The following is a 63,241-nucleotide window of genomic DNA, read 5'->3' as shown; positions in this document are numbered from 1 at the left end:
GGAGAGTTACCAGGTTACTTTGTCACACTCCCTCGTTTAAGGTAATTTATTTTACTTGGGTGCAATCCCTTTAATAATAACCTATATACACTAAATATCAGGGAGCGGATCAGCAGAGCACACGTGCCTCCTTTCTTCCATCATGCAGGATGAATTGGAGAGAAAAAATAATTTACTGATTACCTTCTATTAAAGGGGTTGTCCATCTTTAGGGACTTTTTTTTTACCATGAATGCATGTATTTGGGGCTAAAAATAATGTTTGTAATTTGGTTTCATTATAAACTTTGCACCTATAGCCACTGTTTCCCTGCACTGTTTTCTTCTGTGGCCACAAATGAACTGAAAGGAGCCAGAAAAAGGTGAGTAACAAGCTCCCTATCAGATTAGCACACAGACAGATTCTCAGTTAAATCCCTCTGCATCCAGCAGTATAGCGGCTATAGAATGTCAACAGTTTAAAAGTGATTTTTAGCCCCAAATACACTGCTCAAAAAATAAAGGTAAAGAACAACACAAGGTAACTCCAAGTCAATCACACATCTGTGAAATCAACCTGTCCAGTTATGAAGCAACACTGATTGTGAATCAATTTCTCCTGCTGTTCTGCAAATGGAACAGACAACAGATAGAAATGATAGGCAATTCGCAAGACAAGCCCTATAAAGGAGTGTTTCTGAAGGGGGTGACCACAGACCATTTCTCTGTGCTCATCCTTTTTGGCTATTGTTTTGGTCACTTTTGGATTTTGTCATTGCTCCCACTCCTATAGGTACAGTAGAATAAGGCGGTGTGTACAACCCACAGAGGTTGCTCAGGTAGTACAGCTCATCCAGGATGGCTCATCAATGTGAGCTGTGTAAGAAGGCTAGCTCTGTCTGTCAAGCGTAGTGTTCAGAGCATGGAGCAGATATCAGGAGACAGGTCAGTACACCAGGAGACTGGGAGGGGGAAGTAGGAGGGCAACAACCCAGAGGCAGGATCACTACATCCTCCTTGGTGCAAGGAGGAACAGGAGGAGCACTGCAAAATGACCTCCAGATGGCCACTAACATCAGTGTGTCTGCTTAAACTATCAGAAACAGACTCCATGAGGGTCCAATATCCAAAAGTGAGTGTAGTGCTCACAGCCCAACACCATGCAGGGCAATTGGCATTTGGCCAGAGAACACCAAGATTGGCAGTGTTGCCACTCGCACCCTGTGCTCTTCACAGATGAGAGCAGGTTCACACTGAGCACATGTGATAGACGTGAGAGAGTCTGGAGACGCCGTGAAGAGCGATCTGCTGCCTGCAACATCCTTCAGCATGACCGGTTTGGCAGTGGGTCAGTAATGGTGTGGGGTGGAATTTTTTTGGAGGGCCGCACAGCCCTCCATGTGCTCGCCAGAGGTAGCCTGACTGCCATTAGGTACCGAGATGAGATCCTCAGACGCCTTGTGAGACCATATGCTGGTGCGGTTGGCCCTGGGTTCCTCCTAATGCAGGACAATGCCATACCTCATGTGGCTGGAGTGTGTCAGCAGTTCCTGCAAGATGAAGGCATTGAAGCTATGGACTGGCCCGCCCGTTCCCCAGACCTGAATCCGATTGAACCAACGTCACGTTGCACCACAGAGTGTCCAGGAGTGGGTAGATGCTTTAGTCCAGGTCTGGGAGGAGATCCCTCAGGAGACCATCCGCCACCTCATCAGGAGCATGTCCAGGCGTTGTAGGGAGGTCATACAGGCACGTGGAGGCCACACACACTACTGAGCATCATTTCCTTGTCTTGAGGCATTTCCACTGAAGTTGGATCAGCCTGTAACTTCATTTTCCACTTAGATTTTGAGCATCATTCCAACTCCAGACCTCTGTGGGATATTAGTCGTGATTTACATTGATCATTTTTAGGTTTTATTGTTCTCAACACATTCTATGAAATGAATAAAGATCTGCAGCCGGAATATTTGGCCACATGTAAACATTCCCTTTAATTGTGTTTTTTATGCCATTAGTGGACTCACAGCTGCAGGTGATTGGCCGCAGGTAGGGCCGTTATTGCACTGGTAGTGTAGAGAGCCGCGGACAGCACAGCAGCCCGTCACCCACGACCTCCGCGACAACTGCACCTGCCCAGTGCTCACTACAAACCCTGTAATACTATTATACCAAGCCCCAGCATCACTGTGCAGGCCGAACTCTGATTGGCTCTTTAAGACGTCAATCATAATCTCTGGAACCAATTCAGTGAATAAAACCCATGCAATCCCCGCCCTCCTATTTTAAACTCATTGTGACTGGTTGGTTCTCCTGTCCATTACTAAGCGTGTTCCTCACTCATTTGTCGAGCCGCCCTGCAATCATGTTAGCCCCTCCTATTTGTCTTTGTCCCTTTGCTCTCTCACCATTGGTTAGAGAACTTTGCTAATCACAAACTCCGTGTCCTACCCCTTATTGTTATTGGCCGGACGGAACGCCAATCTGAAAGGTGATTGGTTGGCTGAGATGTCCGTCAACGAGCTACTTGTCTCCCCGTTTCCCAGTTTACCCTGCGCGTTGCGGCCTTGTTCGCGCCTTCAGCCCGCGGAGGAGCCGCTGCTGCCGCCATGTCCGACTATCCCGGAGCCCAGACCGGGAACCGCAAGGACGCGTTTGCTGATGCTGTGCAGAGGGCTAGGCAGGTGAGTAGACCGGGAGCAGTGGGCCGGGGCTGTGAAGACCCCTGAGGGGCGGAGGAGGGGACACAGGCCGGCAGTGTATTGTGCATCCGGCCGGCGCTGGCGGTGAGCGGGGCGCCTGTGCGGGTGTGCGGTGTATTCCCGCTGCGGGGCGGACGTATCATCGGTGGGACCTGGGCAGCTGCACGGGGGCCCAGATGTAAAGGCGCCACTACCGGCTCCAGAACAGGAAGAGTACGGTGAGCTGCGGGGGCCCATGCTGCTCCTGTACAGGGGCCTTGTCTATCTGTCTTCCTCTGGTTCTATCTACAGGGTGTGTGCCTGGATGGAGGGGCACCAAGCGTGCGTGTGTCCCCCAGTGTGCCTGGATGGAGGGGCACCAAGCGTGCGTGTGTCCCCCAGTGTGCCTGGATGGAGGGGCACCAAGCGTGCGTGTGTCCCCCAGTGTGCCTGGATGGAGGGGCACCAAGCGTGCGTGTGTCCCCCAGTGTGTGTGGATGGAGGGGCACCAAGCGTGCCTGTGTCCCCCAGTGTGTGTGGATGGAGGGGCACCAAGCGTGCCTGTGTCCCCCAGTGTGCCTGGATGGAGGGGCACCAAGCGTGCGTGTGTCCCCCAGTGTGCCTGGATGGAGGGGCACCAAGCGTGCGTGTGTCCCCCAGTGTGCCTGGATGGAGGGGCACCAAGCGTGCGTGTGTCCCCCAGTGTGTGTGGATGGAGGGGCACCAAGCGTGCGTGTGTCCCCCAGTGTGCCTGGATGGAGGGGCACCAAGCGTGCCTGTGTCCCCCAGTGTGCGTGGATGGAGGGGCACCAAGCGTGCGTGTGTCCCCCAGTGTGTGTGGATGGAGGGGCACCAAGCGTGCGTGTGTCCCCCAGTGTGTGTGGATGGAGGGGCACCAAGCGTGCCTGTGTCCCCCAGTGTGTGTGGATGGAGGGGCACCAAGCGTGCCTGTGTCCCCCAGTGTGTGTGGATGGAGGGGCACCAAGCGTGCCTGTGTCCCCCAGTGTGTGTGGATGGAGGGGCACCAAGCGTGCCTGTGTCCCCCAGTGTGTGTGGATGGAGGGGCACCAAGCGTGCCTGTGTCCCCCAGTGTGTGTGGATGGAGGGGCACCAAGCGTGCCTGTGTCCCCCAGTGTGTGTGGATGGAGGGGCACCAAGCGTGCCTGTGTCCCCCAGTGTGTGTGGATGGAGGGGCACCAAGCGTGCCTGTGTCCCCCAGTGTGTGTGGATGGAGGGGCACCAAGCGTGCCTGTGTCCCCCAGTGTGTGTGGATGGAGGGGCACCAAGCGTGCCTGTGTCCCCCAGTGTGTGTGGATGGAGGGGCACCAAGCGTGCCTGTGTCCCCCAGTGTGTGTGGATGGAGGGGCACCAAGCGTGCCTGTGTCCCCCAGTGTGTGTGGATGGAGGGGCACCAAGCGTGCCTGTGTCCCCCAGTGTGTGTGGATGGAGGGGCACCAAGCGTGCCTGTGCCCCCCAGTGTGTGTGGATGGAGGGGCACCAAGCGTGCCTGTGCCCCCCAGTGTGTGTGGATGGAGGGGCACCGACCCCCCCAGTGTGTGTGGATGGAGGGGCACCGACCCCCCCAGCGTGCCTGTGTCCCCCAGTGTGTGTGGATGGAGGGGCACCGACCCCCCAGCGTGCCTGTGTCCCCCAGTGTGTGTGGATGGAGGGGCACCGACCCCCCAGCGTGCGTGTCCCCCAGTGTGTGTGGATGGAGGGGCACCGACCCCCCAGCGTGCGTGTCCCCCAGTGTGTGGATGGAGGGGCACCGACCCCCCAGCGTGCGTGTGTCCCCCAGTGTGTGGATGGAGGGGCACCGACATCCCCCCCCCCCCCCAGCGTGCCTGTGTCCCCCCAGTGTGTTCCTGGATGGAGGGGCACCAACCCCCCAGCGTGCCTGGGCCCCCCCCCCCCCAGTGTATGTGGATGGAGGGGCACCAACCCCCCAGCGTGCCTGCGTCCCCCAGTGTATGTGGATGGAGGGGCACCAAACCGCCCCCCCCCAGCGTGCCTGTGTCCCCCCCAGTGTATGTGTGGATGGAGGGGCACCAACCAGAACCTTCCCCCCCCCCAGTGTGCCTGTGTTGCCCCAGTGTGTGTGGATGGAGGGGCACCAGCCCCCCAGTGTGCCTGTCGTCCCCCTTCCCCCCCCCCCCCCCCCCCAGTGTATGTGGATGGAGGGGCACCAACCCCCCAGTGTGCCTGGATGGAGGGACACCAACCCCCCAGCGTGCCTGTGTCCCCCCCCCCCCCCCCCCCCCAGTGTATGTGGATGGAGGGGCACCAACCCCCCAGCGTGCCTGTGTCCCCCAGTGTATGTGGATGGAGGGGCACCAACCCCCCCAGCGTGCCTGTGTCCCCCCAGTGTATGTGTGGATGAAGGGGCACCAACCCCCCAGCGTGCGTGTGTCCCCCAGTGTGTGGATGGAGGGGCACCGACCCCCCCCCCCCCCCCCCCCCCGCGTGCGTGTGTCCCCCAGTGTGTGGATGGAGGGGCACCGACCCCCCCAGCGTGCCTGTGTCCCCCCAGTGTGTTCCTGGATGGAGGGGCACCAACCCCCCAGCGTGCCTGTGTCCCCCCAGTGTGTTCCTGGATGGAGGGGCACCAACCCCCCAGCGTGCCTGCGTCCCCCAGTGTATGTGGATGGAGGGGCACCAACACCCCCCCCAGCGTGCCTGTGTCCCCCCCAGTGTATGTGTGGATGGAGGGGCACCAACCAGAACCCCCCCCCCCCCCCCAGTGTGCCTGTGTTGCCCCAGTGTGTGTGTGTGTGTGGATGGAGGGGCACCAACCCCCCACAGCGTGCCTGTGTTGCCCCAGTGTATGTGTGGATAGAGGTGCACCACCCCCCAGTGTGCCTGTGTACCCCCAGTGTATGTGTGGATGGACGTGCACCAACCCCCCAGTGTGCCTGTGTCCCCCCAGTGTATGTGGATGGAGGTGCACCAACCCCCCAGTGTGCCTGTGTCCCCCCAGTGTATGTGGATGGAGGTGCACCAACCCCCCAGCGTGCCTGTGTCCCCCCAGTGTATGTGTGGATGGAGCTGCACCAACCCCCCAGCGTGCCTGTGTTGCCCCAGTGTATGTGTGGATGGAGGGGCACCAACCCCCCAGTGTGCCTGTGTCGTGTCCCCCCCAGTGTATGTGGATGGAGGGGCACCAACCCCCCAGTGTGCCTGTGTCGCCCCAGTGTGTGCCTGGATGGAGGGGCACAAACCTCCCAGCGTGCCTGTGTCCCCCCAGTGTATGTGGATGGAGGGGCACCAACCCCCCAGCATGCCTGTGTCCCCCCCAGTGTATGTGTGGATGGAGGGGCACCAACCCCCCAGCGTGCCTGTGTCCCCCAGTGTATGTGGATGGAGGGGCACCAACCCCCCCAGCGTGCCTGTGTCCCCCCAGTGGATGGAGGGGCACCAACCCCGCCAGCGTGCTTGTGTCCCCCCAGTGTATGTGTGGATGGAGGGGCACCCCCCGCGTGCCTGTGCCCCCCAGTGTGTGTGGATGGAGGGGCACCGACCCCCCCAGCGTGCCTGTGCCCCCCAGTGTGTGTGGATGGAGGGGCACCAAGCGTGCCTGTGTCCCCCAGTGTGTGTGGATGGAGGGGCACCAAGCGTGCCTGTGTCCCCCAGTGTGTGTGGATGGAGGGGCACCGACCCCCCCCAGCGTGCCTGTGTCCCCCAGTGTGTGTGGATGGAGGGGCACCGACCCCCCAGCGTGCGTGTGTCCCCCAGTGTGTGGATGGAGGGGCACCGACCCCCCAGCGTGCGTGTGTCCCCCAGTGTGTGGATGGAGGGGCACCGACATCCCCCCCCCCCCCCCCAGCGTGCCTGTGTCCCCCCAGTGTGTTCCTGGATGGAGGGGCACCAACCCCCCAGCGTGCCTGGGCCCCCCCCAGTGTATGTGGATGGAGGGGCACCAACCCCCCAGCGTGCCTGCGTCCCCCAGTGTATGTGGATGGAGGGGCACCAACCCCCCCCCCCCCCAGCGGGCCTGTGTCCCCCCCAGTGTATGTGTGGACGGAGGGGCACCAACCAGAACCTTCCCCCCCCCCCCCCCCCCAGTGTGCCTGTGTTGCCCCAGTGTGTGGATGGAGGGGCACCAACCCCCCAGTGTGCCTGGATGGAGGGACACCAACCCCCCAGCGTGCCTGTGTCGCCCCAGTGTGTGCCTGGATGGAGGGGCACAAACCTCCCAGCGTGCCTGTGTCCCCCAGTGTATGTGGATGGAGGGGCACCAACCCCCCAGCGTGCCTGTGTCCCCCAGTGTATGTGGATGGAGGGGCACCAACCCCCCCAGCGTGCCTGTGTCCCCCCAGTGTATGTGTGGATGAAGGGGCACCCCCCCCCCGCGTGCGTGTGTCCCCCCAGTGTGTTCCTGGATGGAGGGGCACCAACCCCCCAGCGTGCCTGTGTCCCCCAGTGTATGTGGATGGAGGGGCACCAACCCCCCCAGCGTGCCTGTGTCCCCCCAGTGGATGGAGGGGCACCAACCCCGCCAGCGTGCTTGTGTCCCCCCAGTGTGTGTGGATGGAGGGGCACCGACCCCCCCAGCGTGCCTGTGTCCCCCAGTGTGTGTTGATGGAGGGGCACCGACCCCCCAGCGTGCCTGTGTCCCCCCAGTGTGTGTGGATGGAGGGGCACCGACCCCCCCAGCGTGCCTGTGTCCCCCAGTGTATGTGGATGGAGGGGCACCAACCCCCCCAGCGTGCCTGTGTCCCCCCAGTGTATGTGGATGGAGGGGCACCAACCCCCCCAGCGTGCCTGTGTCCCCCCAGTGTATGTGTGGATGAAGGGGCACCCCCCCCCCGCGTGCCTGTGTCCCCCCAGTGTGTTCCTGGATGGAGGGGCACCAACCCCCCAGCGTGCCTGCGTCCCCCAGTGTATGTGGATGGAGGGGCACCAACACCCCCCCCCCCCCCCCCAGCGTGCCTGTGTCCCCCCCAGTGTATGTGTGGTTGGAGGGGCACCAACCAGAACCCCTCCCCCCCCCCCCAGTGTGCCTGTGTTGCCCCAGTGTGTGTGTGTATGGAGGGGCACCAACCCCCCACAGCGTGCCTGTGTTGCCCCAGTGTATGTGTGGATGGAGGGGCACCAACCCCCCAGCGTGCCTGTGTCCCCCCAGTGTATGTGGATGGAGGTGCACCAACCCCCCAGTGTGCCTGTGTCCCCCCAGTGTATGTGTGGATGGAGGTGCACCAACCCCCCAGTGTGCCTGTGTCCCCCCAGTGTATGTGGATGGAGGTGCACCAACCCCCCAGTGTGCCTGTGTCCCCCCAGTGTATGTGGATGGAGGTGCACCAACCCCCCAGCGTGCCTGTGTCCCCCCAGTGTATGTGTGGATGGAGGGGCACCAACCCCCCAGTGTGCCTGTGTCGTGTCCCCCCCAGTGTATGTGGATGGAGGGGCACCAACCCCCCAGTGTGCCTGTGTCGCCCCAGTGTGTGCCTGGATGGAGGGGCACAAACCTCCCAGCGTGCCTGTGTCCCCCCCCAGTGTATGTGGATGGAGGGGCACCAACCCCCCAGCGTGCCTGTGTCCCCCAGTGTATGTGGATGGAGGGGCACCAACCCCCCCAGCGTGCCTGTGTCCCCCCAGTGGATGGAGGGGCACCAACCCCGCCAGCGTGCTTGTGTCCCCCCAGTGTATGTGTGGATGGAGGGGCACCCCCCCCCCCCCCCCCCCAGCGTGCCTGTGTCCCCCAGTGTATGTGGATGGAGGGGCACCAACCCCCCCAGCGTGCCTGTGTCCCCCCAGTGTATGTGTGGATGAAGGGGCACCAACCCCCCAGCGTGCGTGTGTCCCCCAGTGTGTGGATGGAGGTGCACCAACCCCCCAGTGTGCCTGTGTCCCCCCAGTGTATGTGGATGGAGGTGCACCAACCCCCCAGCGTGCCTGTGTCCCCCCAGTGTATGTGTGGATGGAGGTGCACCAACCCCCCAGTGTGCCTGTGTTGCCCCAGTGTATGTGTGGATGGAGGGGCACCAACCCCCCAGTGTGCCTGTGTCGTGTCCCCCCCAGTGTATGTGGATGGAGGGGCACCAACCCCCCAGTGTGCCTGTCGCCCCAGTGTGTGCCTGGATGGAGGGGCACAAACCTCCCAGCGTGCCTGTGTCCCCCCCAGTGTATGTGGATGGAGGGGCACCAACCCCCCAGCGTGCCTGTGTCCCCCAGTGTATGTGGATGGAGGGGCACCAACCCCCCCAGCGTGCCTGTGTCCCCCCAGTGGATGGAGGGGCACCAACCCCGCCAGCGTGCTTGTGTCCCCCCAGTGTATGTGTGGATGGAGGGGCACCCCCCCCCCCCCCCCCAGCGTGCCTGTGTCCCCCAGTGTATGTGGATGGAGGGGCACCAACCCCCCCAGCGTGCCTGTGTCCCCCCAGTGTATGTGTGGATGAAGGGGCACCAACCCCCCAGCGTGCGTGTGTCCCCCAGTGTGTGGATGGAGGGGCACCGACCCCCCCCCCCCCCCCCGCGTGCGTGTGTCCCCCAGTGTGTGGATGGAGGGGCACCGACCCCCCAGTGTGCCTGTGTCCCCCCAGTGTGTTCCTGGATGGAGGGGCACCCACCCCCCAGCGTGCCTGTGTCCCCCCAGTGTGTTCCTGGATGGAGGGGCACCAACCCCCCAGCGTGCCTGCGTCCCCCAGTGTATGTGGATGGAGGGGCACCAACACCCCCCCCAGCGTGCCTGTGTCCCCCCAGTGGATGGAGGGGCACCAACCCCGCCAGCGTGCTTGTGTCCCCCCAGTGTATGTGTGGATGGAGGGGCACCCCCCCCCCCCCAGCGTGCCTGTGTCCCCCCCAGTGTATGTGTGGATGGAGGGGCACCAACCAGACCCCCCCCAGCGTGCCTGTGTCCCCCCAGTGTATGTGGATGGAGGGGCACCAACCCCCCAGCGTGCCTGTGTCCCCCCAGTGTGTGTGGATGGAGAGGCACCAACCCACCAGCGTGCCTGTGTCCCCCCAGTGTGTGTGGATGGAGGGGCACCAACCCACCAGCGTGCCTGTGTCCCCCCAGTGTGTGTGGATGGAGGGGCACCAACCCCCCAGCGTGCCTGTGTCCCCCCAGTGTGTGTGGATGGAGGGGCACCAGCGTGCCTGTGTCCCCCCAGTGTGTGTGGATGGAGGGGCACCAACCCCCCAGCGTGCCTGTGTCCCCCCAGTGTATGTGGATGGAGGGGCACCAACCCCCCAGCGTGCCTGTGTCCCCCCAGTGTGTGTGGATGGAGAGGCACCAACCCACCAGCGTGCCTGTGTCCCCCCAGTGTGTGTGGATGGAGGGGCACCAACCCCCCAGCGTGCCTGTGTCCTCCCAGTGTGTGTGGATGGAGAGGCACCAACCCACCAGCGTGCCTGTGTCCCCCCAGTGTGTGTGGATGGAGAGGCACCAACCCACCAGCGTGCCTGTGTCCCCCCAGTGTGTGTGGATGGAGGGGCACCAACCCCCCAGCGTGCCTGTGTCACCCCAGTGTGTGTGGATTGAGGGGCACCGACCCACAGCGTGCCTGTCACCCAAGTGTGTGTGGATTGAGGGGCACTGACCCCCCCGGCGTACCTGTCACCCCAGTGTGTGTGGATTGAGGGGCACCGACCCACAGCGTGCCTGTCACCCCAGTGTATGTGTGGATGGAGTGGCACTGCCCCCGCCCCCCCAGCGTGCCTGTGTCTTTCCAGTGTATGTGTAGATGGAGAGGCACCAACCCTCCAGCGTGCCTGTCGCCCCAGTGTGTGCCTGGATGGAGGGGCCCCAACCCCCCAGCGTGCCTGTGTCCCCCCAGTGTATGTGGATGGAGGGGCACCAACCCCCCAGCGTGCCTGTGTCCCCCCAGTGTGTGTGGATGGAGAGGCACCAACCCACCAGCGTGCCTGTGTCCCCCCAGTGTGTGTGGATGGAGGGGCACCAACCCCCCAGCGTGCCTGTGTCCTCCCAGTGTGTGTGGATGGAGAGGCACCAACCCACCAGCGTGCCTGTGTCCCCCCAGTGTGTGTGGATGGAGAGGCACCAACCCACCAGCGTGCCTGTGTCCCCCCAGTGTGTGTGGATGGAGGGGCACCAACCCCCCAGCGTGCCTGTGTCACCCCAGTGTGTGTGGATTGAGGGGCACCGACCCACAGCGTGCCTGTCACCCAAGTGTGTGTGGATTGAGGGGCACTGACCCCCCCGGCGTACCTGTCACCCCAGTGTGTGTGGATTGAGGGGCACCGACCCACAGCGTGCCTGTCACCCCAGTGTATGTGTGGATGGAGTGGCACTGCCCCCGCCCCCCCAGCGTGCCTGTGTCTTTCCAGTGTATGTGTAGATGGAGAGGCACCAACCCTCCAGCGTGCCTGTCGCCCCAGTGTGTGCCTGGATGGAGGGGCCCCAACCCCCCAGCGTGCCTGTGTCCCCCAGTGTAGATGGAGAGGCACCAACCCTCCAGCGTGCCTGTGTCGCCCCAGTGTGTGCCTGGATGGAGGGGCACCGACAATCCCCTCCAGTGTGCCTGTGTCACCCCAGTGTATGGAGGGGCACCGATAACCAGTGTGCCTGTGTCACCCCAGTGTGCGCGTGTATGGAGGGGCACCAACCCCCCAGTGTGCCTGTCTCACCCTGTGTGTGTGGATGGAGGGGCAAACCCCCCCCCCCCCCCCCCCCCCAGTGTGCCTGTGTCACCCCAGTGTATGTGTGGATGGAGGGACATCCTCTTGCGTGCGTTGGTGTATCGCATGCCTGCACCCCCCATTGTCTGTGCCTGGGTAGAGGGGTAACCCATCTGTTGCTGGAGCTTTTGCCTGAACCCCGTGCTTGTTGCTGCGGAGTATGCCCGGATAGAGGGGCACCCATGCCCCCCACACGTTGGCGCTGCTTATGCATAGATGGAGGGGCACCTCCCCCCCTGTGTCGGTGCAGCGTATTCCTGGAAAGGGGGTCACCTGCCTCCTGTGTTGGCTTCACTTATGCATGGAGAGGGGCACCCCCGATGACGGTGATGGATAGTGGGGCGCCTCCCCCTGTGTCGGTGAAGCGTATGCCTGGATAGAGGAGCATCCCCCTCTCCCCGCAGCGTATGCCTGGACTGAGAGCCCCCCTGCACATCAGAGCATCTTATGCCTGGTTAGAGGGGCATCCCCCCCCCCCTGCACATCAGTGCAGCGTATGCATGGATAGAGGGGCACACACCCCTCTGCGTGCATCGGCGTCACTTATGCATGGAGAGAGGGGCACCCCCGCTGATGACCATGGATAGAGGGGCACCTCCCCTTGTCGGCGCAGCATATGCCTGGATAGTGGGGCACACCCCCCTCGCTCGGCGTATGTATAGAGGGGCACCCCTGTGCGTCGGCGCAGCTTATTCCTGGATAGAGGGCCCCCCCGCACGTCGGCACTGCGTGTGCCTGGATACAGGGGCACCTCCCCCCTGTATCGTTGCAGCGTATGCATGGGTAGCGGGGAGCACACCCCTCGCTCTGCGTATGCATAGATAGAGAGGCACACCTGTGTGTTGGTACATCATATGCATGGCTAGAGGGGCACACACCCCTCTGCGCGCATCCGCACCACTTATGCATGGATACAGGGGCACCCCCAGTGATGACCATGGTTAGTGGGGCACCTCCCCCCTGTGTGGGTGTTTCGTATGCCTGGGTAGAGGGGCACCTCCCCTATGCGTCAGCGCCGCGTATGCTTGGCTAGCGGGACACACACACACACACACACACACACACACACACACACACACACACACACACACACACACACACACACACCTGCACGCGTTAGCGCTGCATATGCATGCATAGAGTTGTACCCGCCGTGCACAGGCATTACATTTGTATGGGTAGAGGATCAGACCTCTCAGCGATGGATAGAGGGGCACACCCCTTGCATGCGTTTGCTTGGTTAGTGGGTCACACTCTCACCCCCCGCTCACCGGAGCTGCGCATGCCTGGATAGAGGGGCACCCCACAACACGTTGGTGCTGAGTATGGAGGCACCTCTCGGTGTGCCGCTTACTGGCGGATTCCGGCTCAACCCTCTGGTTGCATACACACCTCAGCCCTAGTCAGTGGTCTTGTGATTCAGTGCTGACATGGTGCAGGATCAGGGTGGTTGCTGTCGGGGGTGCTCCTGACCTTTGTAGACCCTTCCTATTATTACTACGCTATTTTGTTGTTACCCCTGAGCTCTCTCTGTCCGAATCCATCCCAATCTTCGTATGTTGAGCTCTTTCCTGCAGGTCACCCACAATCTGTGGCTCAATCCCCCACTGTCTTGACCTTCCCTGGCGCTCCCGTGATAACACTTCTCTGGTCCCCCAACAGATGTCTCTAAGGCTACGTTCACACTAGCGTTGTGCGCCGCTGCGTCGGCGACGCACAACGCACCGAAAAACGCGTGCAAACGCACGCAAAAACGCTGCGTTTTTCGACGCGTGCGTCGTTTTTTGACAAAAATCGGACGCAAGAAAAATGCAACTTGTTGCGTTTTCTTGGTCCGACGCTAGCGTCAAAAAAGACGCACGTGTCGGAAAACGCAACAAGCAAGAACGCATGCGTCCCCCATGTTAAACATAAAGGCGCATGACGCGTGCGTCGCCGCTGCGTCGCCCGACGCTAGCGCGACGCACACTAGCCGAACGCTAGTGTGAACGTAGCCTAAACCCGATCCACAGTGGTGATGTGATTGGCTGCAGTGGCCATTTATGACGATGGGCTGCATGTATAGGGACCAGAGAATCACTGGGGTATTGGGGGGAGGGGGCAGCTGTGCCAGTTATTACCTAGCAGGGTCTACCTTGCTGCAGTCTTGTGATCTGTCGTGTGGCAGGTCCTATTGCTCATCTTGTACAGGCAGCGCCCGGGATGGTAAAGGCTTCTTGCCTCTACTTCTCCCTATGGGAAGTGAGAGCTTTAAAGGGAACCTGTCATCCCCAAAATCGAAGGTGAGCTAAGCCCACCAGCATCAGGGGCTTATCTACAGCATTCTGGATGTAACCTGAAAGATGAGAAAGAGGTTAGCTTATCCATAAGGAGAAACGATACCCCTTACACCAGTCCAGAGCCTCTCACCTAGCCAAATTAGTTCTCATGCTTCGCACTGACGAGGGCCAACAGCCCGAAACACCGTGTCTGCGAATTGAGATACTGATTTGGCTTTTATCCTAAGTCATATTGCACAACTTGTTTAAAGGGTTGATTGTGACTTGTAGGATCGCTACTTCCAACAGGTGGCGCTATAGAGTTTAAGTCCTCTTTTTCTCAGAAGAGGCAATTTGCAGGTTAGATTATACTCACCCAGGGGCAGTCCCGCTGCGGTCCGGTCCGATGGGCGTCGCGGTCCGGGGCCTCCTATCTTCATTCCATGACGTCCTCTTCTCATCTTCACGCTGCAGTTCCGGCACACGCGTACTTTCTGTCCTGTTGAGGGCAGAGCAAAGTACTGCAGTGCGCAGGATCTGGGCCTCTCTGACCTTTTCCGGCGCCAGCGCACTGCAGTACTTCGCTCTGCCCTCAACAGGACAAAGTACGCCGGAGCTGCAGCGTGAAGACTAGAAAAGGACTTCATCTGATGAAAATAGGAGGCGCAGGACCGCCCCTGGGTGAGTATAATCTAACCTCTTTTTCTCATCTTTCAGGATACATCGGGGAGGGGGCGGGCTTATCTACAGCATTACAGAATGCTGCAGATAAGCCCCTGATGCCGGTGGGCTTAGCTAATCTTCGATTTTGGCGGTGACAGGTTCCCTTTAACGTCGGTCAGGTACACTATCTGCGTGCTGCACTAGGCTGCTGCTTCCATGTGCATGGCCACGCCCCTGTGCACCGCCTGCCTGACTGGCATATGCCTTCTACTCTAGATTCCTCATAACTGGCACATCGGATATCAGTTTTATTGGGGAACTTGCTCCTATGCAGCCGTATACCACCAATAGTCCATATATAAATACATGCAGGTTTCCTTTCATGTGATATAGCACCGCATATACCAGGACCACCGTAACTAGGGGCGCTGTACACAGTTAGTATCCAGCGGTGTTCTGAGTGGTTAGGGGGCGCCTGTTTCCAGCAGAGACCTGCTTGTGCAGTCATGGCCCCCAGGAGCCCTTGCGAGCATACGCTGCTCTTGGCCTTGTACACCATTGCGCCAGGCCGACTAATCCATAGAGGAGCCAGGGATGTCGTCAGGGCTTGGTATTCGGCGGCTCCGCTCTTCTTACACACTTTGGCACTTTGCAATGTATAGAATAAAATCCGCCACTAAATAAGCATTTTACACTTTGCAGAACAATCTGCGACACCAAATATCGTCCGGCTCCATGTCTGCACATCGGTTCAGTCCGTTTTTGTATGTGAAGCCTAAAGCTGATCACAATCATCCACAATGATGGACGTTATTAGTAACAATCGGCAAATGTACGTCGCTATCACCAGAGGGTCCGGTGCCCCCCAGCTTACATCTCGCGCTCCTAAAAGGGTTTTCAAAGCCCCTAAAAAAGACTTCTAAGCCGCTGAAGAGGTTAAAGCTGGTTTTACACTTGCTGTGTTTTTTTGGCCCGTTTTTGCAGCCCCAATGCATTTCTATGGGGCCGCAAAAATTCTTAGGAGCGCCGTACGCCAGTGAGGGCCGTATTTACGGCCATGAAAAATATCAAGCTTGCTCGATATATTTCACGGCTTATGGACACGGCCCCATCGAAAATCATTGGGGCAGCAAAAACAACGGAAGGTTGTTTTGCGGTGCACCATAACTTCCAGGTTTTGCTGACCACCGTTTTTTTCTCGATACTTTTGCCATAGTATTGGGAACCCGAGAAACGGCGATCTGCAAGTATTTTTATGGCCTGTTATTGCGGCAAACCGTGAAAATTGGCAATATGGCCCGCAATAACGGGCCGCAAAAATCCTGGTATGTGTAAAAGAACCCTAAAAATGTGTCATCGTCCCACCAGATCCTGCTGTCGTCATAACCCGATGACATGGCAGGAAATCATTGGCAGCAGTGGCGGTAATGGACGTGCCTTGTGATGCCCACGTGCTGCAGATTTCCCTGCTTGGACCCATTAGCCATCATGGCTGTTGGTCACATACGCGTTCTGTCCGGGAGCTTGACCCATTGTAGCCTGGTAGGAAACACGTGCAGATGTTACCCTCCGACTCTGCACAGCAACAGTGCCGACCACTGAGCCAGCGCACTGACAATAATCTGGACTATTGATGGACGTGGCATCCGAGTGTCTCCATCTCTGCCCGTATACACACAGCGCCTGGTGGCCGCCGTCCATGATTATTAGTCCTCCATTCACGAGGTTGGCTTCATGTTCCTTTTACCATCTGTCACTGTGTCTCTTCATGGCTGCTGGTGGTTTTGTAGATTATTTTAAAGATTTTTCTATGTAGGATTTGATGTAACGAACATGTTGTGTGGTCCAGCCCTTGTGATGGGTGCGGGGTCCGTCTCCTGCTCAGCTCTATTCACACTTGGCTTGTTCCTCTGTTCTGTTGGTATAAAATGTAGTTTTATAAATGCCCCTTGTCCACTCACCGGCAGTGAAATGTGTGGGCTGATTTACAGTGCCGGGGGCATTTTTAGGACTGCGGTCTGTCAGTGTAGTGTGGGCAGCACACAGATCCCCGCCGGCTGCATTTAGATGTATGAGACAGACCGGACATTTCCGCAGCACACGAGCGTCCCCTATATGTCTGTGTTCGCCTGCAGGTGTCCGCTTCACATTTTGGCAGCGAGGTTCCCTTGGTCACTTTCATTACTACCTCAGTCCTGCCTGTACAAACATAGGGAGCACGTATAGTGTGTGTGTATGTATATATACAATATATATAATTAGTGTGTATGTATGTATATGTTCTCTATCCCACTATAACCTGGAGAAAGGCTAAAGACCCCCGTACACATAAGACTCCTCAGTATCAGCGGACAGTCTGATTTGTATGGCGGTCTTACTGCAGATTGTCGGGAGAGAAGGATCCAATTTCCAAAGGCTGATCCTTTTGTTCTCTGGCATATAAACGGATGCCATGAGACAGGTGGACATTGTTGAAGGGGGGGGGGGGCGCCTGGCTGTCACTGAGTAAGGGGGGAAGGGGCAACTAGCTGTCAGTAAGCAAGGCTGGGGACAACTGGCGGTCACTGAGGAAGAAAGGGGGGGGCAGAGGTCACTGAGGAAGAAAGGGGGAGCAGAGGTCACTGAGGAAGGAAGGGGGGGGAGGTCGTTAAGGAAGGGGGGGAGCCCGGAGGTCATTGAGGAAGGAAGGGGGGGAGCCCGGAGGTCATTGAGGAAGGAAGGGGGGGAGCCCGGAGGTCATTGAGGAAGGAAGGGGGGGGAGCCCGGAGGTCATTGAGGAAGGAAGGGGGGGAGCCCGGAGGTCATTGAGGAAGGAAGGGGGGGAGCCCGGAGGTCATTGAGGAAGGAAGGGGGGGAGCCCGGAGGTCATTGAGGAAGGAAGGGGGGGAGCCCGGAGGTCATTGAGGAAGGAAGGGGGGGAGCCCGGAGGTCATTGAGGAAGGAAGGGGGGGGAGCCCGGAGGTCATTGAGGAAGGAAGGGGGGGAGCCCGGAGGTCATTGAGGAAGGAAGGGGGGGAGCCCGGAGGTCATTGAGGAAGGAAGGGGGGGAGCCCGGAGGTCATTGAGGAAGGAAGGGGGGGTGAGCCCGGAGGTCATTGAGGAAGGAAGGGGGGGAGCCCGGAGGTCATTGAGGAAGGAAGGGGGGGGGAGCCAAGGAGGTCATTGAGGAAGGAAGGGGGGGGGGGGAGCCTGGAGGTCATTGAGGAAGGAAGGGGGGGGGGGAGCCCGGAGGTCACTCTGGAGGGGAGTGGGGCATGAGAGCACAGGGTGAGGAGTCTGGTGGGCACTGGATGGTGGAAGCCTGGGGGGGGAGGCGGGGGGATCCTGGCAGCAGCTCTCATACCAATTGCAGGAGCTTATGGCTGACCCCTGTGCTCCTGTGTATGGGGCAGTCAGTGGGTATCGCTGTTAGTTGAGTGATTGTGCGCCCTACACTTACCTTGTGTTTGGTGGCCTCTATGGTGGCAGTCTGGTAATAATCACTACGGGTATAACTCTGGTACTGGATTCCTCTGAGGTTCCTGTGACTTGATGTTACCCGGCCTCGTGCAGACTTCTTGTGCTCGGGGCGGCTGTTTCTACAAGGTGTCATTACAGGTTTATGGCTCCTGATGAGTGGCGGCGCTCATTACAGGAGCCCGGCGGCGGCTCGTCTGATCTCAGCATTCACTAGAGGATCAGTGTCATTTATTTATGAGCGGCTGCACGACTCCTCGCTGTGTAGATCACCGCCTATTAGCGATTACCTGATATGGTGGCGTACACGGGTGAGGGTGAGTGCTGGACATTTCTTACATCCGCCCTATATCAGCCGTCATCTGCTCTGGAAGCCTTCATGATTGAGGAAAACCCCTCGTGATCCATAGCGGCCGATTCCGGAGTCTCACTAGGGCTCTGTTCACATGTGTCCTGTGCTCCGCTGAGCACCTGTATCAGGGTGACAGCATTGTAGGAGGTTTCTGCCATGTGTCCGTAGTGACGTCTTTTCTCTCTCGTCTTCTACAGATTGCAGCGAAGATCGGTGGTGAAGCTACCGGAGGAGTTAACAACACCCAAGAATTTAATTTTGGTAGTCAGAAAAGACAATTAGAAGACGGAGGTGAGCCGCTATTTGGTAAGACCTGTGATACGACCCGGTAGGTGACCTGGGGGGAGTAGTGCGCCTGGGATCATCTCTCGTTTAACTCTTGCCTTTCTTTTTACCCAGACCAACCAGAGTGCAAAAAATTGGCAACACAAAGCGAACGTAAGTAATCTTCATTATCGATGGCGAGTTTTGGATATAGGGTCTTTGGGTGTTTCTTTAATGTTCCTTTAGGGTATGTGCACACGTCAGGATTTCTTGCAGAAATTTTCCTGACAAAAACAGGACATTTCTGCCATAAATCCGCATGTGTTTTTTTTCGCGTTTTTTGATGCGTTTTTGGTGCGTTTTTTTCCCAAATGGATAGAATAGCCGGAAAAACACACAATCCGCAAAATTAATGAACATGCTGCTTTTTTTTTTTTTACCGCGATGCGTTTTTCCCCGGAATAAAACGCATCATGTGCACAAAACATGCAGAATGCATTCTAAATGATAGGATGCATAATGTATGAGTTTTTATAGCGTTTTTACCGTGAAAAAAAACGCAAAAAAAACCTGAACGTGTGCATATAGCTTTAACGATTAGCCAAAAAAAAGACGGTTCAAGGAACACTGCTGTCATGTTTTATGGAGTAGTACATGATTAATTGCATGGCCACTACCCAGGTCTTGTGAATCGATTTGCACCATCTCTGTTGATGATTGTCTTGTGTGGGGGATATGGGACCCCCAGCGATTGTCAGAACATAGGCCTTTTGTTCCCTGTTCTCACCTGGCCATAAGACGGCAGCCATTAGGAGTGAATTTGGTGGCATTGTGGCCCTGTCTCTCCTTTTTCATCACCGACACTGATGAAGAAAACCAAGTTATCTTCTTTGTTAAAGATAAGAATGGCCGTGGCCAGAGGAGAAGTCACTCTGGCGATCAGTGGGGGTCTCAGTGTTGAGACCCAAACCAATCTAATAGTTCTCGCTAGTGTACCCCTTTCATCCTTCATAAATCTGTGTCCTTTTCTACATATTTCAGCGATCGCCCCTCCGCTCACTCCAGTACATGTGCCTCGGTAAGTCTTCGTGCCCCTTTGCCCGCGCACGTTTTTTTTTTTTTCCTCTTTTTTCCCCTGTCCCTTCTTTCCCAGCGCATCATTGTTAATGACTCTTTTGTGGCTTTAGGGCAACAACGCTGACTGAAGAATATCGCGTCCCCGATGGCATGGTGGGACTAAGTGAGTGACTAGTGCCAGCGCTCTTTGTCGTGCATTATAGTAATTGATGACTAGACTAATGATCCATCTTCACTTTCAGTCATTGGCCGAGGAGGAGAACAAATAAACAAGATCCAACAAGAGTCAGCCTGTAAAGTTCAGATTTCCCCAGGTGAGAAAATTGTGTCCCTATAACCCTCCTGTAGGGGAAACATCACTGGTATGGTGCCAAGAGATCCGTCATGTCGCCTGACTGATTAAATGCCTTTAGGCCTCACTATCAATATATGATTGATTGATCTCATCCGTGGCGCTGTATAGATTTTTTTTTTTTTAGGAATGGTGCCTACCTGGCACCAGATGGCAAATTTAAGGCGGCTACTAAGAGTACCCTCTCTTTTACAGATAGTGGAGGGCTCCCGGAGCGGGTGGTGTCACTAACCGGTTCTCCAGACTCTGTGCAGTAAGTAAACTCTACGTGTGACCACGCTGAAACCTGAGTCCAACACTTAACAAACATGAATGAGACCTTTTGGATGGCAGGATCTGAGCCCGCTCCATGTACAGTGGGCGCTGGCTTTGTTATACAGCCAGCATCTGCAGCTGGTGAGATCGCAGCTAGTGCTATTTGATGTCCCCAGTATCCTAATGGTGGAAGTAAAAAAAAAAAAAAAAATGGTACCAGTAAAAATGACCAGTCGCCCTGGGGAAAAAAACCTCCCAATTTTCACTGACCAAAAAAAATCAGTTATTGGGCTCAAAAAATGGATATATATATATATGTCCTGATTCTTCACTTGTTTTCAGCTACTGAAATTTGACACAAAACCCTAGTGTACAGTTAGCTCACATTAATTATGGGCTGAATCTGCGCACAGGTGTGAGGTCACTCCTCTCCTCCCCTTCTTGGGAGTTTGGTAAGGGATAAGAGGATGACCTTTAGAATGGTCAGCGAGGATGGCAGGCAGCAAGGGTTCTGGTGGTGCTGATCGCTGTATCATGCTGGCGCTTACTCAGCTCGACACCCTCATTCCTAAGCAGATAAGTAAACACAAACCTACCCACACATTGTTAACAGAATGAACGTACATAGGCTGTACAGCAACTGATAAATTTAAAGGATAAATTGCGTGGGCTCCCGTGTAATTTTTAATAACCAGCAGAGGGAAAGCTGATGGTTGGGAGCAGATGTTTATAGCCTGGGGACGGGGTAATACCCATAGAGCTTCCCAGGCTATTAATATCGGCTCACAATTGTATACTTAACATTTACTGGCTATTAAAATGGGGGATCCCCCCCCCCCCCCCCCCCCCCCCCAAAAAAAAAAAAAAAAAAAGTGTGGTTCCCCCTATTATCCAGCAAAGGCTATGCAGACAGCTGTGGGCTGATATTAATAGCCTAGGAAGAGGCCATGGATATTGGCATCCCCCAGGCTAAAAAAAACATCAGTTCTCAGCTGTCCCATATAAGGTACGCCAAATCTGGCGCTTAGCTCTTTCCACTTGCCCTGTAGCGGTGGCAGGTAGGGTTCATATTTGTGGGGTTGATGCCATCTTTGTATTGTCAGGTGACATTAAGCCCACAGATTAGTAATGGAGAAGCATGTAGAAGACATCTCTCCATTACTAATCTTGTAGTTATATGGTAAATACACAGCCAGAATAAAGTCCTTTATTTGAAATAATCAGACTCCTTTTAATAATCTTAATTAAACCATACTTACTAAACGCCTAATCCAGACGCCTTCGTCTCCTGAAACAAAAATAAAATAATAAACCAGAAATATTCCTCACCTGTCCACCGAGAAGGTAATCCATAATGTCCCATGATGATACTGATCACTTTGAGAGCAGTCACATCTCAGACAGCGATACACTGACAGGAGGTAATCACCAGAGTTCATCAGCTCCTGTGATCTCCCTTATGGCACCTTCTCCATAGGAAAGTTCTCACAGCGGTGCTGTAACACTCCGGAGCTGATGTACTCCGGTGAACTCACAGCGGCGCAGTGATAACACTGTGGGAGGGATTACCTCCTGTCAGTGTATTGCCGGGTAGAGCGGTCACCTCTCCCAATGTGACTGTTCTACACATGCGATCGCCGTGGGACACTCGTTATTAAATGGACTATGATGGACAGGGAGTATATGTTGGTTTATTTTGCATTATTTCTAGGAGACGAGGGCGTCGAAAATGTGGTGTGAGTATGTTTTTTATTATGTGAATGTGTCTGTAATTTAACTTTTTTTTTTTTTTTCTTTTAACTGTGAGCACAGGCGCCGGCAGCTGATACTACTCTCCCATCAGACATAGCCCGATGGGAGCAGTAGTCTCATCAGCCCACGCCTGCTTTTTTTTACCGCAGGTCACAGCTGTGGAATCACGCTGACATCTGCCAGCATGATACCGCAGCGCTGTGGCCGACAGTACCGGCGGTAGTGTTACCGCGGGTGACAGTCGCAGCTGCGAGGTCACGCTGACATGTGACAGCATGACCCCGCAGCGGTCTTACGGAAGCCCCCGTCAACGCACGCACTGAGCAGTGTGTGCAATGACAGGAAAATAAAGCCCACTGCATACGCTGCCGGCTACAACAAAATGGCTGTGATCTCCTCCCACAGCCGTGACCTGGACAGCCCATGGTGTGCCCAGGTCACAGCTAAGAGACAGGAGGAGCAGTCCCAATGCAAGAGATACGGTCGGAGTCTGACCGTAGGCTCTTATGCCCATAGCTGCTGTAAGTGAGGTGTGCAAGTGTCGTTCCCAGACACGCACAACCCCTCTAGTCAAAATGGCAGCCCCCAGTGGCACACATAAATGTCAATAAATAAACTATTAAAGTAGTTTAATTTTGTATTTATTTATTTATATAGCACCATTGATTCCATGGTGCTGTACATGAGGAGAATGAAAAATATAATCAATAATTATTTATACAAAATTAAAATCACGGTTCCTTTCTTTTAAATGGCTCGCGTGCTTCATGAATTTTGTGCAAAATTAATTTTGCAGTTAATCAGCAGGAAACATCTGCAAACCCTAAACCTTGCCCACAGACAAACCCCAAAAAAGCCGACAAACATATAAAATCCGTAAAAAAAAACTATAAAAATGCCCCCCAAAAAGCAATAACATTGTTTTTTTTTTTTCTTTGTAATCTGCGCAGTGGAAATAAAATTTAAATAAATTTTCACCATTTAATCACACAGGTGTGTGTATAGATGTTTAAAAAAAAAAAAAATTATATCTCTATATATCTCTATTATGTAATTTTTCCCTTAGTACGTTATGTCGCTCTGCCAAAAAGTCTTCATACAAATTGTTAGTTGACCAAAAAATTGGCTGAGTTGTGAATCCCAAGTGAGATCGTCCAGTCCCCCAAGCATTTTGGCCTTTGACCACATTAGTCGTGCAGGTCCTGAAGATGGGGGCAGATGGCATCATGTTTCTTTCTCTTGTTTTCTTGTAGGAAAGCAAAAATGATGCTTGATGACATAGTAGCTCGGGGCCGTGGAGGAGCGCCCGGACAGTTTCATGATAACGCCAATGGGCAGAACGGCTCCTTACAGGAGATCATGATACCTGCCGGCAAAGCCGGTCTCATTATTGGGAAGGGCGGAGAAACTATTAAACAGCTGCAGGTAAGTGGCGGGTGTCTGGGGCACGCAGATCAGCATGTGGCTCTGTAGACTCCATATTTGCTTCTCTTCCTGTCCAGGAGCGTGCTGGGGTCAAGATGATTCTAATACAAGATGGCTCACAGGGCACGAATGTGGATAAGCCCCTGCGCATTGTGGGAGAGCCCTTCAAAGTGCAAGTAGGTGTCCGGAAACCGATGCCGTCGCTCTACCTTCACACCACTATGCTAGCACTCATATTGTATTGATGTCCGGCACTCGCACTTCTCAGGACTTTCAAGTTAGAAAAGCATCAAACAGTGTGACACATTGGTAATCCTGAGTTATACGGGCAGAAGGGAACCACACCTATTACTACTCCGGTGTATAAATGTGACGCATGGCTCTAATTCATCTAATTCTATGTATTAAACATGACAATGGAAAATTCGGGGAAAAGTGAATTATCAACATACATATAATAGTTGTGATAATTCTCTGATTCTGTATCCAGACGTCATTAGTCACATATTACGACCAGAGAAATCAGCCACAACATCTGCCTGAAACGATGAGAACTCGTACCGTCATACTCGCAGTTCAGACACGTGGGCTCCACAGCTTGTAGCACTTCTCGGTTTGTTTTTAAGTTTACAGCGATCTACTTCACAGTTCATTAACTTGTTCTAAGATATGAAACTGCAAAACGTTCCCCCCCCAACTATTGCACCTTGGAACATCCAGGCATCGACGTGGATTTTCTCTTGCGACTCAGGAGCTATAGATCACCAGCAGCCCCCCATGCATTACCCTTCTTCCCATGGACTAAACTGCAGATTTTTCCAAGCTTTTATAATCTGTACACTGACATTGCCTTTGTACTTTTCTCTGCAGCAAGCCTGTGAGATGGTGATGGATCTCTTACGAGAAAGAGATCAGGGAAACTTTGGTGAAAGGAATGAGTACGGCTCCAGGGAAAGAGGTGGTGGCGGAGGGGGAGGTGGTGGAGGCGGCATTGATGTGAGTAGCGGCTACATAGAAGTAAGTAGCGGTCCCTGGTAGTGGTAAGTGCATGGTGGCAGGTTTCCGGCACTCATAGGTTTATTTTACAGGTACCGGTCCCTCGGCACTCAGTCGGGGTAGTAATAGGACGCAATGGAGAAATGATCAAGAAAATTCAGAATGACGCCGGGGTCAGGATACAGTTTAAACAAGGTGAGAGTCCGATCTGCTTCAGACTACTGTGCGTGAGCCCATGTGTAAGTTATACTGAATGGCGGGTGGTGCATTGTGTATTTTATAGTAAGATTTTCACTATATTCCTGAGGCTTTAACCTATAAAATCTCGTGTACAGATGATGGGACTGGCCCTGATAAGATTGCACACATTATGGGGCCCCCCGACAGATGTGATCACGCAGCCAGGATAATCGGTGACTTATTGCAGAGCTTGCGAGTGAGTATGGCTACTTCTAGTAGTGAGAGCGGCTGACCAAACACACAATATGTGACGTCGGCTCACGGTCTACCTGGCTTTGTTTGTAGAGCGGTCCACCGGGACCTCCAGGCCCTGGTATGCAACCTGGTGGCAGAGGAAGGGGTCGAGGGCAAGGTCCATGGGGACCTCCTGGAGGAGAAATGACCTTTTCTATACCATCTCATAAATGTGGCTTGGTTATCGGTCGAGGTGAGTGGACGGTTGGTGGCGGCTCTTTGATCTTCTCGCTCCTGTTGGGCTGCGTTCACGTGTTGTGGTGCTTTTTTTTTTTTTTTTAATCACATTAAAACCACAGTTCTTATGTTTTCCTATCTCTGCAGGTGGAGAGAATGTAAAGGCAATTAACCAACAGACGGGGGCGTTTGTGGAGATCTCACGGCAGCCGCCACCCAATGGCGACCCTAACTTCAAAATGTTCATTATCCGCGGCTCACCACAACAGATCGACCATGCCAAACAGCTCATCGAGGAGAAGATTGAGGTGAGACGCGGTGCACTCCGGCAGTCGCTGCAGGAGAACTACCCATGGGGTCTCCGAGCTGGCTCCCTGCCGAAGAAGCATTTTGCATTCTTCTCTGCGGTGTGACCGCACTTTCCTTGCTGCTCACTGACTATTCCATCATTGATAAATCAAACATTACAAAACTTACATTTCGCATTCAGAGCTTTGCAAAATCATTCCATGAATCCAGTTCTGATAAAGTATGACGTGTTCTGTTTTCCTCCTAGGGTCCCTTGTGCCCGATCGGTCCTGGCCCCCCTGGTCCTGGCCCAGCTGGCCCCATGGGTCCATTTAACCCAGGTCCTTACCCACCCGGACCCCCAGGAGCTCCACCACAGTATGTGCTTTTGTCTAGTTTCATTTTGTATTTCCTCATAATAAGACGCGCTCCCACAAGCCGATTTATTCCAGGTGTAGTAATATGATGGTCGCCCCCATTTTCCAGCGGCGATCGGCTCCTCTTCTGGGTCATACGACTACAATTCCTACTCTCCGGATCCTGTCGCTTTATCAGTGTAAATCTATGGAGCATTGTAGACGTCTGGCTCACACACAGACCCCAGGGTCTGGACAGTGGGAATTGCAGTGGCCCAAAATCAGGTGTAGTATCTTCTCTGTAAGGGGTTTTCCTCTACTAATGGACGTTGCATACACTGTGGGGGGAATGTACACAGAGGGTGACTTACAGATCCAGCTGCAAGTGACCCTGACCTCCTGGATGGAAGCCATGTGGCAAGGTAGTTTGATGGCCGCAGCTGCTGAGGTGACCCCTCTGGTGCCTGCACTTGCAGAGTATGGGACCCCACTAGAGACTTTAGTTCTTGTCTATTCTGGGCCTTCTGGTTTGGTAAAGAAATGTTTTCTTTCCCGTTTACCTTATTTTTTGAACATGTGTTTGTTACAAGGACGTCTCAGGATTCGGTGCCCTTAGGGGTTCCCACCTGATCGGTCTTATGGGAGACGAGCGTAGTATCTAAGCTGCAAAGTTTTTCTAATATGTATTTTCCTTCTGCTTTCCTCTTTGTGTTGCAGTCCGGGTCCACCGCCTCCTCCACCCCCTCACCAGTACCCCCCACAGGGATGGGGCAGCACGTATCCCCAGTGGGGGCAGCCACCAGCCCCTCACGACCCTAGTAAGTTGTGGCCCGTGTGCGCCATGATGAGGTATGCATAGTAAGGTATACACAAAATGTTCTGTTTTTTTCACAGCAAAACCTCCTGCCCCCACAGATCCAAGCGCTGCCTGGGCCGCTTACTACTCTCACTACTACCAACAGCCGCCCGCTCCTGTCCCCGGGCAGCCGCCTGCCGTCCCTGTCCCTCCTCCACAAGGAGAGCCCCCACAGCAGCAGCAGCCGCCCCCCGCCAGCCAGCCCGACTACACCAAGGCATGGGAGGAGTACTATAAGAAGATGGGTGAGTTCTCATGTCTGCGCTCAGGCTCCACATGGCCATACCGCAAGCCCTGGGCGATGTAGGACTCTTCCCAAATCTCTATTGCTCCCTGTCACAGGCCAGCAAACGACTCAGCCATCAGGACAGCCGGATTACACAAAGGCCTGGGAAGAATATTACAAGAAACAAGGTGCAGTGCCCGGACCCATCACCTCGTCCTCCATGTAACTTCTCACATATATTGACGAACATTTCTCTATTTTTGCAGCCCAAGCAGCAGCAGCTCCTGGCGCCCCCGTGGCAGCCCAAGCAGTAGCTGCGACAGCAGTGGCAGCGGCATCCAGTGCTCCGCCCGCGGCACAACCTGACTACACCGCGGCATGGGCGGAATATTACAGACAACAGGCGGCATACTATGGCCAGGCACCGGGAGCGCCACCCGCACAGCCCCCTCCGACACAGCCAGGACCACAGGTCAGTCCCTTGCCTACTTCGGCATGTGCGCCCCCTGCTGGTGGGGTTTATGCTAGTGTGCCTCACGGTGTGTCCTCTGTTCCAGGACGCCCATGGCCTGCTCGGCTGATGCCCTGCTCTCCTCTCTTCTTCCAGGCCCAGTGAATGTCACTTGTCGTCACTCATTACCAGTCTGGAGATGGGAGCCTCTGTTGCTGACCTCAGTGAGGGGAGAAGCTATTTGACGAGTCCCCTAGTTGTATTTTATTTTTTAGGACATTTTCTTGTTTTGTCCTTCATCCTTTCCCGGTTTTTCATCTTAAAAACAAGACAAATGGTGGCCCCCCGCGGAAGGGCAGGTTCTAGACATTAGGACTAATCTGAGCGCCTCCCGTCCTCTCACCTCCCAACAATTACAAAACACGGTTTTATTCACTGGAGCTGCCCGTGAGTAATAAAATATATGATTTTTTTATTTTTTAACGTAAAAAGTTTATTGCCCCCACCCCATCCCCCAATGTCCCTGTGCTTTTAGTTGGTTGAACATTCCCTGGTGACATCCCCATGCTGTCTGCTGGTCCCATGTCCGCAGCTGGGGTCTTGTGAAGTGCGCCGGTCCCTCCCGCCATTGGGGGGTCGTGATGTGTTTTGTCTGTTCAGAGACATTGGAAACTGTACGCTGAGTTTTTACTTTTTATTGCCTGTTTTTAACTTCACAATAAACAATGACAAAACTCTCCCGACTTCGCTCTGCTCTGTTCTTCTATCTTCTGTTTTTGTCATCCAGATGGATTTTTTTTTACGTTCCTGTTGTTGTTCCTTGTGATGATTTCTATGCTGTGATTTTGGAACGGTATAGGGAATCGCAATAAATCTGTGAAAGAAAATGGTCTTGGTCGTGTCTCCATGGTTCACAACCCCACTATCTCGTCGTGCACAAAGGAAGGTAACATGGCGGGCTGAGCCGTGTCTGGGTACATAGATGAGATCACTGCTGCCCAAAGCTGGGACAGGAGCGACATACAGGGATTCCTCTGTGCCCAGTGTCGCCTTCATCTTTCCCCCTACATTCAGAAGAAGCCCCCATTACAGCAACCATGAGGATAGTCGCCCAGGTCTGATGGACAGAATAAGTCTCATCTCCAGAGTAGCTGAGAAGAGACTGCCGGATCGTTGTGTGGGAAAAGATTCGGCCCAATATCTGCTTATTTATTTAATCTTTTTTGAGACTTTCAGTCCAGTGGGTGATTCCTACTCACAGACAGCCTGCCCTGAGAGTGCGCACACGAAGAGCTGTCACTCCTCTATTGGTACTGCCCACGGGACCGAACACTGACTGTATTATACTGAATTAATATCAATTGCTCTATAGTAAGTCAGACAAAGCAACAAGTTCTATTGAACGGCTATAGTTTTCAGAATGTAGTATTCAAGATCGATCCTGTATTATCCTCCAGAGTTGCACTCACTATTCTGCTGGTGCAGTCACTGTGTACATACATTACATTACTGATCCTGAGTTACATCCTGTATTATCCTCCAGAGCTGTGCTCACTATTCTGCTGGTGCAGTCACTGTGTACATACATTACATTACTGATCCTGAGTTACATCCTGTATTATCCTCCAGAGCTGCACTCACTATTCTGCTGGTGCAGTCACTGTGTACATACATTACTGATCCTGAGTTACATCCTGTATTATACTCCAGAGCTGCACTTACTATTCTGTTGTTGGTGTATTGTAAGTGCAGCTCTGGAGTATAATACAGGATGTAACTCAGGATCAGTAATGTATGTACACAGTGACTGCACCAGCAGAAAAGTGAGTGCAGCTCTGGGGTATAATACAGGCGGTAACTCAGGATCAGTAATGTAATGTATGTACACAGTGACTGCACCAGCAGAATAGTGAGTGCAGCTCTGGGGTATAATACAGGAGGTAACACAGGATCAGTAATGTAATGTATGTACACAGTGACTGCACCAGCAGAAAAGTGAGTGCAGCTCTGGGGTATAATACAGGAGGTAACTCGGGATCAGTAATGTATGTACACAGTGACTGCACCAGCAGAATAGTGAGTGCAGCTCTGGGGTATAATATACAGGAGGTAACTTGGGGATATTCGGGAGAAGTCTTGGAGGCGATTGGGTGAGGAGTGAATAAGTGTGGAGGAGAGGAGGAGGTCTTGGGAGGACCGGAGATTACGTGAGGGAAGATATTGGGAGATTAGTTTGGAAATATACGGAGGAGAAAGGTTATTTGTTAGATGGCTTTGTAGGTCAGTGTTGGTAGTTTCACCTGGATACGCTGGGAAATTGGGAGTCAGTGAAGGGATTTGCAAAGAGGGAAAGCAGGAGTGTAGCGAGGAGAGAGATTAGTCAAGCAGCAGAGTTAAGGACAGACTGGAGGGGTGCAAGAGTGTTAGAAGGTAGGCCACAGAGGAGGATGTTGCAGTAGTCGAGGCGGGAGATGATGAGGGCATGCACAAGCATTTTGGTAGAGTGAAGGTTGAGGAAAAGATGGATTCTGGAAATATTTTTGAGCTGGATGTGCAGTTTAAAGGACAGGGCAGAGCCAAGAGTTACCCCGAGGCAGCAGAATTTAGGGACGGGAAAGTGAATTCATTTATTGTGATAGATCAGTTTGGGAAGATATGTGAGATGGAGGAAAGATAATTAGTTCGGTTTTGTCCACATTAAGCTTGAGGAAGTGAGAGGAGAAGGAGGATATGGCCGATAGACACTCCGGGATTCTGGACAGCAGAGAGGTGATGTCTGGGCCAGAGAGGTAGATCTGAGTGTCATCACCGTATAGGTGGTTGGGAGGACTTGGGACTTTAAGTTGTCCAAGGCCAAGTGTATAGATTGAGAAGAGTAAGGGCCCAAGGACAGAGCGTTGATGGACTCCAACAGAGAGGGGGCGAGATGAAGAGGTAGTATGGGAGTGGGAAACGCTAAATGTGCGGTTGGATAGGTATGAGGAGATCCAAGATAGGGCGAGGTCTTTGACACAAAGGAAGAGAGGATCTGTAGTAGGAGGCAGTGGTCAACTGTGTCGAAGGCAGAGGACAGATCTAGCAGGAGGAGGATGGAGAACTGTGTGTTGGCTTTGGCTGTAAGTAGGTCGTTTGTCAGTTTGGTCAGGGTTCTCAGTGGAATGGTGGGGACGGAAGCCGGATTGTAGGCTATCGAAGAGCGTTAAGATGCAAGGTGAGAGGAAAGTTCAGCATGGACGTGCTGCTTAAGGAGTTCGAAAGCAAATGGGAGCAAAGATATGGTTTATACTTGAGTCAAGATGTATCTTCTGCTCTAAACAGTGTCAGACTGGGGTGCTCAGGGCACAGTAACACTGACTGTGGGGTCTGCTTTTCACCTGTGTACAAATATTACACTTCCCTCATTCACAAATTCACCTAATCTCTATATGATAATAAACTGGGTAGTTTGGTTAATGAATGATGAGATGCTGCTTTTTATTTTTATGGGTAGTGAATTATGCCAAAAGATGCCGGTATAGTGGGGTTGGGGGCCCATCGGGGGATTCCCCTGTTATCCTATGGGCCAGTCAGAGCCTGGCTCTAAACGTGAAAGGGAATCTGTCACCCCAAAATTCGCCTATAAGCGAAGGCCACTGGCATTAGGAGCATATCTACAACATTCTGTAATGCTGTAGATGAGCCCCCCGATGCATCCTGAAAGATAAGAAAAACAGGTTAGATTATACTCACCCTGGGGCGGTCCAGGTCTGACACCTCCCATCGTCATGTGATCACGCCCTCTTGTCTTCATGCCACGGCTCTGGCGCACTTTGTCCTGTTGAGGGCAGAGCAAAGTACTGCAGTGCGCAGGCGCCGGGAAAAGTCAGAGAGGCCCAGATCCTGCGCACTGCAGTACTTTGCCCTCAACAGGACAAAGTACGCCTGTGCTGGAAGAAAAGAGGACGTCATCGTCAGGAGGCCCTGGCCCGCGTATAATCTAACATGTTTATCTTACAGGTGACATGGGGGGCTTATCTACAGCATTACAGAATGCATTACAGAAGCCCCTGATGCCGGTGGCAGCAGCTTATAGGCGAATTGTGGGGTGACGGACGCCCTTTCACATCCCGCAATATTGGCAGCAGTGTGTGGCTCCAGGCCTGAGCCCGTGTGTTTGGGGGCACAATCCTGCCAGTGAGTCTGTGGAGGGTTGCCATCATGTACGCTGTAGTGGGTGCATGGGTTGCCCCACGTGGGACGAGCCATGGTTGTTGGGGGCCGCACGTCCTGTGTAATGCCTGGGGGGGCTCTGCTGGCCCCAGTCCGTGCTCTCCATCCCAGGGGCACGGAGCAGTGAGTGCAGCGCCGACCCCGAGCTCAGAGTCACAGCGCTCTGCTCATTATTGGGGTATAGTAATAAAGTGAGAAAAAAACACACCAAATTACGACTTTACCGTAAACAAACCGCCCAGAGAGTCTAAAAGTAAACGCCCTAATTCACAGGCACGTGGTTGAAGCCCCGCCCCCGGAAGCGGCGTGTTCGCCATGTCCCTGGAGTCAGTGCGGTATAGCCGGGGCTCTCTTCTAGTGCTGAACCAGCTGCTGCTACCGCACAGCAGTCAGTATGAGCCGGTGACCGGTGTGCGGGAGGGAGCGGACGCCATTCGGACCATGAAGGTGAGTAACGGCGTCATGGGGGAGGGGCCATGTCTCTTGGCGCGTGTAAGGGGAGGAGACCTAGTTCCACACCGAACACGTGATTGGTGACTAGATGATTGGCTAGTTATCACGTGAAGGTGTTGCCTCCGATAGCCTATCAGAGCATGGCTTTCAGCTGTAGAAAAATGCAGTTTAGTTGGTAAGGGCAACAATAAAGAGTGGCGTTTACATGAGTTGTGCCTAGCAACAGTCACCAGAGGCGACCACTCTGGACCCCAGACGTTATTGCTGATTGGTCAACTACTTGTATGGAGATATTGGTGAACAGCCTTCACTGACACACTGTAACGAGATGATCACCACTGTGATCAAATGTGGTCCCTATTGCCCCTCCTAATCCAGGACTGTTCCCAGTGGCCATTCCTGACTCATGGACCGGTTCCCATGCTTGCTCCTGATCGATGGACCGTTCCCCGTGGTCGCTCCTTATCCATTGACCGGTCCCTGAGGTCGCTCCTGGCCCATGGACCGTCCCCGTGGTCGCTCCTGATCCATGGACCGGTCCCCGTGGTCGCCCTGATCCACGGACCGGTCGCCATGGTCGCTCCTGATCCACGGACCGGTCGCCATGGTCGCTTCTGATCCACGGACCGGTCGCCATGGTCGCTCCTGATCCATGGACCAGTCGCCATGGTCGCTCCTGATCCATGGATTGGTCCTCGTAGTGTCGCTCCTGGCCCATGGACCGATCCCCGTGGTCGCTCCTGATCCATGGACCGGTCCCCATGGTCGCTCCTGATCTATGGACCGGTCCCCATGGTCGCTCCTTATCCATGGACCGGTCCCCGTGGTCGCTCCTGATCCATGGACCGGTCCCCGTGGTCGCTCCTGATCCATGGACCGGTCCCCGTGGTCGCTCCTGGCCCATGGACCGGTCCCCATGGTCGCTCCTTATCCATGGACCGGTCCCCGTGGTCGCTCCTGGCCCATGGACCGGTTCCCGTGGTCGCTCCTGATCCATGGACCGGTCCCCGTGGTCGCTCCTGGCCCATGGACCGGTCCCCATGGTCACTCCTTATCCATGGACCGGTCCCCATGGTCGCTCCTGATCCATGGACCGGTCCCCGTGGTCGCTCCTGGCCCATGGACCGGTTCCCGTGGTTGCTCCTGATCCATGGACCGGTCCCCATGGTCGCTCCTGATCCATGGACCGGTCCCCGTGGTCGCTCCTGATCCATGGACCGGTCCCCGTGGCCAATCCTGACTCGTGATCCTGACCCGTGGTCGCTCCTGACAGGTGGACCAGTAATTAGACATCTAGACTTGGAATACCCTTTTATATAAACAATACACACCCGCTTGTTTTCCCCTAGGTCCGTGGTGCTCCGGCCATCGCCATTGTGGGCTCCCTCAGTTTGGCGGTGGAGCTGACCGCTGACCCCCCACAGCAGACGTCCGATCTCCTGGCCTTTGTCCGTGAGTCCATGGAGTTGTTGGTGGGCGCCCGGCCCACTGCAGTGAACATGAAGAAGGCGGCAGATGAGCTCAACTCCTTCCTGGTGCAGGAGGCGGAGAAGCCGGGGGCCACTGTCCAGGGGCTAACGGATAGGTACGTGCAGTGCCGACCATGGTGGTCCCGAGCCCCCCGTGTTCTCTATCTCACCCCTGTCCTCCTGTCATTACCAGCGTGGTCCTGTGGGCAGAGACCCTCCTGGAGAAGGACGTCCGGGACAATCGCATGATCGGGGACCTGGGGGCGCAGCACATCCTGGACAGCACTAATGGCCGCGCCGGGGTGGTGATAATGACTCACTGCAACACCGGCTCCCTGGCCACGGCCGGCTACGGCACTGCGCTGGGTAAGACCCCGGTGTGACCGCCAGCCATAAACGTCTGAGCATGCTCTGTGTATACAGAGATTGTTATTATCTAGTGGTTAAAAAAATGTTTACAGAACTCCGAAAATGGCAAAAAGTTTATTATCCGTCTCATGGAGCTTTCTGAGAGGCGATGTCTTCATTGATCCTGCTGTCACTCTTCTGGGGGAAGCGCACTTTATTGTATTTTTTGTTGGGAAGAGACTAAAAATAATAAATCCCATTTCTGGCGTTACCACTTTTTTTTTTTCTTCTTTTACGCCATTTAGTGTAGCGGTGAGTTAATTTTATACTTTTATTTATCAGATTATTACGGATGTGGCAGTATCAAGTATGTGTGCGTTTTTATTTATTTTCCCTCCCTAATATTTGGCGGGATTTGAAATATTTATATTTTTTTAATACTTTTTTTTGTTCAAGTGTCCTATATCCGGTGTCAGGCAAAAAAAAATCCTGCATCTGCCCCATAAATATCCCTCCTGTCTCAATAAAGATGCTTGTCTGTCCGCCATGCTGTTCACTGCAGCTCTGCTTGGTCAGATAGACAGCTGTGAGCATGGAGAGCTGATTTTCTTGGTAGAAAGGACGGAATGGTAAGAAGCCATCCGCCACATTAAGGGCTGGATCTGTGGCGGTTTGTCAGGCCCTTGTTCCCCACCTAACCACAGATGTCTCCCCGACAGGCGTGGTGCGATCCCTACAAGCAATGGGCCGTTTGTCTCACGTCTTCTGTACCGAGACCCGACCCTATAACCAGGGCTCCAGGCTGACGGCATACGAGCTGGTGTATGAGAAGACGCCGGCCACTCTCATCACAGACAGCATGGCGGCAGTGACCATGAGGGACCGTCAGGTTAGCGGTGAGTGCGGTTACATTAATGAGAGAGCACAAGACAGTCAGAAATCAGGGTGCTTACTGCCACCACTAGGGGGAGCTCCCTGCTTGTGAATGAATACAGCGCTCTAATGGATCCTTATGCTGTGCGCTCCCCCTAGTGGTGATAGCACTGAACTGCACAGTTTTAATTTGCTGCCCAAGACCCCATCAGATCATAGGATTAAGATTGGTCGTTTGTGTTGTAACTCGTCCCTATTCTATCCAATGAAGCCTAGTCACAATACCAGACATGACCTATGGACTGGTGTGGTGCTATTGAAGAAAGCTGCCATGTTTTCCAAACCCCAGGCTACTTCTTTACCAACCATAACTCCAGGGATAATACCCTACCCCACATGATCACTGCAGGCATCAGTGCTGCTTTCGCCCCCTCCTATGTAATTGATTTTTACAAGTCCTCGTCCCGTTTTACCTTCTCGCCCTAGCGGTGGTGGTGGGAGCCGACCGCGTGGTCGCTAACGGCGATACCGCAAACAAGGTAGGAACGTACCAGCTGGCCGTCCTCGCCAAGCACCATGGGATACCGTTCTACGTGGCGGCCCCCAGCACTTCCTGTGACCTCGGCTTACCAACAGGTGGCAGTATTGTCATAGAGGAGCGACCCAGCCGGGAGCTGACCGATATCAATGGCGTCCGTGTGGCGGCTCCAGGTGAGTGATTTGTGGAAATGACCGATCCTGATTATTCACCGCGTCACTATGTATCATTTCCGCGTCTCCTCCTCGCAGGTATCGGGGTGTGGAACCCCGCGTTTGACGTCACCCCAAATGGACTGATTACGGCAATAATCACAGAACGCGGCGTCTTCAAACCGGAGGAGCTGAAGGTCGGACTGAGCCGAGGGCTTTAATACTCTGTGCTGCGCGGCCCTGCTATCCATACATGACCCACACAACCCTCCTCTGCCTCCTGCAATCTCCACCGTCACTGGGGAAAACAAACCTTTTTATAATAAAATCCTCTAACTCTTCTTCCTCTGGGGCTGGTGTACCTCTGTGGGGTATCGGACTGTGGGGTCTCAGATTTCCCAGTAGGACGCGTTAGTGGAGAATTATTGGTGATTAAGGTTTGTCATAGGGACCATCTATGGATCCAATATACCATTCCCAGCAATATCCCCACACGGGCCAGTTAGGACGGGTCATTGATGAGAATGGTGGTATGAACCAACATATAGTGTCCCTATGGCAAGAAGTGTTGTCATAGGGACACAAGGTGTCAGTGTAGACTATAGCAGATGACTAGAACAGATATTCATCCCGACTGACCCATTAGCCGCCATTAATTACTGCCAGCACCACCAAAAACGACCACACTTATCTGCCGCAAAAGCCTTGATGAACCTGCCCCTTATATACAGGCGCTTCTCACAAAATTAGAATATCATCAAAAAGTTAATTTATTTCAGTTCTTCTGTACAAAAAGTGAAACTCGTATATAGAGTCATTACACCCAGAGTGATCTATTTCACGTGTTTATTTCTGTTAATAATGATAATCTATATTTTTATATAGCGCTAACATATTCCGCAGCGCTGACTTTGGTGATCAAACCCAGTGGACCTACACCAGCAGATGACATGGCCCCCAAACCATCACTGATTGTGGAGACTTCACACTAGACCTCCAGCAGCTTGGATTGTGGCCTCTCTACTCTTTCCCAGAGTCTGGGACCTTGATTTCCAAGGTCTAGTGTGAAGTAGAGCCGCTTGTTGAATTCATTGAACAATTTATGAATAATCTACGTAGATTAATGACTAGATTTTGAAGGCTTAACTCCCAGTTGATCAGGATGAATTATTGAGGTGATGACCTTGCTTGGACGTGATGCAAGGATTTTAGCCAGTATTTTAACATCTGAGGTCAACAGTGAGATGGGTCTGTATGCAGGTTGCACCATAATATACAAGAAAGGGTTACTCTAGAACATTGAAACTGCATTGCTGCCATAGGAACTAGGAAAAAATGGACATGTGCACTCCCATCAGCCACAGGTGATTTTAAGCAGATTAGTTGGTCTTTTCCTGCCCCATAAATTGTAGGGTTTTCTTGCCCAAGAGAGGTGACATATCAGGACAGGGACCCAATTATGAAGAACGCCTTGACGTGGCAATTGAGCTCACATATATTGGACAATCTATGTGCGAAGTACCTTCCTTTTTTCATAGCAATGTTTGCAGATAAATATTTAATGTGTACATTATATAGCAATTTTGTACTATATGGCAGCAATGCAGTTTCAATGTTTTAGAGCAGGGATAGGGAATCTTTTTTTCTACCAAGGGCCATTTGGATATTTATACCATCCTTCAGGGGCCGTACAAACTCTGCCCACAAAGTACATCCTGACTCTGGCACTGGTGTCAGGACGTGATCTTTCATTGCATGCCCTTCAGTGTTCAGTAGTGAGCACTGCATGTGTGTGCCAACAGAGCAAGAAGAAATTAATGAGCTGGTTGTAATCAAAATATAGCTCCGTGCCCAAGAATGCGGTCCCTGAGAATCTGCCCGGGGGGGGTCATGGGGGCCTCATAAAAGGTAATCAAGGGCCGTAAATGGCCCTGGGGCCTAAGGTTCCCCACCCCTGTTCTAGAGTAACCCTTTCTTGTATATTATGGTGCAACCTTACTATTTGTTATTTATATGCTTTTTTGGGTTGTCGGCTGTTCACCCTAAAAATGTATCCAATGTCCATTTAAGGTTTGTTGCCCACCTTCAAATAATTATAATAAACAAAATCCCTTGTAAATATCCCTGGGATAGAAAGGCATAACCAATAGAGTGGTCTAATTAAAATACTCTGCTAAAAAAAATAAAGGGAACGCTAAAATCCCACATCCTAGATAACACTGAATTAAATATTCCAGTTGTAAATCTTTATTCATTACATAGTTGAATGTGTTGAGAACAATAAAACCTAAAAATTGTCAACGTAAATCACAACTAATATCCCACGGAGGTCTGGAGTTGGAATGATACTCAAAAATTAAAGTGGAAAATCAACAGGATGATCCAACTTCAGTGGAAATGCCTCAAGACAAGGAAATGATCCTCAGTAGTGTGTGTGGCCTCCACGTGCCTGTATGACCTCCCTACAATGACTGGGCATGCTCCTGATGAGGCGGTGGATGGTCTCCTGAGGGATCTCCTCCCAGACCTGGACTAAACCAACCGCCAACTCCTAGACAGTCTGTGGTGCAATGTGACATTGGTGGATGGTGCAAGACATGATGTCCCAGATGTGCTTGATTGGATTCAGGTCTGGGGAACGGGCGGGCCAGTCCATAGCTTCAATGCCTTCATCTTGCAGGAACTGCTGACACACTCCAGTCACATGAGGTCTGGCATTGTCCTGCATTAGGAGGAACCCAGGGCCAACCGCACCAGCATATGGTCTCACAAGGGGTCTGAGGATCTCATCTCGGTACCTAATGACAGTCAGGCTACATCTGGCGAGCACATGGAGGGCTGTGCAGCCCTCCAAAGAAATGCCACCCCGCACCATTACTGACCCACTATCAAACTGGTCATCCTGAAGGATTTTGTAGGCAGCAGATCGCTCTCCACGGCGTCTCCAGACTCTGTCACGTCTGTCACATGTGCTCAGTGTGAACCTGCTTTCATCTGTGAAGAGCACAGGGCGCCAGTGGCAAATTTACCAATCCTGGTGTTCTGTGGCAAATGCCAATCGTCCTGCACGGTGTTGGGCTGTGAGCACAACCCCCATCTGTGGATGTCGGGCACTCAGACCATCCTCATGGAGTCGGTTTCTAACCGTTTGTGCAGACACATGCACATTTGTGGCCTGCTGGAGGTCATTATGCAGGACTCTGGCAGTGCTCCTCCTGTTCCTCCTTGCACAAAGGCTGAGGTAGCGGTCCTGCTACTGGGTTGTTGTCCTCCTATGGCTCCCTACACATCTCCTGGTGTACTGGCCTGTCTCCTGGTAACACCTCCAGCCTTTGGACACTAGGCTGACAGACAGCAAACCTTCTTGCCACATCCTGCATTGATGTGCCATCCTGGGTGAGCTGCACTACCTGAGCCACTTGTGTGGGTTGTAGAGTCCGTCTCATGCTACCACGAGTGTGAAAGCAAAATCAACATTCAAAAGTGACCAAAACATCAGCCAGAAAGCATTGGTACTGAGATGTGGTCTGTGGTCCCCACCTGCAGAACCACTACTTTATTGAGTGTGCCTTGATAATTGCCAATAATTTCCATCTGTTGTCTATTCCATTTGCACAACAGCAGGTGAAATTGATTGTCAATCAGTGTTGCTTCCTAAGTGGACAGCTTGATTTCACAGAAGTTTGATTTACTTGGAGTTATATTCTGTTGTTTAAGTGTTCCCTTTATTTTTTTGAGCAGTGTGTGTCATTTATTGCAACATGAGTAAAAAACCGTGAGTAAAAATACAACAAGGGAATTTCTCTAAATACATACAGCTGAGAGCAGCAGCAAAGGCCAGGGATAGTGATGGAGAAGGCAGCAAAATTAAAGCCATATGTACACAGATGCATAATAGGACCATGCAAAGTAAGAAACCGCTTAAGACAATGTTCACCTGTTGTATAAAGCACAGTGCTAATCTGAAGTGAAGCATACTATTGTGCGGTAATACAGCAAAGTGTGGCCCAGGACCTAGCATACTGTGAGAGAACAGATCAACATTTTAAGGTGCAAATGTGCTTTATAATAACAAGCTGCCAAAAACATGAAGAAGTACAACTTAAGAATGATATTGCTCCTGGCCAAAGGCGCTCCTCAGCTACCCCGACAGCGCCGTTTCACCTGACTGGCTTCCTCAGTAGAGGGCATAGGAAAATCGTACACAAAATGTGTAAGATGGACCCCCATTTTCACATTGTAGTCCAAAATTAGCTTACCAGAGAGGCGGTGGTGGCAGTGGAGCGGGGTCACGACAGGCAGGGTGACCACTGCAGGGAGCCAGTAGCCAGCGGCAGCAGGAGTTGAGCGATACTGCGGGCCCTGTACAGGGAGGATGGGGTATCCCATTGGTGCAAGGCAGGAGCCACTGATATCCTGGCGGTGGGCTTCAGGAAAATGGTGCCGGTGGCAGACGAGGAGTTCCCGCTCTACATTGATATCTTGACGTTGGACTTCAAAAAAATGCCGTGTGTGAGACATGAGCTAGAGAAAAATGGCCCCGGAGGCAGCACATGTGCAGATTGAGATCTTGGTTTGCCATTGAGCCGAGGTCGAACTGCGCGCATGTGCCAAAGGTGGCGCCATTTTCCTGTAGCCCACCACTGGGAGATCAATGCTCAGAGTGGGGTCTCCGCTCCTGCCTCACACCGCCGGGACACCCCCTCCTCCCAGCCCGGGGCCACACCATCACACTCACACTGCTGGGACACCCCCTCCTCCCAGCCCAGGACCACACAATCGCCCTCACACCGCCGGCACACCCCCTCCTCCCAGCCCAGGGCCACACCATCACCTTCACACCGCCAGCACACCCCCTTCTCTCAGCCCGGGGCCATACCATCGCCCTCACACCGCCGAGACACCCCCTTCTCTCAGCCCGGGGCCACACCATCGCCCTCACACTGCCAGGACACCCCCTCCCAGCCCAGAGTCACACTGTTGGGTCACCCCCTCCTCCCAGCCTGGGGCCACATCATCGCCCTCACACTGCCATGACACCCCCTCCCAGCCCAGAGCCACACCATCACCCTCACACTGCCGGGAGACCCCCTCCTCCCAGCCTGGGGCCACACCGTCGCCCTCACATCGCTGGGACACCCCCTCCTGCCAGCCCAGGGCCACACCATCGCCCTCACCCCACCGGGACACCCCCTCTTACCGACAATGGCCACACCGTCGCACTCACACTGTCGGGACAACCGCTCCTCCCAGCCAAGGGCCACACCATGTACCTGCAGCTGCCAGCTTCCTGGAGTGGTGGCCCTGCCTCCTGTGACCCACCGCCCCAACCTTTTCCCTAGTAAGCTACATTTGGACTAGAAGGTGCACCCCCATTTTCCTCCCAAATTTAGGGGAGAAAAAATGTGTATTATAGTCCGAAAAATAGGGTAAGTTTCCACCCCAAGGATTGTCTAGTCTGTCCATGGTCCACACAAACCTTAAGCGAGAGGCGTGATGTGAACGAGACCTAGCGGAGATTACAATGTCCTATATACGGGGCCATAAGGGAGTCATCAGTCCATGAGAGGGAAGCGGACGAGGCACATGGGGAAATCTGGAGATTAGGAGATCTTTCCCCCAGAGGTCAAATAAACCTAGCGGAAGAAAGTGAATCATTCCCAGCCGGACACTTATCCTTAAAGGGATTACAGATATTATTAAAGTCCCCCATAACTATGAGGGGGATATCGGGTCACTGCGAGTTTCACTAGAATCTTCTTTAGGATGTACATAAATCACAACTAGAATACTTTCTAAATGGTTTAATGTGCACCAAAGTCCCACAAACCGGCCCTCATCATCCCAAAAATAAATCTATACACTTAGAGGGGATATTCTTATGTACTAAAAGGCTGACTCCTTTGGCATAAGTTGGGTATACCAAACCCACCACCTATCAAATAACCTGACAGATTCCCCAGACCAGTGCGTCTCCTGCAGTCCAGTCTGAACAGTCTCTGAGGCCACAGCTATTCCAGAACCAAAAATAACTTTCAGGATTCCCATGAGTATATCAAAAACCAGCGATATTATTCTTTCCATGTGCGGAGTATTACTATCAGTGTAAACCAAGTCCCATAACTCCCACCCATGCCCCTCTAACCATCCTATACCTACCCTCAACCATCAGGGCTGGGGTCCGTATCCACAAAGAACTATTTTTTATGCCATATTTGACTGGGGACTGTGAGGGACAAGGGAGAATCCATTTAGGATTTTAAGTTCAGGACATCTTCTTCCACTCCTGAAATGTGCCCCACCCTTGGGATTCCACAGGATCATTGTTTTCTTTTAATTAAAAGAGCTAGGACAAGCTCTTTTGAATCTGTTAACACAAGGGTGTGAACTCTTCTGCAGCTATAGCAACCTGAACCTCTTTGTGTGACCAAGCACATGGCACAGCAAGGCTATGAGGTATGAAATCTGGAAAATGACCTATAATAACGGAATGCAATATCTCTACTATGAGCCAAGCACATATTCCGAATCGGCGTTCCTTTCCCCACGTGCCCATATGATTTAGCCACCTGTAGCACTCTGGATTATGGAGTTTTATAACTCCATAGCATAGCTGGCAGTAATTACATACGGTAGTCATATTTAGTCTCTTTGCGCAGCAGAAACCAGTGGTGGTACAACCAATCCATTCAGAGCTTTGGGCGCAAAGTTATGGGCCAGCCACAGTTCTAGGCAGAAAATCATATTTTCAGACATGGGAAGAGAGAAGCTGCACCACCCAGGGGTAGGAGCAGATGTGTACGGTAGCATCCTAGGAGATATAAGGCAGCCCCTCATTTTGGATTGAGTTTTCTGATGGCCGGAGGTCACGTTTGCCGAAGCAGCCCGGAAAGCCTATAACTAAGTTTTGGACCTTTGATCCATCAGCGCCTCCCTTTGGTCACATGCTACATACAGTCATGGCCAAAAGTATTGACACCCCTGCAATTCTGTCAGATAATACTCATTTTCTTCCAGAAAATGATTGCAAACACAAATTGTTTGGTATTATTATCTTCATTTAATTTGTCTTAAATGAAAAAACACAAAAAGAATTGTCCTAAAGCTAAATTGAATATAATTCCACACCAAACATAAAAAAGGGGGTAGACAAAAGTATTGGCACTGTTCGAAAAATCATGTGATGCTTCTCTAATTTGTGTAATTAACAGCACCTGTAACTTACCTGTGGCACCTAACAGGTGTTGGCAATAACTAAATCACACTTGCAGCCAGTTGACATGGATTAAAGTTGACTCAACCTCTGTCCTGTGTCCTTGTGTACCACATTGAGCATAGAGAAAAGAAAGAAGACCAAAGAACTGTCTGAGGACTTGTGAAACCAAATTGTGGGGAAGCACGAGCAATCTAAAGGCTACAAGTCCATCTCCAAAGACCTGAATGTTCCTGTGTCTACCGTGCGCAGTGTCATCAAGAAGTTTAAAGCCCATGGCACTGTGGCTAACCTCCCTAGACATGCACGGAAAAGAAAAAATGAGAAGAGATTTCAACGCAAGTTTGTGCGGATGTTGGATAAAGAACCTCGACTAACATCCAAACAAGTTCAAGCTGCCCTGCAGTCCGAGGGTACAACAGTGTCAACCCGTACTATCCGTCGGCATCTGAATGAAAAGGGACTGTTTGGTAGGAGACCCAGGAAGACCCCACTTCTTACCCCGAGACATAAAAAAGCCAGGCTGGAGTTTGCCAAAACTTACCTGAAAAAAGCCTAAAACGTTTTGGAAGAATGTTCTCTGGTCAGATGAGACAAAAGTAGAGCTTTTTGGGCAAAGGCATCAACATAGAGTTTACAGGAGAAAAAACGATGCATTCAAAGAAAAGAACACGGTTCCTACAGTCAAACATGGCAGAGGTTCCCTGATGATTTGGGGTTGCTTTGCTGCCTCTGGCACTCGACTGCTTGACAGTGTGCATGGCATTATGAAGTTTGAAGACTACCAACAAATTTTGCAGCATAATGTAGGGCCCAGTGTGAGAAAGCTGGGTCTCCCTCAGAGGTCATGGGTCTTCCAGCAGGACAATGACCCAAAACACACTTCAAAAAGCACTAGAAAATGGTTTGAGAGAAAGCACTGGAGACTTCAAAGGTGGCCAGCAATGAGTCCAGACCTGAATCCCATAGAACACCTGTAGAGAGATCTAAAAATGGCAGTTTGGAGAAGGCACCCTTCAAATATCAGGGACCTGGAGCAGTTTGCCAAAGAACAATGGTCTAAAATTCCAGCAGTGCATTGTAAGAAACTCATTGATGGTTACCGGAAGCGGTTGGTCGCAGTTATTTTGGCTAAAGGTTGTGCAACCAAGTATTAGGCTGAGGGTGCCAATACTTTTGTCTGGTCCATTTTTGGAGTTTTGTGTGAAATGATCAATGTTTTGCTTTTTGCTTCATTCTCTTTTGTGTTTTTTTTCATTTAAGACAAATTAAATGAAGATAATAATACCAAAGAATTTGTGTTTGCAATCATTTTCAGGAAGAAACTGAGTATTATCTGACAGAATTGCAGGGGTGTCAATACTTTTGGCCATGACTGTAACACGGTAATTGCAAGCTATCTATACCTTACCCTTGTACTACACTCCTGACTGTATATATTTGCTCTTGTATGTATAGCTGTATTTTCTAGTGCGCCTCTTTGGCGATTAAATATAAAATTAATCTTCGGCTGCTCTTTTATCTCGATCCACGAATCCCACGTCCGCACGCTCCGTTGGTTATATTATACGCTACCTCCCACCTGCTCCCCAACCTCACTAACATGCTCATTCCAGCCCTAACCCATCTCTTCAACCTATCGCTATCTTCTGGTACCTTCCCCTCGGCCTTCAAACATGCCACCATCACACTCATGCTCAAAAAAACTAACCTTGACCCAACTGCTATGCCCAGCTACCGCCCCATATCACTGCTCCCGTTTGCTTCAAAACTCCTTGAGCAGCATGTCCATGCTCAAATTTGCTCCCACCTCTCATCTAATTCTCTCCTTGACAACCTCCAACCTGGCTTCCGCTCCCACCACTCCACCGAAACTGCCCTGACAAAAATTACTAATGACTTACAGCCAAAGCTAACAGACAGTTCTCCATCCTCCTCCTTCTTGACCTGTCCTCTGCTTTCGACACAGTCGATCACTGCCTACTGCTACAGATTCTTTCTTCCCTTGGCATCAAAGACCTTGCCCTGTCCTGGATTGCCTCATACCTTTCCGACCGCACATTTAGCGTTTCCCACTCCCACACCACCTCCTCATCCCGCCCTCTCTCTGTTGGAGTCCCTCAAGGCTCTGTCCTAGGGCCCCTACTTTTTTCCATCTATACTCTTGGCCTAGGACAACTCATAAAGTCCCACGGCTTCTAGTACCACCTGTATGCTGATGACACTCAAATCTACCTCTCTGGCCCAGATGTCACCTCTCTGCTGTCCAGAATCCCGAAGTGTCTGTCAGCCATATCCTCCTTCTTCACCTCTCGCTTCCTAAAACTCAATGTAGACAAACCGAACTCATCATCTTTCCCCCATCTCACGTATCCCCCCTACCTGACCTATCTATTATGGTAAACGGCATCACGCTCTCTCCCGCACCTGAAATCCGCTGCCTCGGGGTAATTCTCGACTCTGCCCTGTCCTTCAAACCGCATGTCCAAACTCTTGCCACCTCCTGTCGCCTCCAACTCAAAAATATTGCCAGAATCCGTTCCTTCCTCAGCCCACAATATACCAAAACTCTTGTGCATGCCCTCATCATCTCCCACCTCGATTACTGCAACACCCTCTGTGGCCTCTCCGCTAACTCTCTTGCACCACTCCAGTCTGTCCTCAACTCTGCTGCCCGGCTAGTCCACCTCTCTCCTCGCTACTCCCCTGCTTCTCCCCTCTGCAAATCCCTCCACTGGCTCCCAATTCCCCAACGAATCCAGTTCAAACTACTAACACAGATCTACAAAGCCATCCACAACCTGTCTCCTCCATATATCTCTGAACTAATCTCCCAATATTTTCCCTCACGTAATCTCCGATCCTCCCAAGACCTCCTACTCTCCTCCACACTTATTCGTTCCTCACACAACCGCCTCCAAGATTTCTCCCGAATATCCCCCATCCTCTGGAATTCCATGCCTCAACACGTCCGACTATCCACCACCCTCGGCTCCTTCAGACGGAACCTGAAAACCCATCTCTTCAGGAAAGCCTACAGCCTGCAATAACCATTCTGCCGCCTCCCCAGAGCCGCCGCCTCACCCCTACCTTCTGTCTCTTCCCCACTATCCCATAGAATGTAAGTCCGCAAGGACAGGGTCCTCTCCCCTCTGTACCAGTCTGTCACTGTAAATGTGTTTACTGTAAACGATATCTATAACCCTGTATGTAACCCCTTTCTCATGTACAGCACCATGGAATTAATGGTGCTATATAAATAAGTAATAATAATACGCTACCGCAGAGTTGGTTCCTGACCCGATATAAGCCTTACTTTAAATGAGGAACTGGTGGCAGAATACCACACTGTTTTAGTGAGGAACTCTGGCAGTGACGGCCAGGCGGTTTAGATATATATCCCCAGGCAGGACAGGTGATATATATCACCCCTCACTTGGAGCACCTCACTAACTCGTACGTATAAGGGAAGCCTTTCCAGCGACTATTTGCCCTTGGTGCAGTTCCCTGACTGACCTGAGGCAAGTGGTGACGCCAGAGAACCGATCCGTGCCGGGTCCTTCTCTCCCCTCCCCCGAGGTGAGCGAAGTCGACGTCCCCCTTTCCCTGTGAGATCCCTTACAGGGACCATGCCCGCTCACTGATATGGAAATAACAGAAACCTGCATGAACAAAGAAAAAGAGGTCCACAGAACGAACACGTACGAGCTCGGGACGTCGAGAGAGCCCTGTTATTAGGCCGACGGTCACCATATACCACGTACCCCACGACTTGGGTACTTAAGGTTCCTTCTTCCACTCGACTGCCCTAGGTCAATATCCACCAGCTTTTCCCTCCGGTTCGGTCTGACAGCCGCTTTTATTTTCAGAATTTTTTTTCCACTTTTCCATCTATAGATTTCTTTATAATGCTTTGCTCCGCTCTATAATGCTATTTTTTCCCTATAGAATGGTCTTTTTCTGTTCCATGGGTGTAAGTCATTGTACATAAAGACTGATGCTAGTACACCATCTGTGCCACAAGGGGGTGCACGAGACAATACTAATCGGCTGATCACTAGTGATCTTGGGGGGAGGGGAGCGTGGACCCTGTGGATTTTGTCACACGTGGATTGCTCTTTGATTATATCATCTGGCTGTAACATTTCTAACCCATAATACATAAAATTACTCAATGCTGTGTGTGATGTCATGTGAAGCAAATTTGCATATTTTGGAAACACATTCTTTTTATTGAAAAGGCTTTACTAATACTTGTGCTATTTTTCAAAATGCATGTCATCTATTGCGCCTTTTTATACAAAAGAGTGACTGAGCCGTAAATGCAGTATGCTACAATATCCACTAGGTGGCAAAGATGAGCTTTTTAAAAATGGTCCTCCGTGGCCTATCACAAAGATGGCCATACACTGGACCTTATCTTTACCAGCTTCGGTTCCCTTACTAATCTCACTAACTCACCCCTTCCACTGTCTGACCACAACCTACTGACCTTCCCTCTCCTCTCCTAGTGCGCAACCCCCACTCCACAAACTCACCCACTCTTGCAGAAATCTCAAACACCTCAATTTACAATCACTCTCTGAGTCCTTTCTCCGTCTTACAGACATACGTAGATTCCCTTCATGACACAGATGCTGCTGCCACTTTTTATAACACCACAATAACAGCAACACTCAATTCGACCGCCCCGCATAGCAAAACTCGTACAATAAACAGGCAGCCCTGGCTAACCAACAGGAACCTACCAAATGAATAAGGTAGGCCACAAGAATGTAAAGTTCAAATAAAAGTAAGTTTTATTAATACAAACATTGTTAAAACCAACATAAATATACTACAGCTCAGATATAAAAGTACCTCCGATCAATGAACAGATCTCACACGCCCCCGGAAGAAGAACTAATAATAATAATAATAATAAAGAGAACTCTATCGAAACGCGCGTAGGGGACATCACAGATCTCGTGCAGCCTCCACTGTGGTAATTATGTTCTGAGGTTTCTTTCCATTAGCTATATTACATTTGCCTATCATTATGTTCCGTTGTGGTAGTTTTCTACCTGGCATATAAGTACTCTTAATGAATTGTCAGCAGTACTAATAAGTTAGCCAGACTTAGCCCACTTTGGCCTTAGGCCCGGTTATGTGATATAAATATATGGCAATAGCGTTACGCTTATAGGTTGTTTTCCTCTTACATTAATTCCATTGCCATTAGGTTAGTCACCATTTAGTGCTTTTACCTACAATAGTTGTCTTTAGGCATTAGGTGGGGCTCATTAGAGATCTGTTCATTGATCGGAGGTACTTTTATATCTGAGCTGTAGTATATTTATGTTGGTTTTAACAACGTTTGTATTAATAAAACTTACTTTTATTTGAACTTTACATTCTTGTGGCCTACCTTATTCATTTGGTAGGTTCCTGTGTGTTCATGTTATCTGGAATGTGTTCAGTTTTGCATTATTAAGGACTAATATGTATACAGCCCTGGCTAACCAGCCTGACCAAAGAACTGAGACGGGCTTCCAGGGTCGCTGAGCGGAGATGGAAGAGATCCCACTCTGCCGAGCACTTCATTGCATACAAGCAGTCCCTCGCCAGCTTCAGGTCCACGCTCACTACCACAAAACAAACTTCTCATCTCTCATATCCTCCGTCTCACAACCCTAAACAGCTTTTCAAAACTTTCAATTCTCTACTCCGTCCCCGAGCACCTCCTCCTTCACCTCTCATTTCTGCTGAAGACTTTGCCTCCTTTAAACAGAAGATCGATACGATCAGAGAAAGCTTTGGCCCGATGCTAACTGCTCAACCCTGTTCCTCCAAAACCAGCTTCTCCACCATGACTGAAGATCAGCTCTCCACCCTCCTGTCTAGATCACATCTCACCTCCCTCCCTCGACCCATCTTCTGTGTCTAGCTATCGCCTGATATCTCTTCTCCCTTATTCTTCAAAACTACTGGAACAACACGTCCATCTTGAACTGTCCTCCCACCTCCTACTCCCTCTTTGACCGGTTACAATCTGGTTTCCGACCCCATCACTCAACTGAAACTGCCCTAAGGTCACCAATGACCTACTAACCGCCAAGAGCAAGCGACACTACTCTGTCCTCCTTCTCCTGGACCTGTCTTCTGCCTTCGACACTGTGGACCACTCCCTCCTGCTACAGATTCTCTCATCTCTTGGCATCACAGACTTGGCCTTATCCTGGATCTCGTCATATCTGACAGACCGAACATTCAGTGTCTCCCTCCCCAACACCACCTGCTCACCTCGCCCCCTGTCTGTCGGTGTTCCTCAAGGCTCAGTTCTAGGACCCCTACTTTTCTCCATCTACACCTTCAGCCTGGGACAGCTCATAGAATCCCACGGTTTAGAATATCAACCTGTGCCAATGACAGATCTACCTATCCAGACCTGACCTCACCTCCTTACTCACCAGAATCCCACACTGTCTGTCTGCTATCTCGGCCTTCTTTTCTGCTCGCTTTCTAAAACTGAACATGGACAAAACAGGATTCATCATCTCTCCCCCATCTCACTCTACCCCTTCACTGGACCTATCAATGTCAATGGCTGCACACTTTCCCCAGTCCCGCATGCTCGGTGCCTCGGGGTGATAATCGATTCTGCCCTCTCTTTCAAGCCACATATCCAAGCCCTTGCCTCCTCCTGCCAACTCAAATATATATCCCGGATCCGCGCATTCCTTGACCATGAAACCACAAAAACACTAGTGCACGCCCTTATCTACTACAAACAGGAAAGCACCGGCGCACTACAATTGTATTAATACATATGGAAGGGGTGCAGAAGAGTGGTACTATATAATAAGAAGCACAAAGAGAAAAAAAAAAGACCCACTCTAAATAATACTGCACACCACTATTGATCAGGAATATAAAAAAGGTAAACTTTTATTGATGCAAAAAATCTAAAAACATCTAAAACACATAATAGCCCACCAAACTACAGAAGATCCTGCCAATTGTAAAAGAGGTCAACAGCATATTTAAATATCTGGAATAACATATATTAATATAACAAAAATATGAAATGCCAATGCATGACCAATCCCTCCATGTTCAAAGCCCTAATGGCCTTTAAGTGAGATACAAGAATTAATCGGGGCATCTCACTTAAAGGTTCCTTTCCCTGTTGTGATTGCAATGTCTGCCAATATATGCACCCTATCAGGGATAAATTTTGCAATCCCATTGACCAGAGCGAATTTAGTTTCAAGTCCTACATCAATTGCAAATCTACAAATGTAGTTTATGCAATTATCTGTCCCTGTCCACTTGTATACGTAGGACAGACGTCCCAAGAATTGCGCCGACGCATTCAGAAACATTTTTCTACTATTAATATTGCGCCGGCGGACTCTCGAAAGGGTAAAGATCTCACCACAGTGGCATCCCACTATCTATTGCGACATGCGGGCAGATGCTCAGGTACTAGGGTAGTGGGCTTGGAACAGGTCAGGGGTTCAGGAAGGGGCGGTTCTTTGGAGAACAAGCTCCTGCAAATAGAGGCCCGATGGATTTATTCATTGCACTCCACTGCCCCACGAGGCCTTAATGAAGATCTCCTCTTTACGGGTTTTCTTGGTTGAATTATTGGTTGTTTTAACATTCCATCCGTCCTTTTTGGGTGGTTTTCGGAATTGGGTTCTAGTCTCCTTTTTGACCTTGATTATACCCAAGACCTTCAGGAATGGATAAGGAACTCTCCTAGGATATCCTGAGTCTGGAAGGTGACTCTCAGATGTATCAGGGGACGTCCAAGTATCAGAAGAGTTGTGTATCCTGTCAAGAAGAAATGGTTGCCCGTGGATCCATATTGCTCCTGTTTTCCGTCCTGGAAATTTATTATGGACATAGCTATGCTAACTGGATTCTGTGTATTTATAGGCCTCTTATCACCATGGACACTTGCTGTTTGGGCACAGGGATGCCTTGTAGTTTCTATTGCTTGTCGATGCCTCTGGGGTTTATTTCACAAACGGATGAATCATTATTATATTTTTTGTTTTATTTTTTCTTAGGGTATTTGCCATTAGGGTAGGTGGTTTATTGGCCCACTAAGTTCGTTCTTTCCGACGGCAGATCCACTTATGGTTATCTGAAAAACCTTTGCCCACTTCTTCCTAGGATATATGCCAGTGGGTCATGTGGTTCATTGGCCCACCAAGTTTATTCTAGTCCAGGGCAGGGCCACTTATGGCCATCTATAACTTCTGCCCACCTTTTGTGACTTAAATTCCCTGGGCTTTCATATTTGGATAACCCTGATTCCACTTCCCTTACCACGTTTCTCGTCTGTCCTTTTGGTCTTTACAATTTTTCCGTCAGTTGCCTTTCTATGATGTTTTGACAGTGTGTATTAATTTATTTTCTTTGTACAATAAACATTGCATTTTGCTGCTATAAGGGGTCGCCTTCGTTAGTTCCCTTCTCACTGGGCTTGATATGCATATAAACTCCATTAACATCTAGATACGATTATACCCCTTATCACCACATCATATGTAGGCTGTATGCATTTATCTCGTTTTTTTATATATATTTTTGGTCATTCATCACCAAACATCTTATCTTTATCTCAAGCTTATGCTACTAATAATACAGCATGCACAATAATCCATTCATTGGTTCATTCATGTGTCTTTATTATTATTTTTATATGGCTGTCCGATGTATTGGTTATATGTTTTGTCCATACGTTTGTTATATGTCTTGTCCGGTCCTTTATTTGTTGTTCAGTTTTTATGTTATTCGTAATTCATTGTTTCTGTCCAGGTCCGATCCTTTGGGTATTCTCCCTATTGGGCCTTTTTTACTCTCCACTCTATTCTGCATTGTACTCTATGTGCCGCGCTGTATTCCTCCTGGCGCGTGCGCACTATGTACTACTATATATGACAAAACCTGGCACTCAACTTTTATGTCTGAAGAGATATTTTATTAATCAGCAACGAAACGTTTCGGTCCCAAAACATACTGGACCTTCATCAGTCACTGAGAATATAAATAATATATAGGATAATGCAAAAATAAAAAACAAGAAATAAAAATAAAGTATGTACATAGAAAGACATCTAACAGATGGCAAGTTATGAACAGTATATTAACGCAATAACAAAATGGAACCGTCCAATAGAGGCACAATGCTACTACAATTAGTAGGTGGATAGGCAGGATAAGAAAGTGGTAACATACCGTGCTTATTTGGCGTGTGTTTTATAAAGGATGTGCTCCTATGAGTAGGCAAGATATCTGTAATAGGAAGGTAACCATAAGGTAATGAGTGGAGAGAAAGGTAGTGTGAGATCTAACTAAACATACCAGAGTGGCTGGCAGAAAGCGTACCATATAGCTGTAAGGGCAATGTCCTATCTGGGTATAAGATGCAGGAGGTTACAACATAAATAATAATCTGGCTCCATGAGACTAAAGTGTGCTGAGCGCATGTATCTTACCATGTGGAGGTAGCCGAAAGGACGCGGTGTCCACCGCTAGTCCAGACGCTGCACTGGGAGAACGCCAGGGCTAACATACGGTCTCAGCGGTAAATACGCCACCGACCGGAAGGGGGCGTGTCTAGCGCGCACTCGCACGAGTGATGCTACGTCACCAAAGAAATGGTGGTGCATTCCAAGGGGCAAGCCTGTGCGTCTCATGCTGCGGGGTGTGTCCAGTACTACTGGCAGGGACGCCTGCCTGTCCTCCTCTTTTGCCCTTCTCGCGTCAGTTCCGGTTCCGGCCTCACTCACTTCGCGCGCTGCCCGGCTCTCACCACAAGGTATTTAAACTTTCATTGATGGCCTCTCCATTAATTTCCCCTGATGAAGCCGTCCTTGTAACGGCGACACGCGTAGGGTGCTGTCCCCACGTGGATCCTTGCCTTTTTTCCCTCCTCCCTGTGGTCTCCTGCCTTGTGCCGGGTCCCGCGCATTGCTTCCTCCTGTGCCCCTAGGAGTCCAGGCCTTTTCTTTAGGCATCTGGGCACGGTGCTCCTCTGTATTTTCACGGGGCATTACAGTGTCATCATCATCGCTGCAGTGCAACCAGGCCTGTGTACATATTGGTGGACTTTTGCCACTCCTCTCGGCTTTATTCAGCAATCTCTTTGGCACACAGGCACGGCAGGGTATAGTATGGTACTTATTGTTGTGTTATATCTTACCAGACAGGTGGTTATTTATTTTGATGTACACACTTACCCCCGGGGTATCTACTAGCCATTAGCTTTGAACATGGAGGGATTGGTCATGCATTGGCATTTCATATTTTTGTTATATTAATATATATTATTCCAGATATTTAAATATGCTGTTGACCTCTTCTACAATTGGCAGGATCTTCTGTAGTTTGGTGGGGCTATTAAGTGTTTTAGATGTTTTTAGATTTTTTGCATCAATAAAAGTTTACCTTTTTTATATTCCTGATCAATAGTGGTGTGCAGTATTATTTAGAGTGGGTCTTTTTTTTTTTTTTCTCTTTGTGCGCCCTTATCATCTCCTGCCACGACTACTGCAACCTCCTACTCTCTGGCCTCCCCTCTAGCACTCTGGCACCACTCCAATCCATCCTACACTCTGCTGCCCAACTAATCTACCTGTCTCCCCGCTATTCCCCAGCCTCTCCCCTATGCCAAGCCCTTCACTGGCTTCCTATCGTCCAGAGACTCCAGTTCAAAACCCTAACCATGACATACAAAGCCATTCACAACCTGTCTCCTCCATACATCTGCGACATGATCTCCCGGTACTTACCTGCACGCATCCTCCGATCCTCACAAGATCTCCTTCTCTACTCCCCTCTCATCTCTTCTTCCCACAACCGCATCCAAGACTTCTCCTGTGCTTCCCCCGTACTCTGGAACTCTCTACCCCAACAGATCAGACTCTCGCCTACCATAGAGACCTTCAAAAAGAACCTGAAGACCTACCTCTTCCGACAAGACTACAGCCTGCTGTGATCCTCAACCTACTGAACCGCCACATGACCAGCTCTACCCTCACCTAGTGTATCCTCACTAGTGTTGAGCGATACCTTCCGATATCGGAAAGTATCGGTATCGGATTGGATCGGCCGATATTCAAAAAATATCGGATATCGCCGATACCGATACCCGATCCCAATGCAAGTCAATGGGACCAAAATATCGGAATTAAAATAAACCCTTTCTTTCCTTGTAGGTTCATTCTACATGAAGGAAAACAACAAAGAATAATGCAGGATGTATTTGGGGATGTGGCGGAGACATTAAAGTCATAGAGGTTTAGCCCAGTCAAATAGAATAGCCTTATTTTTTTTTTTTTTTTAAAGACGTTCGGAGTGACAAAGATATTGACTATGTAATTTTTTTTTTATTTTGTCAGATATTGATGTTTCACTATTCCACGCCCTTCCCCTTCTTTTTTTTTTACTTCTCCCACACTTTCATCTTCATCATCATCAGCATCTTTGACATCAACTTCTTCTTCACCTTATTCATCTTCTTCTTCATCTTCTACATTTTTTTTTTGATTACATTCTTCATATTCATTTTATTCAACTATTATTATTATTCCTATTCTACTTCTTCATCATATTCTCATTTGTGACAGGCATTCCCGTAGTTGTTATCTATAAAAGTTTGAAGATTACACCTTCCGTTCTGCCAGTCACAAAAGTTACATTTGTCCGCGTTCAGTTTGGCCTGCAGCATCAGGCTTTATCCAGGGGCACCACGAGGAGGAACGGACTCACCCCCATACACTGCTTAGTCTTCTTCTGCATATAATTTAGATAATATCTTTTGCTCTGATATTAAGTGTTATGCTTAATGTTCTTCTGCTCTTTGTTCTGCAGCCTCTTGTTCTTCTGCTTCTCGGTCTTCCATGTCGTCGTCTCCAGGGTCGTCGTCTCCAGGGTCGTCGTCTCCGCCGTCGTCGTCATCGGGGTGGTCTTCCGGGTCGTCGACTTTAGGGTCTTCAACTTGGAAATGTAGCAGAAGGTACAAGAAGGCTGAGAAAATGCCAAGAACCAGCTGATGGAGCTGGAACTCGGATGGCTACCCGAAGGTTCAAGAGCCTATGGAACTACCGAGGACCAGCTGACGTTACTGGAACCCGGTTACTAAGCAGGAGGTACCCGTGCTAAAAAGCACTACCAAGGACCGCCTGACGTTGGCGGAACTCACATACCCAGAAGGAGGCACCTAAGCCAAAGGCTCTGCCCGGAACCAACTGACGTTACTGGAACCAGGATGGGGAGCAGAAGGTACAAGAGCAAAAGACACTGCCGAGAACCAGCTGACGGTACTGGAACCCGGATGGGTAGCCGAAGGTCCAAGAGCCAATGGAACTACCGAGGACCAGCTGACGTTACTGGAACCCGGTTACTAAGCAGGAGGTACCCGTGCCTGAAAGCACTGCCAAGGACCACCTGACGTTGGTGGAACTCGGATACCCAGAAGGAGGCACCTAAGCCAAAGGCTCTGCCCGGAACCAGCTGATGGTACTGGAACCAGGATGGGGAGCAGAAGGTACAAGAGCAAAAGACACTGCCGGGAACCAGCTGACGGCACTGGAACCCGGATGCGTTGGCCAACTGTGCAAGAGCCAATGGCACGACCAAGGACCAGCTGACGGTGCTGGAACCAGGTTACTAAGCTGTAGGTGCCCGCGCTTAAAAGCAGTACCAAGGACCGCCTGGCGTTGGTGGAACTCGGATACCCAGGAGGAGGCACCTAAGCCAAAGGCTCAGCCCGGAACCAGCTGACGGTGCTGGAACCAGGTGGTGGACCAGAAGGTCCACAGGAGAGGAGAGAACAGCTAGGCTGCGAGGCAGCCGCAGTTACCGAACCCCAACAGTCCTACAGCGGGAGCTTGGCCTACTGGCACTACAGAACCAGCCTTGACTACCAATTCACGCAGCCCACATAGGAAGCTCCTAAACTGGAGGCACCCTGGAGTTGGCTAACCCGACCACAACACGACGGGGCAAGCATAGGCGTCTCAGTGAGCTTGACACTACCCGGAAACAGCTGACGGTGCTGGAACCAGGCTGGGCATGAGGGAGTACCTGTGACAAAAACACTGCCGAGAACCAGCTGGCGGTGCTGGAACCCGGATGCGTCGCCCCAGTGTGCAAGAGCCAATGGCACGACCGAGGACCAGCTGACGGTGCTGGAACCCGGTTACTAAGCTGTAGGTGACCGCGCTTAAAAGCACTACCAAGGACCACCTGGCGTTGGCAGAACTCGGATACCCAGGAGGAGGCACCTAAGCCAAAGGCTCGGCCCGGAACCAGCTGACGGTGCTGGAACCAGGTGGTGGACCAGAAGGTCCAGAGGAGAGGAGAGAACAGCTAGGCCGCGAGGCAGCCGCAGTTACCGAACCCCAACAGTCCTACAGCGGGAGCTTGGCCTACTGGCACTACAGAACCAGCCTTGACTACCAATTCACGCAGCCCACATAGGAAGCTCCTAAACTGGAGGCACCCTGGAGTTGGCTAACCCGACCACAACACGACGGGGCAAGCATAGGCGTCTCAGTGAGCTTGACACTACCCGGAAACAGCTGACGGTGCTGGAACCAGGCTGGGCACGAGGGAGTACCCGTGACAAAAACACTGCCGAGAACCAGCTGGCGGTGCTGGAACCCGGATGCGTTGCCCCAGTGTGCAAGAGCCAATGGCACGACCGAGGACCAGCTGACGGTGCTGGAACCCGGTTACTAAGCTGTAGGTGCCCGCGCTTAAAAGCACTACCAAGGACCGCCTGGCGTTGGTGGAACTCGGATACCCAGGAGGAGGCACCTAAGCCAAAGGCTCGGCCCGGAACCAGCTGACGGTGCTGGAACCAGGTGGTGGACCAGAAGGTCCACAGGAGAGGAGAGAACAGCTAGGCCGCGAGGCAGCCGCAGTTACCGAACCCCAACAGTCCTACAGCGGGAGCTTGGCCTACTGGCACTACAGAACCAGCCTTGACTACCAATTCACGCAGCCCACATAGGAAGCTCCTAAACTGGAGGCACCCTGGAGTTGGCTAACCCGACCACAACACGACGGGGCAAGCATAGGCGTCTCAGTGAGTTTGACACTACCCGGAAACAGCTGACGGTGCTGGAACCAGGCTGGGCACGAGGGAGTACCCGTGACAAAAACACTGCCGAGAACCAGCTGGCGGTGCTGGAACCCGGATGCGTCGCCCCAGTGTGCAAGAGCCAATGGCACGACCGAGGACCAGCTGACGGTGCTGGAACCCGGTTACTAAGCTGTAGGTGCCCGCGCTTAAAAGCACTACCAAGGACCGCCTGGCGTTGGCGGAACTCCGATACCCAGGAGGAGGCACCTAAGCCAAAGGCTCGGCCCGGAACCAGCTGACGGTGCTGGAACCAGGTGGTGGACCAGAAGGTCCACAGGAGAGGAGAGAACAGCTAGGCCGCGAGGCAGCCGCAGTTACCGAACCCCAACAGTCCTACAGTGGGAGCTTGGCCTACTGGCACTACAGAACCAGCCTTGACTACCAATTCACGCAGCCCACATAGGAAGCTCCTAAACTGGAGGCACCCTGGAGTTGGCTAACCCGACCACAACACGACGGGGTAAGCATTGGCATCTCAGTGAGCTTGACACTACCCGGAAACAGCTGACGGTGCTGGAACCAGGCTGGGCACGAGGGAGTACCCGTGACAAAAACACTGCCGAGAACCAGCTGGCGGTGCTGGAACCCGGATTCGTCGCCCCAGTATGCAAGAGCCAATGGCACGACCGAGGACCAGCTGACGGTGCTGGAACCCGGTTACTAAGCTGTAGGTGCCCGCGCTTAAAAGCACTACCAAGGACCGCCTGGCGTTGGCGGAACTCCGATACCCAGGAGGAGGCACCTAAGCCAAAGGCTCGGCCCGGAACCAGCTGACGGTGCTGGAACCAGGTGGTGGACCAGAAGGTCCACAGGAGAGGAGAGAACAGCTAGGCCGCGAGGCAGCCGCAGTTACCGAACCCCAACAGTCCTACAGCGGGAGCTTGGCCTACTGGCACTACAGAACCAGCCTTGACTACCAATTCACGCAGCCCACATAGGAAGCTCCTAAACTGGAGGCACCCTGGGGTTGGCTAACCCGACCACAACACGACGGGGCAAGCATAGGCGTCTCAGTGAGCTTGACACTACCCGGAAACAGCTGACGGTGCTGGAACCAGGCTGGGCACGAGGGAGTACCCGTGACAAAAACACTGCCGAGAACCAGCTGGCGGTGCTGGAACCCGGATGCGTCGCCCCAGTATGCAAGAGCCAATGGCACGACCGAGGACCAGCTGACGGTGCTGGAACCCGGTTACTAAGCTGTAGGTGCCCGCGCTTAAAAGCACTACCAAGGACCGCCTGGCGTTGGCGGAACTCCGATACCCAGGAGGAGGCACCTAAGCCAAAGGCTCGGCCCGGAACCAGCTGACGGTGCTGGAACCAGGTGGTGGACCAGAAGGTCCACAGGAGAGGAGAGAACAGCTAGGCCGCGAGGCAGCCGCAGTTACCGAACCCCAACAGTCCTAAAGCGGGAGCTTGGCCTACTGGCACTACAGAACCAGCCTTGACTACCAATTCACGCAGCCCACATAGGAAGCTCCTAAACTGGAGGCACCCTGGAGTTGGCTAAGCCGACCACAACACGACGGGGTAAGCATTGGCGTCTCAGTGAGCTTGACACTACCCGGAAACAGCTGACGGTGCTGGAACCAGGCTGGGCACGAGGGAGTACCCGTGACAAAAACACTGCCGAGAACCAGCTGGCGGTGCTGGAACCCGGATGCGTCGCCCCAGTATGCAAGAGCCAATGGCACGACCGAGGACCAGCTGACGGTGCTGGAACCCGGTTACTAAGCTGTAGGTGCCAGCGCTTAAAAGCACTACCAAGGACCGCCTGGCGTTGGCGGAACTCGGATACCCAGGAGGAGGCACCTAAGCCAAAGGCTCGGCCCGGAACCAGCTGACGGTGCTGGAACCAGGATGTGGACCAGAAGGTCCACAGGAGAGGAGAGAACAGCTAGGTCGCGAGGCAGCTACAGTTACCGAACCCCAACAGTCCTACAGCGGGAGCTTGGCCTACTGGCACTACAGAACCAGCCTTGACTACCAATTCACGCAGCCCACATAGGAAGCTCCTAAACTGCAGGCACCCTGGAGTTGGCTAACTCGACAGCAACACGACGGGGCAACGCATAGGTGTCTCAGTGAGTTTGACAGTACCCGGAAACAGCTGACGGTGCTGTAACCAGGCTGGGCACGAGGGAGTACCCATGACAAAAACACTGCCGGGAACTAGCTGGCGGTGCTGGAACCCGGATGCGTCGCACCAGTGTGCAAGAGCCAATGGCACGACCGAGGACCAGCTGACGGTGCTGGAACCCGGTTACTAAGCTGTAGGTGCCTGCGCTTAAAAGCACTACCAAGGACCGCCTGACGTTGGCGGAACTCGGATACCCAGGAGGAGGCACCTAAGCCAAAGGCTCGGCCCGGAACCAGCTGACGGTGCTGGAACCAGGTGGTGGACCAGAAGGTCCACAGGAGAGGAGAGAACAGCTAGGCCGCGAGGCAGCCGCAGTTACCGAACCCCAACAGTCCTACAGCAGGAGCTTGGCCTACTGGCACTACAGAACCAGCCTTGACTACCAATTCACGCAGCCCACATAGGAAGCTCCTAAACTGGAGGCACCCTGGAGTTGGCTAACCCGACCACAACACGACGGGGCAAGCATAGGCGTCTCAGTGAGCTTGACACTACCCGGAAACAGCTGACGGTGCTGGAACCAGGCTGGGCACGAGGGAGTACCCGTGACAAAAACACTGCCGAGAACCAGCTGGCGGTGATGGACCCCGGATGCGTCGCCCCAGTATGCAAGAGCCAATGGCACGACCGAGGACCAGCTGACGGTGCTGGAACCCGGTTACTAAGCTGTAGGTGCCCGCGCTTAAAAGCACTACCAAGGACCGCCTGGCGTTGGCGGAACTCCGATACCCAGGAGGAGGCACCTAAGCCAAAGGCTCGGCCCGGAACCAGCTGACGGTGCTGGAACCAGGTGGTGGACCAGAAGGTCCACAGGAGAGGAGAGAACAGCTAGGCCGCGAGGCAGCCGCAGTTACCGAACCCCAACAGTCCTAAAGCGGGAGCTTGGCCTACTGGCACTACAGAACCAGCCTTGACTACCAATTCACGCAGCCCACATAGGAAGCTCCTAAACTGGAGGCACCCTGGAGTTGGCTAACTCGACAGCAACACGACGGGGCAACGCATAGGTGTCTCAGTGAGTTTGACAGTACCCGGAAACAGCTGACGGTGCTGGAACCAGGCTGGGCACGAGGAAGTACCCGTGACAAAAACACTGCCGGGAACTAGCTGGCGGTGCTGGAACCCGGATGCGTCGCACCAGTGTGCAAGAGCCAATGGCACGACCGAGGACCAGCTGACGGTGCTGGAACCCGGTTACTAAGCTGTAGGTGCCTGCGCTTAAAAGCACTACCAAGGACCGCCTGACGTTGGCGGAACTCGGATACCCAGGAGGAGGCACCTAAGCCAAAGGCTCGGCCCGGAACCAGCTGACGGTGCTGGAACCAGGTGGTGGACCAGAAGGTCCACAGGAGAGGAGAGAACAGCTAGGCCGCGAGGCAGCCGCAGTTACCGAACCCCAACAGTCCTACAGGGGGAGCTTGGCCTACTGGCACTACAGAACCAGCCTTGACTACCAATTCACGCAGCCCACATAGGAAGCTCCTAAACTGGAGGCACCCTGGAGTTGGCTAACTCGACCGCAACATGACGGGGCAACGCATAGGTGTCTCAGTGAGTTTAACAGTACCCGGAAACAGCTGACGGTGCTGTAACCAGGCTGGGCACGAGGGAGTACCCGTGACAAAGACACTGCCGAAAATCAGCTGACGTTGCTGGAACCCGGATGCATTGCCTATTAAAGATTGTCTTCCTAGAGCCCCAACTAGCGGTGTTGGAGCAAAGGGTAAGCAGGGGCAGCAGAGTGTAGGCCGAAGCCTGCACTGGAGGCAGCTTTGTGTCTGCGTTGCGTTTGTAGGACACTTTGCCGGCTACACAGTGGGGGAACAGCTGGCGTTGCTGAACCCCACTGACACAATGGCAGGTGTTTTTCTCTGTGCAGCTAGCACTTCCGGGCAAAAACTAGCGGTGTTAGAGCCCAGGGGCAGCAGGAGGAGGAGAGGAGCAGAGTGTAGGCCGAAGCCTAGTAGAACCAATTTCAAAGGTAACCTTTAACCCCCCCTCAGGTGTTGCAAGGTACAAGAGCCACACCTTGTGCAGCATTAATGCTGCACAAGTAAAAGGTTGCTCTATTAATTTTTCTACTTGCACACGCTGAATGAAAGACGTACACAATTTAGTCCATTCTACAGTCAAACTGTAGTGGAGGCGTGACTTGTATTTTTAAGGAGACGCAGCACAGGTGTCCCAAATAACGCTTTGGTGCTTGGCGCAGCTTCCTGAGCGTTGTTATTTGCTGTACAGGAGTCTGCGCTCTTGTGTAATCCCTTGGCAATACCCTGTTAGCGCTGCCCGTCTTATGACCTCATTTCATGTTGGCCGGTGCGGTTAACGATGGCCATAAATCCCAGACCCACAGTGCCTTTTCATAAAGTCACACTGCGGTGCTGGGATTCGTGGCCTTGAGCAGTCAATATTTTCGCCGCTCACACACGTCCTTACACCTGCTTCAGACTGGGCGGCCTCTGCTGATCCCTTCTCGCATGCCGCGGCCATGAGGCCGCCCAGTCTGAAGAAGGCAGAAGGAGATGAGTGACGACAGGCGAACATATGCACTGCTCGTGCCCATAAACCACACCCTCGCTGACAAAATAAATAAGACACCGAGGGGCGTTGTTTCTAGCAGGGCGGACGCACAGGCGCAGCCAGCTAACCAATGATGTCAAAAGACGGGAAGCACTACCAAGGGGGGTGCTGTGTATCATTAGAAAGGTAAGTCACACCTCAGAGACAGTGGAATGGTCTCAATGAGACACATTTTGTACGTGTTGAGTTCCACGTGGGCAAGTAGAAAAAGTCAGCCACCTTGTACAAATGCAGCATTACTGCTGTACAAGGTGGCTGTTATACATAGAAACACCTGGGGGTGGGGGGCAGGCTCCCTTCAATTTCAGTTCATGTGCCTGCGTGGCGTTTGCAGGTCACGTTGCCGGCTACACAGCAGGGGAACAGCTGGCGGTGCTGAACCCCACTGACACAATGGCGGGTGTTTTTCTCTGTGCAGGCAGCACTTCCGGGCAAAAACTCGCTGTGTTAGAGCCCAGGGTCAGCAGGAGGAGGAGAGGAGCAGAGTGTAGGCCGAAGCCTGCACTGGTGGCAGCTTTTGTTCGGTTGTGCCAGCGTGGCTTGTGCTGGACACGTTGCCGACTACACAGCAGGGGAACAGCTGGCGGTGCTGAACCCCACTAACACATTGGCTGGTGTTTTTCTCTGTGCAGCTAGCACTTCCGGGCAAAAACTAGCGGTGTTAGAGCCCAGGGGCAGCAGGAGGAGGAGAGGAGCAGAATGTAGGCCGAAGCCTAGTTGAACCAATTTCAAAGGTAACCTTTAACCCCCCCTCAGGTGTTGCAAGGTACAAGAGCCACACCTTGTGCAGCATTAATGCTGCAGAAGTAAAACGTTGCTCTATTAATTTTGCTCCTTGCACACGCTGAATAAAACACGTACACTATTTAGCCCATTATACTGTCAAACAGTAGTGGAGGCGTGACTTGTCTTTCTAAGAAGACGCAGCACAGGTGTCAAAATTTACACCTAGGTGCTGGGCGCAGATTCCTGAGCGTTGTTATTTGCAGTACAGGAGTCTGCGCTCTTGTGTTATCCCTTTTCAATACCCTGTTAGCGCAGCCCGTCTTATGACCTCATTTCATGTTGGCTGGTGCGGTTAACGATGGCCATGAATCCCAGACCCACAGTGCCTTTTCATAAAGTCACACTGCGGTGCTGGGATTCGTGGCCTTGAGCAGTAAATATTTTCGCAGCTCACACACGTCCTTACACCTGCTTCAGACTGGGCGGCCTCTGCTGATCCCTTCTCGCATGCCGCGGCCATGAGGCTGCACAGTCTGAAGAAGGCGGAAGGAGATGAGTGACGACAGGCGAACATATGCACTGCTCGTGCCTAGGGTTGAGCGACCTTGACCTTTTTAGAGTCGAGTCGTGTTTCGCGAAACCCGACTATCTTAGAAATCGAGTCGAGTGGAATCGGCCGATTATGGCGAAAAGTTGGGTATCGCCCGAAACACGAAACCCAATGCAAGTCAATGGGGGAGCATAGTCGGCAGTGAGTGGAGGCCAGGAAAACACCTACACTGCCCATTTTAATGGCAAAAACATCCATTCTTGTTACAGAAGCTTGTCAATCGTAATTTACCTTATAATAATTGGAAGGCATTTGAAATTGGGGGTCATTTGGCTAAAGTTGTGGGGGGTAGGGCTGGTTCAAGTAATTAGTGGGCCCAGTAAATCTGGACCACGTCACGGCAGTGGAGCAGGGAGAGGTAAGCATTTCAACTTTGCAAATGCTGTGATCCTGAGCAAGCAGGGGGGGCCCACTCGTTGGCATTGGCACTGGCACAGGGCCCCTCAAAGTACAGCGGTGTGTTTGCACGGCGGGGGCGCCTCCCACCGGCAGCAACACTTTTGCGTACTATGAGAGGCCCTGTGCCAGTGACGTCGCCAACTAGTATTCCTCCCCCCACCTGATGAAGGAACCTGCACTTTCATCTGCACCTTCCTCTTTGTCCCCGTGTAAGGTGGTATGGTATGCGGGAAGAGGAACCTGACTTTCAGCAGGGTCACAATCTTGCTGTGTAGCGTGCACGGGGAATTTTGCGTTATGGGTCAATGTACCAGCAGACTCATCTATCACTGGCTGGGCAATGGGCAGGATGAGGAGGAAACACAGATATAGGCCCAAAGAATAAAGTTGGCTAAATGCAGTTCAAAA

The 63,241-nt window shown here is 52.2% G+C and overlaps 2 protein-coding genes across 10 annotated transcripts; both read left to right on the top strand.

Moving 5' to 3' along the window:
* The first annotated feature begins 2,493 nt into the window (after positions 1-2,493).
* KHSRP (KH-type splicing regulatory protein) lies at positions 2,494-27,711 on the top strand. Of its 8 annotated transcripts, none has more exons than XM_069767296.1 (20): positions 2,494-2,662; positions 18,223-18,331; positions 18,425-18,463; positions 19,331-19,367; positions 19,477-19,529; positions 19,609-19,680; positions 19,914-19,971; positions 22,979-23,150; positions 23,228-23,326; positions 24,021-24,167; positions 24,239-24,341; positions 24,482-24,582; positions 24,672-24,813; positions 24,945-25,105; positions 25,354-25,463; positions 26,159-26,259; positions 26,357-26,542; positions 26,640-26,711; positions 26,790-26,995; positions 27,131-27,711. In XM_069767296.1, exons 1-20 carry the CDS (start codon positions 2,588-2,590, stop codon positions 27,137-27,139), a joined length of 2,052 nt encoding a protein of 683 aa, XP_069623397.1. In that variant the 5' UTR covers positions 2,494-2,587; the 3' UTR covers positions 27,140-27,711. The 8 variants fall into 8 exon arrangements, with proteins under 8 accessions (XP_069623397.1, XP_069623399.1, XP_069623398.1 ...); XM_069767298.1 differs by having other exon boundaries at positions 2,504-2,662; positions 18,223-18,316; XM_069767297.1 differs by having other exon boundaries at positions 2,504-2,662; positions 18,223-18,316; positions 27,081-27,711.
* A 3,171-nt stretch (positions 27,712-30,882) lies between these two features.
* Positions 30,883-35,357, top strand: MRI1 (methylthioribose-1-phosphate isomerase 1). 2 transcript variants are annotated; one of them, XM_069767290.1, is made up of 6 exons: positions 30,883-30,970; positions 32,986-33,221; positions 33,299-33,471; positions 34,173-34,349; positions 34,813-35,037; positions 35,116-35,357. In XM_069767290.1, exons 1-6 carry the CDS (start codon positions 30,956-30,958, stop codon positions 35,235-35,237), a joined length of 948 nt encoding a protein of 315 aa, XP_069623391.1. In that variant the 5' UTR covers positions 30,883-30,955; the 3' UTR covers positions 35,238-35,357. The 2 variants fall into 2 exon arrangements, with proteins under 2 accessions (XP_069623391.1, XP_069623390.1); XM_069767289.1 differs by lacking the exon at positions 30,883-30,970 and adding an exon at positions 31,463-31,630.
* The last annotated feature ends 27,884 nt before the right edge of the window (positions 35,358-63,241 follow it).

The sequence above is a fragment of the Ranitomeya imitator genome, chromosome 4 (assembly GCF_032444005.1).
Source record: "Ranitomeya imitator isolate aRanImi1 chromosome 4, aRanImi1.pri, whole genome shotgun sequence".
Lineage (NCBI taxonomy): Eukaryota > Metazoa > Chordata > Amphibia > Anura > Dendrobatidae > Ranitomeya > Ranitomeya imitator.
Note: the sequence above shows the minus strand (reverse complement) of the source record. Positions and strands in the feature narration are given on the sequence as shown.

What these genes read in the sequence shown, in the direction of transcription:
- KHSRP (XM_069767291.1), top strand. Translation starts at nt 2,588, where the DNA reads ATGTCCGACTATCCCGGAGCCCAGACCGGGAACCGCAAGGACGCGTTT. An exon ending in GGTTCTCCAGACTCTGTGCA is followed by an intron (nt 19,972 to 22,978) that starts GTAAGTAAACTC and finishes GTTTTCTTGTAG; the next exon opens with GAAAGCAAAAATGATGCTTG. An exon ending in TCATCGAGGAGAAGATTGAG is followed by an intron (nt 25,106 to 25,353) that starts GTGAGACGCGGT and finishes TTTTCCTCCTAG; the next exon opens with GGTCCCTTGTGCCCGATCGG.
- MRI1 (XM_069767289.1), top strand. Translation starts at nt 31,499, where the DNA reads ATGTCCCTGGAGTCAGTGCGGTATAGCCGGGGCTCTCTTCTAGTGCTG. An exon ending in ACGCCATTCGGACCATGAAG is followed by an intron (nt 31,631 to 32,985) that starts GTGAGTAACGGC and finishes GTTTTCCCCTAG; the next exon opens with GTCCGTGGTGCTCCGGCCAT. An exon ending in CGTCCGTGTGGCGGCTCCAG is followed by an intron (nt 35,038 to 35,115) that starts GTGAGTGATTTG and finishes TCCTCCTCGCAG; the next exon opens with GTATCGGGGTGTGGAACCCC.